The 60,948-nt window shown below is 47.0% G+C and overlaps 3 protein-coding genes across 5 annotated transcripts in view; 1 reads left to right on the top strand and 2 right to left on the bottom strand.

Annotated features, from left to right (window-relative positions):
• Positions 1-754: 754 nt before the first annotated feature.
• Abcg8 (ATP binding cassette subfamily G member 8) lies at positions 755-17,447 on the bottom strand. 3 transcript variants are annotated; one of them, XM_075955134.1, is made up of 13 exons: positions 17,322-17,447; positions 13,440-13,544; positions 11,470-11,626; positions 8,311-8,549; positions 7,805-7,937; positions 7,456-7,725; positions 5,324-5,486; positions 5,167-5,247; positions 4,111-4,310; positions 3,494-3,570; positions 2,660-2,927; positions 1,482-1,609; positions 755-1,408 (listed from the first exon to the last, which is right to left on the bottom strand). In XM_075955134.1, the coding sequence occupies exons 1-13, from the start codon at positions 17,382-17,384 to the stop codon at positions 1,271-1,273; spliced, it is 2,022 nt and encodes a 673-aa protein (XP_075811249.1). In that variant the 5' UTR covers positions 17,385-17,447; the 3' UTR covers positions 755-1,270. The 3 variants fall into 3 exon arrangements, with proteins under 3 accessions (XP_075811249.1, XP_075811250.1, XP_075811251.1); XM_075955135.1 differs by having other exon boundaries at positions 13,440-13,541; positions 17,322-17,414; XM_075955136.1 differs by lacking the exons at positions 11,470-11,626; positions 17,322-17,447 and having other exon boundaries at positions 13,440-13,537.
• Positions 17,448-17,647: 200 nt separating this feature from the next.
• On the top strand, positions 17,648-39,215 carry Abcg5 (ATP binding cassette subfamily G member 5). Its single transcript, XM_075955236.1, has 13 exons — positions 17,648-17,907; positions 18,503-18,624; positions 23,331-23,467; positions 23,547-23,645; positions 26,134-26,266; positions 27,668-27,807; positions 29,510-29,639; positions 30,366-30,579; positions 30,681-30,886; positions 31,711-31,849; positions 33,120-33,305; positions 37,406-37,518; positions 38,713-39,215. The coding sequence occupies exons 1-13, from the start codon at positions 17,765-17,767 to the stop codon at positions 38,904-38,906; spliced, it is 1,956 nt and encodes a 651-aa protein (XP_075811351.1). The 5' UTR covers positions 17,648-17,764; the 3' UTR covers positions 38,907-39,215.
• Positions 39,216-43,912: 4,697 nt separating this feature from the next.
• The window catches only part of Dync2li1 (dynein cytoplasmic 2 light intermediate chain 1), a 32,869-nt gene continuing 15,833 nt past the window's right edge, over positions 43,913-60,948 (bottom strand). Inside the window, exons 7-13 of the mRNA XM_075955202.1 lie at positions 60,239-60,307; positions 59,615-59,692; positions 55,851-55,927; positions 55,463-55,533; positions 52,903-53,000; positions 52,435-52,527; positions 43,913-44,200 (exon numbers count right to left, since the gene is read on the bottom strand). Of these exons, the coding sequence (XP_075811317.1) occupies positions 44,138-44,200; positions 52,435-52,527; positions 52,903-53,000; positions 55,463-55,533; positions 55,851-55,927; positions 59,615-59,692; positions 60,239-60,307 (549 nt within the window). The 3' untranslated portion in view covers positions 43,913-44,137. The remainder of the gene's footprint in view (positions 44,201-52,434; positions 52,528-52,902; positions 53,001-55,462; positions 55,534-55,850; positions 55,928-59,614; positions 59,693-60,238; positions 60,308-60,948) is intronic.

The raw sequence follows: 60,948 nt of genomic DNA, 5'->3' as shown, positions 1-60,948 counted from the left end.
GACAGACAGGCTTCCATCAGGCCACCAAAGTGCGCTTCCGTGTGCAACAAGTGGAAAGCACACGCTGCTTACTGTGACGCATTAAAGCAATGCCCTTTCTCGGTATCCTGACCAAAGGTGCCCGGCCTAGACTTAATCCTTAAATACACCACATAAACCCAAGCCTAGAGTCAGGGGCATTGAGGAGCTTTCCAAACTGAGAGAAACCAAAGAGACATGACAATCAAACGGTGCCCTTGACTTTGGTCTGGATGAGGAGAACACTGGATCTCTTTTTGGATCTTGAGTGGCATCTGTGTACCGAACGGTGGCAATGGGACTGTGCGGACTCCCGGAGTCTACTGGGTGCTGGGAAGGACAGTCGCTGCTCACACTGAGGTCTGCACTTAAGTCACAGGGTAGCCTGAACACACGGATGCTGAGTCCATGGGTCTGGGTGGCCCTGGGATTCTGCCTATCTCATCTGTAGCCTGGCCTTTGCTCTCTGACCCTCAAAGACCTCAGGATGTTTTTATTCCACCACACAGCAACCATGGAGAAGACGTTCAATAGCTCTTTTTTTTTAATAAGTTTATTTATTTGCTATGTATACATGGCATTCTGCCTCCATGTATGCCTGCAGGCCAGAAGAGAGCGCCAGATCTCATTACAGATGGTTGTGAGCCACCATGTGGTTGCTGGGAATTGAACTCAGGACCTCTGGAAGAGCAGGCAATGCTCTTAACCGCTGAGCCATATCTCCAGCCCCCGTTCAATAGCTCTTAATTGTTCATCTTTGGGGTTTGGAGTCTATGAATCCACACAAAGACAAGAGATGGCATTTTGCTAGTCTGTTTTAGGTCACCTTCTGTAGTGGGAATGGCTTAACATAGGGTATGAGGATGGTGGGCAATAAAGCTGAGCATTTTACTATTAAATCACTATTCTTCCTGGTTTGATAGAAATTCCAGAAATTTCTGCATAGCCTGGCTACTCAATTTATATCTAACTGGCTCCCATTCCATACTGGGTTGTTTACATAAAGATATAACCAACGAACATAAATGAGCAACATTGCAGGTGCCACCAAGTCATTTTTTTCTCCCATCACAAGCCCAGGCCAGTGATCAAAAATCCCTTTCAACTGTCTTTATTCTACTGCCATCCTGTGGCTGACCTATGCCACTGCAGCACCAAGGGGCGCACGCTGCTGGGATCTGAGTAATCTTTGTCCTCACTGGTATCAGCGGGAGGCGGTCAGCCCTGGGAGAAAGGTCCCACCGACGGAGCATCACCAGTCTTGAAGTGACTTCTGTTTGATAAACTTTAAGGACAGATAGTACAGGAACAGGAAGCCACAGCTGATGCCAGTGACGATGAGGTAGATAGCATAGAGTGGATGCGAGTTCAGGTCCATGATATCAGTCATCTGCGGACACAAACACGTGGTGAGCTCCTCTCAGGAGCCCTTGAATTGGGAATCCCCAGCCTTCATTACTTACCTTTTCTCCGGGAACTGTGAAGGTGTGGTTGCCGACCTGCACTGTGTAAGGGTATCCATTGAATTGAATTTGCATTAGCCCCGAGAAACACCAGCGGAGGAAGGACAGTTTGGAAATCCATGCTGGTACTGAAGACAGACAGCAAGAGCTTGGTTATTTACACTGTCTCTGCTGACATTTCTGACTGCCCTGCTAAGTCTCCAACCACTCCTAGAGAGAGGAGTCATGCTGGCTGGAGCCAGGAGAAGAGTCCTCTGAGGACCAAGGGACAAAAGAGCCGGGGGGGTGGGGGAGGCAAGGAGTAATGTCTGTGGCTGGGGACACTGTGCTGAAGAGGCCAAGGAGGGGTGACTCACATACTTGGTCCCGACCAGTTCTAGATAGCCATTTCATTATGCTGCGTATACTCAACCAGCCCCACACCAGAGACCCTGAGCCCAGGGAGCACTCCGCTGGGAGAGGAGGACCCTGAGCCTGGGGAGTCCTCTGCGAGGAGAGGAGGATCCTGAGCCTGGGGAGCACTCTGCTGGGAGAGGAGGATACTGAGCCTGGGGAGCACTATGCTGGGAGAGGAGGATCCTGAACCTGGGGAGCACTCTCCTAGGAGAGGAGGAAGCTGCAAGCCCTCACCCAGATGTCAGGGAAGGTTAGCTGAGGAGCCAGTGGTGGCAATGGTGACTGTGGAAAAGAGGCCCCATAGGCTTCACAGTGAGAGGCTTCACAAGAGCTGGGAAGGGGGGCGCACAGGGACATCAGAGAGCCCGCAGCTCTGAGAGGCTTTGGACAAAAGAGGGACGGGACTTGTCCCTCGGAAATCTCACTCTGCCTTTCTGAACACTGCAAAGGCCACTGAGAGACCAGACTCTTTTGTTGGCCCAGGGTTCAATGATGAGGGCCAGAGCCGTGTTAAAACCAAGGGGATACTTCAGGCCTGGATCACTGGTGGGTGTGTGAGGGAGGGAGTCAGGGTGACTTCTGGGTATGTGTGAGGGTTGTGGGAAGTGTCGTCTATCCCACAGCCTGCAGTGCAGCTGGCAGCAAAGGCATAGAGAGACTCCTAACTGATGGACTTCCATCTCTCGATGAGGATTTAACCAGCCACAGAGGCTTGGCCAGGCAACGGAGAGCATAGGTTGTCCATGTTTGTCATGAAGTCCACAAAGGGGCACAGGTCTCACCTATCCACAGGTTGTCCAAGTTTATCATGAAGCCCGCAGTTAGATAGAAGGAGTTGTAGAGGGCGTTGCAGAAGAAGGAGGACATGTGGAAGGTGGGCAGCAAGGCAGAGGCAGCCAGGGCCATGGTCCTGCAGCAGAAGACCACCAGCCACAGAAGCATGAAGTGTAGGAAGAAGAGCTCAGGGAGTGGCCGCAGGTTGGTCAGCCAGTAGATGGGCATCCCATAGATGATGACATAGGCACAGTGCTCAGGCAGTTCGCCAAGGACCTGCAAAGCACAGCCCTTGCTGGAATACGGAGCCAACACCCCCATTTGCCGTTATCCTAAGATGTTTAAGTAGCGGCAACTCCTAGGATGCCAGGGCTCCTTCTCAGGGAAGAAGGGGGTGGCAGGTTAAGACCCATGAACCTGACCTCTCCCTGGGTTTCTGCTGCAGAAGCATTCCAGGGTTCTGCTCCATGGAGGCAGCTGGCATATAAACTCTGCTAAGACCTGGCTCAATTCTCCACCTTTCCTGCCCAGACCCGGTAGCTGTGTAGCTTTATGAGAGTCATGTGACCTCTCTGAGCCTCTTCCTGGAAACACCTGCCTGGCTTGCTCAGGGCTCTGGAGATGTAAGGTATTGCTTGGTGTTGCCCACTTCTTTCTCTCTTGGTTCTGGCTACCCAGAAACGCTTCTCAGCCCCGGCCTTTCTGTGGACCATGTAACCACTAGTAAGTCTTTGAAGCTTTTCTAGAGAATTCTGTATCGGCTGCCACAGAAACTACTTGGCTGGGTGTTTCCACAAAACCCTTTTTTGCAATGCCCAGAAGCACTTGCTATCCGCCCTGACCTTGGCGAAGAAATATGGACCAGCAGTGTACAGTCCATCTTCCAGTTCATAGTACAGCATTGATCTCTCCGAATGACCTAAAGATGGGGAGGAAAAGGGAATGAATGAACGAAGATCACCTATAGTATTACTGATGTTGCGTCCCTCGGAATGCCATCTGTCTCTGGTAATGTATCATTGAAATCAGTGACATGAAGCTGGTGTGTTCTTCAGTGGCAGAACACTTGCCCAGCATGCACAGAGCTTAATCCCCAGCACTGGGGGGGGGGGGGAGACTAGTTATGCTTTCTGAATTTGTTCATATGCTTTGTAAGTAACAGGCATGGTGAAGACATCCCACTCCAGGTGGTCCGCACCTGCAGCAAGTCACTGTCACGCATAAATCCTGCGAGGACAGGAACAGCTAAGACACCATGGTTTGCATGCTAATATAAACATGAAAACTTTCAAAACAACTGCTGCATTTATCACACAAGCATGATGAAATAGTTCCATAAAGACATTGTCCCAGGGCACTGGGAGAAGCACAGGGATCAGCCTCAGACCAGCGCAGGGGGAGGCTGATGCCCTCTGTCCAGCTGCGCCACAGTCTGGTGAGGAGAGGAGACGACACTCACATTTGGAGACGACATCCAGAATGACATTGAAAGGGATGAGCGCTCCTATCATGAACAGCAGGGCTGCCGTGTCCATGAAGAAGAGCGGCTTGATATCATGGCCATAGTAAAGGAACCCGATGATGAGGGACATCAGACAGGCTTCCGCCCCGTGGATGAGCAGGGTGGGCAGGTCTCGGAAGTCATTGGAAATCTGACGACTTTTAAAGAAGGAAAGGAAAAAGAAGTGTCAAAGGAACAACATACAGAGCTGTACGACCTTAGGAAGGTCCTCTCATTGCCAGGAACCTGATTTCCTCATGTGTAGAATGTGGACTGTAATGCCCACAGTAGAGTGTCCATGACAACTAAAGGAGAAAACCGACAGAAGCGGGCACTGAATATAGGATTATCCTTTGGGAGGCATCCTTCTTGTTTTGGGTTTGAGTCAGGGTCTGCGGCTGTATAGCCCAGGGTGGCCTTGTCTCATGTGCTCCCCAGAACTGGCATTTCAGACAAGCACCCCCATACTTGGTGAATGATGACTTTTATCAACAACAAAATGTTTACTACAGGGAAAAATCAAGTATGTCATACAGATGTTGGCCGCAGTGTGTCTCTTGATGCTGAAAGCCCCCCAGCAAAGAGACCATCCAAACAGAATGGAGTGTACGAGAGGCTAAGCCACAGTACTCTATTCAGAGACGAGAGAGAACATGATACCTTGGTTTGACCAACTGGCTCCTAAACAATACATGAACCTGCTCCATGCCTGTGTGTGTGCAGACCCCCAGAAAGACAGCTGTGGTGGGTGCACCTTGATTTCAAGCTTTCATTGAGCGGGGGACAGTGGGGACTCTGCCCTTCCCGGATCTGAGTTTCTTACGTGGCTGTTTCTATGATTGCCACTAACGAGATTTTGGTTTTGTTTAGATGGTAAGATTATCAGGAGTGCTCCATGTCACAGGAGAGCTAAGCTGGTCCTAGGGATGCTGGCTTTTACACAATTACACTGCTTGCTCCCTCACTTGCTCCTCAGAGGCATGGGCAAGCAGGGAGAGAGAAGGAGACATTTACCAGATCAGGGTGGTAAACTGTTGTATCGCTCCAGGCAGCTTAGCAGTAGCTCTACAGCCCGCGTCCTGTGGGAGGGTCTGGCTGTTGGGAAACAGTGTGTGATCAGGTTGGGGCACACCACAGAGGGCTTCCCACTCAGGCCGTTGACCCACTGTACCTGGCTGTGTAGGTACCCGTGTTGAGTTCCTTTGTCTCTGTTTTCCACAGAAAGTCATCGAAGCCTCGCACTTTTTCTAAGAACAAGGCTGCAAGTGACCGAGCCTTTTCCATGGTGGCCGCTTCCTGTTCTTTGCTGCGCCTGTCAATGCTAGTCAAGTCCACTGTAAGCAGAAGACATAAGGCCATAGGCAGCCTCGTCCCTGGCAGCTCAGCTCTCCCACCCTCTGAGAAGGAACTTGGATGCAATGGTCAGAGCAGAGGGGCAGAGAAACCTGCTTCCCTTGCTCTGCCAGATCTGACCACATAAGCAGATGCCACAGATCAGGAAGTGGCCAAAAGCAGAGGCCCTGGCCCCAGGCCCCAGTCCCACACCAAGGCTTATTTATCCCAGGGACATTTCTGGAGTGGGCAGGTGCCCTTGGGGCCAAGTGCCTCATCATAGGTATATAACGGGCCTAAGTCCAGCCGTATATATATTTACCTGTTATCGTAAAGTCATAATTTGACCTCCCAGTGACCAGGGTGCTGGAGATTAGCCAAGTTCAGTGGTCACACTGCCCGTGTTAAGCTCTTCCCCAAGGGAGTCTAGGGTAGCTCACCCAGTTGGGGAGCCAGGTCACTGGGAGCAACCTTTTGAACCTGAGAAGATGCCACCCTGCGGGTGGCAGACCCATCCTGCAGCCCTCTTCTCATGAGGTTCTGCCCTCCCTCCAATGTCTCTGCAGTACCAGAAAGAGCCAGGTCCACGAGTCACAGCCAGGACCAGCCTGCTTTCATTACACTTCACAAGAAAAGAACATTTGTGGGAGGGTCACTTGAACCATGCAGGTTCCCTCGGTAGGGGTAAGCTAGAGCTCAAATGTCACATTTGCTGGGCAGCTCGGGCTCCATGTGAACAGCTCCTGCATCCTAGATCCTGCCCTGGGCCTAGTAGACAAGGACCCTAGCCCTGCTCACTCCAAATAATAACAGAAAGAGACGTTTTCAAGTCTTCCATGGACACTAGGCTTGGGGCAGCCCTTCCAGGTTCACTTCAGACTTCCCTGGTATGCAGGTTGGCAGCTGTCCTCTGCCCGCTTATCTGAGGACACCGGTCAGAGCGTGACACATGGGTGGGCACTGAATATAGGATTATCATGGGTAGGAGAATTGACCTCTCTGCGAGTTCATTGAGGGCATGAGTTCATAGGACAGGGCAGAGAGCCAGGGGAATGACCTTTCCTCCTGGGTGGCTGAGGATGCTGGGATGGCTGTGTGGGTGGCGTGGCTAGGAGTCAAGGTTTGGGGCCGGGTACACCTGGGGGAGCTCTGGGCTGCCCCGGTAGCCCTGCTAGAACACAGTAGGCGAGGGGCAAGGTTCCACGGGTCGTATGCAAAGACAGAGCTGACCTTGGAGACACCATGAAGGTGCATACATTGCCATCCTAGAAATAAGCTGGGGTTCTTGGTCACCTAGGGTACTGGTTATAGCTGCTGCCTGCCCAGGCTCTGGTACAGTGGTCACTTGTCCACCCAGGCTGTTTATTCCTCAGCTGTCTTGGGGGGGAGGTGGTTACTGGCGGGTGTCCTGAAAAGACCGTTGCTCCCATGAATGAAGTGGTTCGTAGCGCTCTTAATGGACTCTTCAGTGCCTGGGACCCCAAAGAAAGGTAAGGCAGTGACCAAGTAAGCAGTCTGTATTCAGAGACCCACTGTCCTGGGTCCTTCTTTCTATGCTGCCTGCCTCTGTGGCACACACAGGCATATATATATATACTGTTTCCTGCAGACTGCATAAAGAACACGACCGTACAAACTGATCCAAGACTTCCTGAATTATACCTCCACCCCACCCACCTGCATACCGCTTCCTAACCTATCCTGTACAGAGGGGCAATTAGTCAGAAGATTGCCATATTCATGCCTTGCTCTTGATCCTGGCAAACTGACCCGTTTCTCCTTGGAATGCTAACACTCTGTCCTGGGTCCTCCTCACCGGAGGTATGTGGAACAGTGTCTCCGGTGCATCTTTCCAGTAAGCATTTTGTTTTATTTTGTTCGATGGTTTCGTTTTCTTTTGTTTTGCTCGGGTGAGGGGTGCCGGCAAATGGTTGTGCACCAGGCTACAGACCACTGGCTTCGCTCACTCACCGTAGAAGTCGGCAGGGTTGCTGTAGCGAGGACAAGGGTAGCCAATTTCTGTGAAGTACTGCACCATATGTTGCGCGGCCCCCAGGTAGATAGGGGTGCCGGATGTCATCAGAAGGACCAGGTCAAACAGCCTGAAGATGTCAGAGCGAGGCTGGTGGAGGGAGATGAGCACCAGCCTGTTGCCTTTGGCCAGGCGGGACAGGGTTCTCACCAGGTTGTGGGCAGTGAAACTGTCAAGGCCGGAAGTGGGTTCATCCAGAATGAGGATTCCTGCGGACATTGCACCGTGAGCCCCGACGACAGGCAAGATGCCATCTCAGGGCCCCTCCCTTCTAGTTTCCAGCCTCACCTGGGTTCCACAGAAGCTGCACCCCGATGCTCACTCTCCGGCGTTCACCCCCAGACACCCCACGCACATATGTGTTACCCACACGGGTGTTGGCGCACTGCCTCAGCCGCAGCTCCGCAATCACGTCCTCTACCTGAGGGAGACAAGGCTTAGCATACAGGCTTCCAGGGCTACACTTTGTTTCCCCAGCAGCATATTCGCCCCCGTTGTTATGTCCCTAGGTTCTGAGCAGATTCAGCCTGGAGAGCACAGGCTGGGGATTGGGAACCAGACTGGGTTATAGAGGCCACATAATTAGCCTCCCCCGCCCCCCACAACTCACACGAAGCACCCGAAAACCCTCACACAAATAAACGCACACTTATCACCCATTTGACAAGGTCCAGAAAGGGAACTCATGGGGCTAAGTACATTGGCGTGTAAGGTGGGTTGGTTAAATTTCTACTGGGCTGGGTCTTCTGGCAGAGCAGGGAAGTCTCAGCCACCAAGGATCACCAATTGGTTACCCTTTTGTCACGCTGGGCCTGAGAGAAGCTCCTGGGCAGGCGCATCTGGGCAATGAAAGCCAGCGTTTCTCTGACTGTCAGGTTAGGGAGCAGCTGGTCTTGCTGGCGCACGTGCGCCACACATTTCCGCACCAGCTGGGGCGTGCTGGGTTGCCCATTGATCCAGATCTGTCCCGATTTCATCTTGCCACCGTGGTCTCTGCCCGTGATCACATCTAGTAGTGAGGCTCTCCCACAGCCTGCAAAGCCAGAGACATCCCTGAGGGCAGAGGTTCTGCAGGGCCAGCTACTACCCCCCCCTCGCTCTTCAAGCACCAGCACGGCTCTACAGAAGCAACTCTGCTCAGGGGAAATGGACACTCTTACTAGATTGCATGTGACAGCCCTGCAGGTGCACCTCAGGCTTTTCTTCTGCAGCCAGCTTGAGCGGGCGGGGGAGTGGGGGGGAGGTACACTTTCAGATAGAAGAAGGCTGGAGTCCCAACTGCTACAAGCCTATTGCTATGCCTGCTACACTTTCGCCTTCCGCTGCTAACCAAAGGCTTTCTCCTGAGCCAGGCTGGGGCTAATTGCAAAGTGTAGCATTTTGAGGCTGGAAACTAAACCTTGGCAACATTTCATCCTTCATCATTCTTTGGCTCCTCAGTGGCTTTGTGGAAATGACTAATTTGGAACACTCGCAGTCTGTCTTTGAAGAATTCAAGACTACAGTGTACAGCGGCGGTGGTGGCATACGCCTCTAATTCCAGCACTTGGGAGGCAGAGGACTGTGGATTTTTGAGTTGAAGACTAGCCTGATCTACAGAGCAAGTTCCGGGACAGTCAGGGCTACACAGAAAACCCTGCCTCCAACAAACAAACAAAAAATTCCAAACAACAACAACAAAATCTCAAAAATTTGAGAAATATAAGGGAAAAATAACAGGTGTTAGATAGTATGTCATTTTCAAGCACTCTGATGGATAAACTCCAAATGTATTTATATCCTGTTCTCACTTTTAAAATCAGCGTCTTTTTTTCTCTGCCTTAAAAAACAAGAAAGAAAAATTAGCCCTTCATTCACTCTGAACGCTGTATTGATGTGTATTCATTTGGAAAAGAGGAATTATATTGGAGCAAGTCTCCTAAAGCATTGGGTGAGATTTTCACTTTTTTAGAACTAATTTCCTAGTCATTTTGTGACAGGGTTTCTCTGTGTAGCCCCGGCTGTCATGAAACTCACTCTGTAGACCAGGCTGGCTCAAACGCAGAGATCCACCTGCCTCTGTCTCCCAAGTGCTGGGAGTAAAGGCATGCACCACCACCGCCTGGCTCTCCTGTAACTATTTAAACTGTGCTGTGAACCCACCTCAAGCTGGGAGAATACCCTTCTATCTTGGAGCTGGGGACATTCTGCCCAGGCCTCCCAGGAAAGGTTTGACGCTGCGGAGTCTTTTATGAAATCAATAGCTGTTTTTTTTTTTCTTTTGTAAAGAAGGCAAATGCCTACAGACAGTGTATGACAAGTCTTGCTTGGCACATGTCACACGCCGCCTATAAAATCCAAGAGCCCAGAGGCCTTTGTTTGTGATCCTCTTGCTCGGTGTAAGGGACAGCAATTGGGGGCAGCTTGTCGGCTACATACTGGGTGTGCCTGGAAGGCTTCCTGAAAAGTTAGGTTGAGCAAAATATCCCCAAGAGGAGCTGGAAAGAGAGGCGTCAGCCCTGCTTGACAGTGACTGCAGGCTCTGGGTGTGCGGGGCCTGTGCCAGCATTCACGGGTACCAGGGATCCCAAACAGAGGGCAGGAAGATCACATTTCCTAAGCAAAACTGTGGCAAAAGGCAGAGGCAGCCTTTGCAGCAGAAGGTGCCTGGTGCTGTGGGGCTAACGTTCTCTCAAGAGCCTGATACTGTGACCGCCACAGCCTCGCCAGTAACTACAGTAACTGGGAAATCCTCTCGTACGGCTGATTCCACAGAACAAGGTAGATGCTTGGAGCTATTTTTTAGAATCTATTAAAAATTATTCTGGATAGTATGCATATTCATATTCTCTGTGTGTGATACTAACTAAAGTACTTAAAGTCACAGGAAGTATATATAATGAATAAATCCTTCTAAGAAAGGTCCAACAATTTCAGTCACATGATCTAGAAGCCAATCAATGCTGAGCCTAAACCTGGACATTATTCAATATGATTCCTGCTCAGCCTCTCTGAAGTTCACCTTCCTTATCAGAAGTCAGGGATGCTGCTGGCTAGAGTGTTATATGGACCAGGGATGCTGCTGGCTAGAGTGTTATATGGACCAAGGATGCTGCTGGCTATTGTTATTATATGGACCAAGGATGCTGCTGGCTAGTACACCAAGTAGACAAGTATTCACCAATATTCATTGTCATGACCGAGTAATGGCTCGTGTGTCTCCTGGATGCCCCCAAAAGTCAGATACAACAAGAAAAGACATGTTAAGCCAAAATACTCTCTCTTGTTTAGATCAGAACCACAGGGTCAGGGCCAGGGTGAGAGGGGCTAAATGAGTGTGCATGTTGTTTTAGTTACAAAGTGCGTTTACATATCGCAGCTCATTTGATCTTTGGTTAGACAGTAAACAGCTCTATCAGGAGAGTGTAAAAGCTTGGAACAGATGTTCGAAGCGTTGAGTAATGTTTCCTCCTGGAAATGATTAATTAAAAGGTATAAAGTACTCTCTCTAGTGCCGTGTAAAGGAGTCCCGCACACCCGCGAGGTTCTGTAATCTCAGATTTGGCCTGTGCCAGTGTTTGCTTGAGACACCCCAATGGTCTGGCTCTTTGCAGGTAGTCAGAGGTTATGCTGGGACTGTGGAGGGGTTAGTGGAGTCGGGGCTCTGCCGAGTCATTGTCTGGCCATGACCAGAGTCTGGCTGTGGAGGAACATCGTGTTCTGAAGCTGCCTGGCTTAGTCCAGGGCTAACCGGAGGCAGACACTATGGCTGCAGCTCCAGGTAGATTGGAGTCACCCTCAGGTTCACAATAGCAGCGATGTCCAGGAGTTAGTGGGTGCAGGAGGTGACATTTGAGCCCAGGTCTGCCTGACCCAGGACCTGTGCTTCCACACTGTCCCAGAGGGACCCATGACTGAAGGCTATTCTGTGTCCCAAGAAAAACGTCAGTGCCCGCAACTGCCTCCGTTGGTACCTGAGCTTCCTATGATTGCCAGCATCTGCCCACTCCTCACTTTGAAGCTCAGATTCTGGATTCCCAGATCACAGGAGTCTTGGTTGTTGTGAGACCGCCAAGGTATCTTGAACTGAGCCAGCTGCTCAAACCAAGGCACCTGAGAGGCGACGTCCACCTGTGGGGAAAGGTGAGAAGGGCCCGGGGAAGCTGAGGGGTTCAGAGGGCTTCCACAGCTTCTCTTCAGCCATCCTGTGTCTCAGGAGATACCATGCTTCCGAGACGTAAGCGATCTTGAGGCACCCAGATCCCACCCAGCATGGCCGTGAAACCCCACCATCCTGTTCAAGTCTAGAGTTAAGGGGACCAGAAAGAATGTGAAATAGCAGAAAACAGCAAGTGTTTACCACCTGCAAGGCGTTACAGTGATTGCATCATTTATCCCGTCTCCTGCTCATTGCAAGTGTATGGCGTGGGTACTGTCGTCTGCTTCACAGACCAGGTTCAAAGCAATTCAGGAATTTACTCAAGCTCACACAGTTTACAGGGCGTGGCAGAGCAGAGAAAGGTTACAAAGTGGTTCCTTCCTTTGTTCTAACTCACACCCACTAAAAGGCCAGCTTGGGACTCTAAAGTTCACCATCCTACTTGGGTAGCAGGTAGTCTACCCATGGGGAAATGGGGGGATGGGAGTCAATGGATTCTGCAAGGGCATGCCTGAGACCCTCTCATGGTAGCCTTTTCATTCATGATGTTTTATTTGTAATAGGACAACATATTTTATAAAAAGAGACCATAGATAGATAGATAGATAGATAGATAGATAGATAGATAGATGATAGATAAATGAATAGATGATAGATAGATAGATGAATAGATGATAGATAGATGAATAGATGATAGATAGATGATAGATGAATAGATGATAGATAGATAGATGATAGATGATAGATAGATAGATAGATAGATAGATAGATAGATAGATGTAAAAGGATGAAATTTCAATAGATTCTGTTGTTTAGTTAAGAACCTGTTGTTAGGGCTGGAGAGATGGTTCAGAGGTTAAGAGCACTAGCTGCTCTTCCAGAGGTCCTGAGTTCAACTTCCAGCACCCACATGGTGGCCACAACCATCTATAATGAGATCTGGTGCCCTCTTCTGGCTTGCAGAGTACTCATACATAAAATATAAATAAACAATTTTGAAGAAAAAAAAAGAGCCTGTTGTTAATTTCTTAGTTTTGGTCATTAAAATGTAGTTTGCAAGATGTTGCCTTTGCGGGAAGCCAGGCAAGGAGTATGTGGAGACACTGTGTTTTACTGCGTGTTTTCTGCAGGCATGTACACCTTGCACACGTGTGTGTGGACGCCAGAGACGAATGGCGCTGTCTTCCTTAATTGTTTTCTGCCTTACTCTTGAGACCTGGTCTCTTGCTGAACCTGGAACAATTGAATGAGCTCTATGGCTCCACCTGGCCCTGGGACTGCAGACACGGTGGCAGCCCAGGCCAGCTTTTCTCCTGTGGGTTCTGGAGATCTGAGCTTAGGCCTTCACTTGTGCCTCAGGCATTTTACTGAGTGGGTCATCACCCTAGACCCTATGATATCTATCTGTCTATCTATCTATCTATCTATCTATCTATCTATCTATCTATCTATCCTATACTATATTTACATAATATAATAGCACATATATAATATAACCATATCACATATGTTATATAAACACACACACATATTATGTATATGATAAACACACACACACACACATATATATGTTTAGAGTGATTTTGAATTTTAAGGTTAGGAGTTCCAGAGACATTCCCCAAAGGCCTTAATGGTGAATCTTGACAACTTCCCAGAGCCTCCGCCCCTTTCCACACCTCCAGCTGCAGGTGGGTTTGCATAAGGTAGACAGGGTGCGCTCACTTTTCCTTGCACATTCTGTTCCGTGCCCACTCCTCTCCCCTCAACTCGGGCGTGTGCCCTTACCTGATAGGTGAGATCTCGGACCTCAAGAGTGTTGGACTGGCCACTGTAGGTGAAGTACAGGCTGTTGTCACTTTCAGAGGAGAACAAGCTGTCCTGGAGGCCCTGCTGGGAGTCATGACAGGTAAGGGGTTCCTTCAGAGGACATAGAAGACGGAGGCAGGGGTGAGACCTGAGGAGCACAGGCAGCTGCAGGCAATGAGGCCGAGATCCCACACCAACAGGAGGTGGGGTTGTGCAGGTGGTACCCAGGGCTGAGGAAACCATAACACTGTTGGGGCACATCTCCTTTCAGGAGTGTCTTCAGGACAGCTCTAGCCTCAGAGACCCTCAGCCTCGGGCACCTGAGCCCACGGAGTTTAAGATGAATGCCACTCCAGACGGGAAGCCCTGTGAGCTGGGGCCAGTAAACCCATGTTTGACTTTGACTTCCCATACCTGGCCTGTTGTCACCTACCACCAGATAGACACAGCATGGGAAAGAGAGAGACAACAGCGAGGACCCTAGGTATCTGTGATGTGAATGTCCTTCCGGTTCCATTTCAGATTAAGCCCCTACCATCACCATCCTCATTACCACATTGACCGTGCTGTTGTTACTGTGGAGGTGGCGGTGTATTTGGATTTTCTGTGTGATCATTCGATACATGTGTTCCATGTGTAATGTTCAAATGGGTGCTTAGCACCCCCGACCCTTCCACCATTTATGTCTTCATGATGGAAACCATCAAATTCTTCTGGTCATCTATTTTGAAATTTTAAAAAAAAATTAAATTTTATTTTGTGTGTGTGAGTGTTTGCCTGTGTATGTATATATGTGCCTGGTACCCTCAGAGGTCAAAAGAGGTCCTCTGGACCTGGAGTTACAGATGGTTATAAACTATCCTGTGTGAGATGGGACCTGAACTCGGGTACTCTGTAAGAGCAGCAAGTGCTCTTAACGTCTGAACCACCTCTTCAGCCCCATTCTCTGATCGTTATATAAAAATATATAAAATGGTGTAAAGTATAATCACATGCTTCAGAACACCAGAACATTGTCTCCCATCTCATTCTGATGCCCAGCATCTGACCGCCCCACCCCCTCGCCTGCCCCTCTCAGCACTAGTGATGTGATCTTGCTCTCTGCAGAAGAGCTGTAGTGGGGTTGCTGTTTGGGTTTTTTGTGTTGTGTAATCAAATCTATGGCATTAAGCATGCTAGGCCAAGCACTGTACGGACAGAGCCATATCCCCTTTCCCTAGGTTTTTCTCGTTTCTGTTTTTGTTTTATTTTTTCATTTTTCTCTTTTTTTATATTTATTTATTTATTTATTTATTTTGTATACAATATTCTGTCTGTGTGTATGCCTGAAGGTCAGAAGAGGGCAGCAGACCTCATTACAGATGGTTGTGAGTCACCATGTGGTTGCTGGGACTTGAACTCAGGACCTTTGAAAGAGCAGGCAATGCTCTTCTTAACCGCTGAGCCATCTCTCCAACCTTTTTTTTTCATTTTTAACAACTTATTTTTATTTTATGTGCATTGATGTATTGCCTGCATTTGTATCTGTGTGAGAGTGTTGGACCCCCTGGAACTGGAGTTACAGACAGTTGTGAGCTGCCATGTGGGTGCTGGGAATTGAACCTGGGTCCTCTGGAAGAGCAGCCAGTGCTCTCAATCACTGAGCCATCTCTCCAGCCCCGGGTTTTCTTGTCTTTAAATCAGTTACCTTTAGGAGAGAACTTAGCTGATTTACATCGGATAGGAATTAGTTCTTTCGATGCTTCTGTAGGCAGAGAGTTCCCGTTGGGCTCGCGGGTGGAGGGGCTGCTGAGAGAGGGGCACTAGATAGTTGTGTCTGGTGTGGTGGTGGCGAGTTACTGTGCTACTGTGACTTGAGAGGCGTGACATCCTGTGGTTTAGGGGGACAGAGAGGACAGAGGGATGCAGCTGAACAGTGCCCAACTTGTTCCTCTGATTCACCCAAACCCACAGACCCCAGCCACCACGGAGAGATTGGCTTGCCAGGAGCCACACCGACAACTCAGCTTTCAGAAAAAAAAAATCACGTCTGGCTTATGGATGGCTTCCGTTCCATTTTAAAATATTTTCCTTGGCACCCAGGAAGGATTTGTTTGACTCTTCCGGAGGTTTTGACACATTCTCTGTATCTTTCAAATACTGAAATATCTAGTCGGCTGACACTTTAATCAGTGTGACTGTCAGAACGTCATTTGCATGTGTGACAGGTGACACCCTAAAAAAGCGAAGCGGGTTTATTTGTAGGTACCCAGCTCTGCTCCTTCGGGATACAGTGTAATGTCTCCTCATATTAACTTCCGGTTAAATTCCCGAGTCAGAGGCGCAGACAAAAAGGGAGAAATGCACAGAAGGCTGTGGCTGGCCGGGACCAACAGGGTGAGTCTCCAGCCCAAGGCACACGCCTGACCCCCTGCTGACCCCTCCAAATATGGTCTCACGTGTCTCTACTGAGACCCAGGCTTTCCTGTCCCTGTTCCTGTGGACCCTGATAGCAATACCAGAATTCTCTGCATACACAGCCCTGATCTCCTCGCTCCTCCCAGGCCTCTACTCTGAGTATGGGAGTGCCACTTAAGGGGCATGCTCAGAGGCTGGAGGTGCAGCTGTCTGTAGCAGGCCTGACTAGAGTGTGGATGGAAAAAGTATGTGGCCCCTGTATGCGTTTCTTGTAGAGTGAGATGCTGGGTGGGCAGAAGAAAAGGCTTGGGGATGGCATGGACCAGAAGCCAGCGCCTCAAGAAGCCCACCATTTTCTAAGTTTACATGCAGAGGAGAAAGGGTAGAAACCATGGGACAGTTTTTAGCCTGACTGAACGACTTGTAAATACAGTGGCCCAGGGCATGTCAGTCTCATTGACAACCAAGCCCCACGGTTGTCAGTGGCAGGCCACCACAGAGCACCTGCCATAACAGGACCCAAGAAGAGGGACTTGTAAGTGGCAGGACCTGGGCACACTTTGGGAGCTAGGATTCTGACAGTTCTTTGCCTTGGAGGCTGTGGTGGTAACCTGAAGGGTAAGACTCCAAAGCTACCACCGACTGTGTATCAGGAAGTCGGCATGGACGTTCCAAGCGGCAGAGGAAGTTATTCCCTCGTGGCGAATTCAGACAGTAGAGTTGGCAGCTGCTGTGGAAATAGAACTGGCTAGATAGCAGTGCCTGCATCGGTTGATCCCAGGCGGCTCTACCTCAGCCAGAACAGGGAACTGTGGCCTCCCTGTCGGATGTGACCATTTCATTCTTGTCCTCCTCTCTAGAAAAGTGGGCGGGATGTGGAAGCTAGGGGTGGGATCTTCTGTGCTGTTTTCCAATAGTGCTTTCTGCTTCAAAGCCCACCCACGGCCCCACTCAGAGGCTGTTTCTCAAGCTAACTCTGATCTGGTTTGATGAGGAAGGAAGCCTTGAACCTCCTCTTCCCAGCAACCTGGCTGCTGTCTGTTCACGCCAGCTCTCTCCCAGTTCAAAGGAGTGCAAGCATAGGGTTCTGTGCTCCCATAAAAGCCACCTGCCATCTTCTCTCTCTTCTGCGTCTCGACTGCCACTGAGATTCTTGGCCTGACAGAAACATGGGCCAACCCTCCCTCAGAAAAGTTCTAGCTTATGTGGGAATTTCTGTGATGGAATGTCATTTGAAAAACTGCATCAACCCCAGTCATCCACAAGAAGAAGTGACCTCAGAGGTCTCCTGGCTCCTGAACCTGCTTCCCGTCAGCTTCTCAACGTTGAAGAGACAGGCCCCTGCTGCCCCATTTCCATTTTACTTGAGGTCTAGGTTGTGAATTAGGACTAGCACTCCTGAGGTAGGAAAGAAAGGCCAGTTCTACCCTGACCCCACCCCACAAGGTGGCTGAGCTTACTCACCGAAGCATCCTGAAGTATGGGCTCATTCCATAGCCGGGTCTCCTCTAAGGTCTTCTCAGCCATGATCCTTGATGTCTGTGCCCCTCTGTGGGGTTCCTGTGGGCCTTCCCTGCTACTGGCGGGCCGGTGCTCTCTCCGTCTTCCTTTCTTAGAGCTGGGCCACCTGTGCCCTCCTCTGTGCCAGCCCTTTCTCCCAGCATTCCTCTCTGGCAAGCCCTCCTACAAACACACTGTGTGTTCTGCCTATTGCCGAGATAAGGACGCTCTGGCTAAAGGTACATCAGATAATGGCATGGGTGGCCAAATCGGTGTCCTGCTGTCTCACGAGGGACTCCAGGACTAGGTAAGGTCAGACAGGGCACTCCCACTGGCTCCTCAGTTGAAGCTACTCTGGAAAGAGACAGGCCACTAGAAAATTCACTTCCATTTGCTTCTTGCTGGCCATGAGTGAAATGCCCTTTCTGAGACCGGAGAGTGCCGGAGGGCCTCACAACAGAAGTTCTCAGAGCTCCCTGGAGGAGGGATCTATTACTGGCTCGGAGGCTCGGCACAGTTTAGGTGTCTTCCATGTCTCCTTCAGCGTCAGGTAAGGGTACCCCACTGCAGAAAGCTGGGCTTCTCACCCTCTCTGCCACCTTTTCCCACCAAGTGGGTGGATGGGCCTGGGGGCTTTGGGCTGCCTGTTTGGCAGATCCGGGTGGAAGTAGGCAAGGCTGCCAGCGGGCAGTGAGTGAGTAGCTCCTCCCCTGGCCATTTGCTTTGCACCAATTTCTGTTATTCACACCCCTTCCTTGGCTTGTCCACCACCTGTCCTGCGTAGATAGAAAGGGCTTGAAAATTAGGGGTACTGGGGGCACAAGGTGGAAGGAAGTCTGTTGAAGGAATGCAGGATTGACCTCAAGAATAAACATGGTGCAGGTTACCAGCCCGCAGCCAGACAGAGAGACCCAGTATTCAGGGCAGCTATTGGGAGGCACATTCCTTGGGTGGTGGCCAACTGATAGTCACAAGACTTTCAAGGACTGAATAGCGGGGCATAGGAATTAAAATAAAGTTGTCAAATTGTACAGGAGCAACTGGGCTACTGGGATGGGCTGGAGTTGGGTTCTGGGCTGGGAAACAGGGTCCTGGCCTTTCCAGGGCCTTACACTGCTCTTGCCCTTGTGGGATTTACTTTAAAGCAACCGCGTTGGGCCCTGGTGGAACGTCAAATCCTTCCAGCAGCGGTGGAACAGGCAAATTCTCAAAGACGTCTCCTTGTACATTGAGAGTGGACAAATGATGTGCATTCTAGGCAGCTCAGGTAAGCAGCAGGAGGGTGCATCCACTTCCAGGGAGGACTCCAGGGAGGCCGTGGCTTGGTTTAAGGGCCGTGCTGAAGGAATGAGCTGAAGTCTGTAGAGAGCAGACCATGCATCTGGCACTGGAATGAACTCTAACGGCATGTCTGTGAATGGGCCCTGGTACCAAAGAGAAACCTTGAGAAAAGTCCCTGGGAAGAAGGGAAAGTCCTGCCTACCATGTAAACAGCTTGTTTGTTTGTTAGATTGGTTGTTGGTGGTGCTGGAGATCAAATCCAGAGCCTTGGACATGCTAAGGAAGCCATCTACCACCAAGCCCCAGCCCCAGCCCCAGCTCTATTTTTCAATTGGTATTTCCACTTCTGGAAAGTTCTCGTCAAGGTGTGCAGCAGGTGGAATTTAACTCATATTCTTGATCCCACTGCCCTTTTTTACAATGCTGATTATCAGACACACAATTGAAAAGAGAGAATCCTAAAAAAGAATTCGTGTTAACATCAAGTCTTATCAGTCAGTACACTATGTTTTTAGTTGTTTTTTTTTTTTTTATGTTTTGTTTTGTTTTGAGCTGCATTCTTAAAGACTGGGACCACCTGTGTGTATTCCCCATGCCTTTCTCTTCTTCTCAGGGGAAAGTTTACTATTTGGATGTGGCTTCCATGTCTGTGTTTGTGTTCTGCGTCGGTGAGTTATTGTCTCTGGAGGCATTTCCTGTGCTTTCACTGCAAAGCCTATAGGTGAAGCCCTCAGACTTCCAGCCCCTGGGGAGGACGTACACAGGCCCAGAAGAGGGGCTCAGGGTTCACAACAAGGGGTCGTCCTGCATATATTCATTTAAAGATTTTTGACACATCAGTTCCATAAGACCCTCTTGTTTGAGAAACTGGTTGCAAATTGTTGGCATTTAACCCACTCCCCACTCGCCTTGCTCTTTCCTAGCAGTAGGCAACGTTAAGTCTGTGGTGAGAGTCAGGTGTGGCACCATTAGGACCGAGCTGAGGGAGTCTCCCAAAGCCCTGCAACACAAGATTGTCCCCCATTGTGGACATGAGGACAGACCTGGTGGGTCTGAAGAGATGGGTGTAGGTCTTGCCGGGTCCACATTAGCTCTCACCAGACAGAGCTGATGAAAGACAGCCCGCTGCCTGGACCGCTCTGCCTTCCTGGCTCATCGCGCAACTGCTCACTCTCAGGTGTCGTCTGGCAAAGGTGCCGTTTACTATGTGGTGTATGCAGCCGGACGTCAGTCCCTGGAGCTGAGCAGATGATTCTATCCTGTTTCGAACTCTAAGTCTCCAAGACTGTGGGTACACACACACACACACGCACAGACACACACACACACACACACACACACACATACACACACACATTTCTACACATCGCCCAGCCTCAGCTGTCCCAACTCAGGCATTTTCCTACAGTAATACAAAATGGATTAAGATGTCCAGCCTCAAATCGAACCCATCCATAAAGCACAGCTGTATGGCAATTGATTAAGATGAAATGAGATAATATGATGAGGATTAAATAAAAATGAATTCACTGACTGTCTCAGTCTAATTGGGATACTGAAAGAAAATATCATATACTGGGCTGGGTGGTAGTGGTGTGCGTCTTTAATCCCAGCACTCAGAAGACAGAGACAGGCTGATCTTTGTGAGCTCAAGGCCAGCCGGGTCTACCAGTACAGCCAGGGCTACACAGAGAAACCCTGTCTCAAAAAGCCGAATATATATCATATGCAGCGTGACTTATGAGCAACAGTGTGTATTCTTCACACCTCAGGAGGCTGACACACAAGGGCCTAGAGGTCTGATATGCGGTGAGGGCCGTAGTATTAGCTGTTTGTGGGCAAAAACACCTGGCAGAAATGATTTAAATAACAAAAGATTTATTTTGGTTCATGGTTTCTGAGGGTTCAGTCCATCATGGTAGAAGAGCCTATATATACCATGATGAAGAGGAAGAAGAGGGAGGATGCAGGAAAGATCAGTGACAAGACATACCCAAGGAGCAACCCCTGTTACCCACTTCTCCTAGTTAGTCTCTACCTTCTAAAGTTTCCGGAACCTCCCCCGAAGCACTGCCAGCGGGGGATAGAAGAGCCTAGGAGAATGACATTTCAGATCCCACTCACAACAGTTGGCTTCTTCATACGCAGTTACTTTCTGGTGCTGTTCACATAATCAAAGAGTTATGGGATCTCTCCTGGGTCTTTTATATTTTAATTTGTTAATTAATTAAATTACTTTGTGTATGTACGTGCAGGTACATGTGTTTGTGAAGGCCAGCAACCAACTTTGGGTGTCTTCTATCTTGTGTATGTACAGACGGGAGTCTCACTATGTCACCCTGGCTGGCCAGGAACTTGCTTTGTAGACCAGGCTGCTCTCAAATCCACAGAGATCTGCCTGCCTCTGTCTCCCGAGTGGGGGACTTAAAGTTATGTGCTCCTATGCCTGGCTTCTCATATTGTTTTCTGAGAAACAGTCTCTCTCTCACTTTTACCTGGGGCTTACTGATGCATCGAGACTGGACTACAAGCATGCCTCAGTTATAATGAGCAGTTTTCCAACCGACCCATCTCCCTGACCCTCAACTTCTTCTCTAAGCACACTGACCCCGGTCTGCTTCCAGTACACTTCCTAATGCCATTTCAGCCACCTGGAGACTTGTGTATGAGAGACTAAGACTCTGTCTCCAGAGTGACATCCTGCTACGCTGCCTTGTAAGTTAGTACTTAACGGTTAATGAGAACTGGAGGGAAGAGAGAGTTGGGGGAGAACCCCGAGGATCTCAGTGTGAAGCTGAGAAGCAGCAGCCTTGCTAGTGGCTGTGAACAGCTACAGGGACAGACAGACAGAAAGGACAGACAGCAGTAGCAAACACTGCTGCAGGAACCACATAAGAGGCCTCTAATGCTCTGGTTAGAGAAACAACACAGGAAGGCAGGGATCATGTTTGGGGAGTCAGGACATAATTCCAACAACTCATGGGGGTCACTTCTCCTCCTTCTTCTCTTTCTTCTCCACTTCCTCCGCCTCCTCTTTTCCTGTGTGTGTGTGTGTGTGTGTGTGTGTGTACGCTACAGGAGGTTGGACCAAGTGTTCTACAACTGAGCCGTTTGCCTAGCCCAGGATTCATTTTTTTCTTTTAATACAAGAAAATGGTTTTATTCCTACCCTTTAGTTTCTGACAGTTTACCCTCACTGTGATAATAAGACCTTGTAACTAGCGAAGCCGTTGAGCTAACATCCATAAATACGGGTGGGGAGGCGACAACCCATAGGTTTCTCCATGCGAACTATTCTTTCAATGCCACGAAAAGACAATTGCAAACAGACCCCACAATATGCGTGGGCAGAAAGGCAGCAGAGTGTGTCTCGTGCACACTGAAGTGTAGTAAACAGCACATTATCAATAGTTATAGGGCTTACGTTAGAGCGATGACATCTGAAAGCCGCATTCCTCTTAAAGGATGTGGTGTTCTCCTTTCTACCCCACTCTGCCTGGGCACGCATGCTGTCCTGCTTCGGTCAGACATGGTTAGGACAGATGGTGACCACCACAGAAGCTTATCTTTGGACCCCTCATGATAAAAGCGGCTTCCACAAAGCTCCTGAATAGAAGATCTTGTATCTGTGTGAGCTCCTCTGTCACCTCAGGTACCAGGCTAGAACTCTGCAGAGATGTTCTTGGTAGCAACTGGCTAGCTATGGCCAAGGCTCTTGGCGCAGGCTGAGGTCAATTTGTTTTCCCCAAAGGCCTTCAGTGCCCCTCAGCCGCTCAACACTCGCGGGAGCTTGTTGAAAAGAGGAGTCACATTCATTAGTTTTGAGGGGCTACATTTTGGCGTCTCAGACCAAAAGTCAGAAGGTTCTGGCAATGTAAGAATCAGGTCCTAAGGGACCACAAAAAGAAAGCTAGGCACCAGGGGCTAATTTAAGTACCCCGGCTTTCCTATTCTGAGCCTATATTTCTCTTTCTTTTCTTTTCTTCTCTCTCTCTCTCTCTCTCTCTCTCTCTCTCTCTCTCTCTCTCTCTTTCTCCTCCTCCTCCTCTTTTTTTGTTTTTGTTTTTCGACACAGGGTTTCTCTGTCCTGGAGTTCACACTCTGTAGACCAGGCTGGCCTCAGTCTCACAGAGAAACACCTGCCTCTGCTTCCTGAATGCTGCGATTAAAGGCATGTACCACTACTCTCGGTCTTGTTAATATTATTTTGAACCTGTATTTTCTTACTCCAAAATGTTTTCTCCACATTTATTTATGTATGTGTGTACGTGTACAGGCAAATGCTTGCCATGGCATGAGTGTGGAAGCCAGAGGACAACTTTTGGTAATTTGGTCTCTACTTCCACCATGTACCTCTAGGACTGAACTCAGGTCTTTGGGCTTGGCTGCAAATCCTTTTACTGACTGGGCCATCTTGTATAAAGAACAAATACAAAACACCTTCAGACGCGGGTTCCAGTAAAGGACAAGAGAGCTACTTTCTTGTTGCCAAATCCAGAAAACACTTGCACGTGGTGTTTGGCCTCTGTTACTAGGCTTGCCCCCCCCCCCCCCCCCCCTTCACTCAGGGGCTTTACCCAGGGCGCCATGGAGAGGCGCAGCCAGAGTTCCATTGAGAGGCATAAAGGGTCTGGAGAAGTATCCCCATTCTCAGACGGAGGCTCCTCCAGGGCTTTCTTTTGTCGCCCTCAGGCTCGGGGAAAACTACCCTGCTGGACGCCATCTCCGGGAGGCTGAGGCGCACAGGGACCCTGGAAGGGGAGGTGTTTGTGAATGGCCGCGGGTTGCGCAGGGACCAGTTCCAAGACTGCTTCTCTTACGTCCTGCAGGTGGGTGCGACCCCGGCCCGCCCCACCCCTCGCCCTCACGTCCGGGGCTCCGACGACTCTGATATCCCCTTTCCTGCAGAGCGACGTCTTCCTGAGCAGTCTCACCGTGCGCGAGACGCTGCGCTACACAGCCATGCTGGCCCTCCGCCGTAGCTCTTCGGACTTCTACAACAAAAAGGTACAGTTCCCAAGGGCCAAGGCCTGGTACCTCAGAAGCCCTCTCCTGCCACCTCCCGGCCCGCCCATTTTCATATTTTTTTTTATTCTGCTCACCTCCGCCCTAAGTGGCAGTTGCACGAGCTGAATGAACACCTGAAATGTGACCAGTCCGACCTAAGCCTGGTTTGTTAAGAAGCCCCTGGGTCCTGTCCTTCCATCATGTGGCTTCAGGGAATCGAATTCAGGTGGTCAGGCGTGGTGGCAAGTGTCCTTAACCACTGAGCCATCTCATCTTGAAGGAACCTTATGAAAAGTAGGACTAAGTTTCCTCCACGAAGAAAGAAACAATGGAGCCCTCACTCCAGTGCGTTTGTTCAATGTTCTCGGTTTGCTTGGTTCTGTCTGGACTGTGAAGACCTGGGAACTCCCCAGGGAATAAGGGCAGGTAGGACTGTCACCCCAAAAGGCACAGCTTCCTAGGAAGCAGGCTTGTTACCGGACCCTTGGAGACAGCAGGCTGCTTTCACCTGAGAATCCTGACAACTCTGGGAGGTGGTCTCTACTCCTAGAGGAACCCAGCCCTCACGGAGTGCCCCCTCATCTGTCTTTTCCCCTAAGGCTATTACATGGGTCCCGCTTCTCTAAATTATTCCCTGGTCTCACCTCTGGCTGGCATGCAGCAGGCTTGCTCAAATACAGCATCTCACTTGTGCCCGATACCGGCCGGGGTGGGAGCTTTATCTTCTTCAACCTGATGCTGATGCACCTATGCCTTCTAACCCCATCAGACTGTATGAAACACTCTGGAGTCTGAAAAAGACATCTGTATTCTCCTGGGAGATAGGTGTGCAAAAACATGCTCATATGGCTTGGTGGTCCTAACCAAGTGACACACACACACCACACACCACACACACCCCACACCACACACACACACACACACACACACACACACCCCACACACACCACACACACACCACACACACACCACACACACACACCCCACACACCAAACACACACACACACACCACACACACACACACACACACCACACACACACACACACACACACACACACACACACACACACACACCCCACACACACCACACACACACACACACACTGCCCGCAGCTCGCACTTCTATGCTTGCTTTGGTATTGTTTTATTCATCTATTTATTTTACATGCCAGCCACAGCCTCTCCCTCATCCTCTCCTCCCAGGCCCTCTTCTTCATTTCCCACCCCCATCCACCCCCCATCGCCTCCTCTTCCATCTCCATTACGGGAGCTGGAGAGATGGCTCCGTGATTAATAGCACTGGCTGTTCTTCCAGAGGACTGAGGTTGGATTCATAGCCCCCACATGTCAAGCAAAGCTTGGTTCTAGGACCCTTCAACCTGATTCCGAGAGGAGACTTTTTGCCTGGCTTCCCCTTTGCATCCTCTATAGGCCAGGGCTCCGTTTCTGCTAGTGACTACCTTCTCCCCCTTGGTTCTCCCCTCCAGAGTCATCTCTTCTCCTGTAGCTGCATTGTGGTTATTTTTCCAAAGCAGTGCTGGTTTCTCTTTCTTTCTTTCTTTCTTTCTTTCTTTCTTTCTTTCTTTCTTTCTTTTCTCTCTTTCTCTCTTTCTTTCTTTCATTGTGAAAGGGGCACAGTCTCACTAAAGGTGACTGGGAGCAAACTCTCTGCTATACTGTTCCAGCCTCCCCTATGCTCCCCCGGGGCTGTCTGCAGACTGGGGGAATCAAGGAAGGGGAGCAGTGGAAGCAGACGTTTTCCCAAAGGTCTCTGGGGGCTGCAATAAGCCGAGGAAGGGACAAGGGAGAAAAGCCAGCCTTCTTAGAAAGCCAGTGAGGATTGTTTTCATATGTTGTTGGTGTGGAAAGCGGAGATACAAGGAGCTGTAGGTGTGAGCAGAATGAAGAGGGCTGGTGAGGGACTCGGAAGAGCGGAAGTGGAGCTGAGGACATGCTAGGCTTCCTTTGAAGCTTCTCAAGCAGATCTGAGTAGAGATTGGAGTGGCTTTTAATTACTTTTGGAAGCTGGATTATATTCCTTTGATGTAAAACCGCACAACGATTGGTCACTTGAATCTCTAGGGCTTACTAGGGTTACAAAAGAGAAACGGGGGCCACTTCAAAACCAAATTGGATTTTTTTTAAAGCACAGAAAATATTTATGATAATAAAATTTCAAAACCCAAACTCTTAACATAATCTATATCATAATTATATCTTTGGGATTTTTTTTGATTCCAGAATAAATATTTTGTGTTTCCAGGAACTTAAAAACACTTATTTAAAGCTGGCCTATGTATTATCCACTAAACCGAGGTGGATTTTACTGGTATGGGCTTTTCTTTCCAGGGTTTGATGGGTCTGAAAGTTACCCTCACACTCTAAGAGAAGCATTATCCCCCTCCCCCCCGGGCCATCGCCTGCCCGTAACTGAAGTATCAGCCACAGTTACAGGTGGCAGGCCTGGAGTTTTCTGTCTCTTACAGGTGGAGGCGGTCATGGAAGAACTGAGTCTGAGCCACGTGGCAGACCAAATAATCGGCAATTATAATTTTGGGGGCATTTCCAGTGGCGAGCGGCGCCGAGTCTCCATTGCAGCCCAGCTCCTTCAGGACCCCAGTAAGTGGACACTGACCTGCTCCCAGGTGCTCGCAGGGTACCCTCCACGTGCCTGAGATGCCTCCTTATCTTCTGTATGTTTGAGGGCTTGCTTCACAGTCCCCAGTGAGAAAAGGTTTGAGCAGGATTGAAATCTCTGACGTTTCCCAAACCAGAGACCCCAGTTTTGGGAACTGCTATGTAGTTTGTTTCCTGATGAGAGTCTCTCATTTGGGGAGACAGTCCTCAGCTTATCACAGTTCACCCCCACAGTGAGGTGAACGTGATACATACTCGACAGTACTTTGAATTTTAAACTTTTCTCAGACTAATGAGAAATGGTAGCACCTTCTCTCGTAGCAACAGTGAGCCACACTCCTGATTGGCCTTGCGGGAGACACAACTGGTCCTACAGTGTGCTGTGTTGACCAAGCTACCGTGCTCAGTAGGTTAGGTGGATCAAATGAATCTTCGGCCTATACCGTGCCTTTACTACCCATGGCGTTATACTGGGTTACTATGACAAGGACAATTTGCATTGACCATCTCCTAAAAGTATCCCATTTGTGTTATCCTGTCTCCAGGTGTGCTCCAGAACCTTCCATGACTATGAGGCCTACCTTGTCTAACTTATGAGCACAGCTCCATTGTGCCCTGTAGGGAAGGCCAGTGAGTTCTGGTATTACTAGGAGTGTTTATGCCATGGGGAAGTGTTTATGAGTTGGCACAGCGTATACGCCATGGAGAAGGCACTATGAAATGAGGCAGCCAGTCCCCTGTCTCCTTCTCCCAACTTGACAAACCTCACCACATATATGCACCCGGGTGAGGGCATTTTGCACCTGAACTCTTTCTTCACCCCATGGTAGGACAAGCCTGCCTCTTCTAATCAATGCTTGGTCACAAGATGCTAAGGGGCCCTTGTCACTTTCTGGGTAGACGTAAGCTACAGTTAAACTTCTAAAGAACCCGACCAACGCCTGCCCATCCACCACTCCCCACCTCAGACGCTGTTTCATTTACTCTTCTGCTGAGTGCAGACCCCATTAGTCCTGGAACGTGTCCTGATAGAAAATAGGACTGGGCTAGATAATTGCCAACTAGTCTACTTAGCCTCCCCAAAGGCTGCGTGCTAGCCCTGTTTTCTGCCAGTGTCCCCTGCATGGAGCCCGAGTAGTCCAGAGTACAAAGAGGCCGGCCTGATCTGGTCGCTGTCCTGTCTCCAGGTGTGCTCCAGAGCTGAGAACGAGGCCCTTGCAGGTCAGGTTCTATCTCCTGGGCTCAGGCTGAAAGCCCGTTTCCAAGCAGCTACTTCTCGTCACAGTTTGCTGCAACAGCTCCATGGAAGGCTGCTCAGAACGAGTTTTGAGCACAGTGCATGCTGGGTGGTGGTTTAGACGTCTGACCCTTCTTTGCCCGCAGAGGTCATGATGTTTGATGAGCCAACCACAGGACTGGACTGCATGACTGCGAATCAGATTGTCCTCCTGCTAGCTGAGCTGGCTCGAAAGGACCGCATTGTGATCGTCACCATCCACCAGCCTCGCTCTGAGCTCTTCCAAGTAAGGGGATGCCCGTTTCTCGTACCGCTCAACTCAAGAGGAGTAGGTATGGTGTCTTAAACCAGGAATGACAGGGCAGGGTAACAAGCATGGACCAGTGATTGGAAAAGCAAGGGGCCCGGTTTACCTAGTGCACTCCGAGCCTCTTCTATATACTAGCTCATTTGGTCCACAATCATTTAGTCCACAAGGCAATCCTGGGGCCAGGGATCCACATATACACTTAACAGAAGAGAAGAACATGACTTAGAAATGCCTCAAAATGGAGCCAATATCACACTGTTGGTAAAGCGCTGTCAGTGGCAGCTTGAGGAAGATGGCTCAGTTGGTAATGTGCTTCTTTATGAGTTTGGGTTTCCCAAGCCCATAAAAGCTGGGCAGAGAAGCACATGCCTGTAATCACAGTGCTGGGGAGGCAGAGGCAAGAGGATCTCTGGGGCTTGCTGGCTAGCCAACCTAGCTGAGTCCAAGACTGCCAGGTTCAGTGAGAGACGCTGTCTCAAAAGTAAGGAGAAGAATTGAGGAACACACACACACAACACACACACACACACACACACACACACACACAGAGAGAGAGAGAGAGAGAGAGAGAGAGAGAGAGAGAGAGAGAGAGAGAGAGAGCTGCCTGGCAATGTGGCTGGTATCATGGCCCATTTAGCTACCAAAGCTCTATTTTGTCACAAAAATCATAGATTTTATATGCAAAAGAAACTCCATTTGATTCCCAGTATCCTTTTAGCTATCCACAATTTGTTGGTTTCCTATAGACGAGGATCTAATATTTCAAACACAGCCAACACACATAACACCTCTGGTTGCGCAAGGTAACTCTCAGTGGTTTTTCTCTGCCCAAATGTGATGCTAGGCCCAGCACCATAGAACGATACTCACCATGCACAGAGGTAACCCAGGCTAAGAACCAGAGGGATGCCTTCCCTTGTCTCCAGTAGACACGCAAACACACACACACACACACACACACACGCACGCACGCACGCACACACACACACACGCACGCACACACACACACGCACGCACACACACACACACGCACGCACACACACACGCGCGCACGCACGCACGCACGCAAACACACACACGCACGCACGCACGCACACACACGCACGCACGCACGCACACACACGCACGCACGCACGCACGCACACACACACACACACACGCAAACACATGCACGCACGCACGCACACACACACACGCACACACACACGCACGCACGCACACACACACGCACGCACGCAAACACACACACGCACACACACACGCACGCACGCAAACACACACACGCACACACACACACACGCACGCACGCATGCACGCACGCAAACACACACACACGCACGCACGCACACACACGCACGCACACACACACGCACGCACACACACGCACGCACACACACACGCACGCACGCACACACGCACGCACGCAAACACACACACACGCACACACACGCACGCACACACACATGCACGCACACACACACGCACGCACACACACACACGCACACACGCACACATGCACACACACACGCACACACACACGCACGCACACACACACGCACACACACACACATACAGATGCAGGGCAGGGTAACAGAGGACTAACTGGCTGCTTGGAAGTGTATTCCCTTAAGGACACGGTTACCCGAGCACACACTAACCCCATCTGCTGTCCAATCAGCACTTCGACAAAATTGCCATCCTGACTTACGGAGAGTTGGTGTTCTGTGGCACGCCGGAGGAGATGCTTGATTTCTTCAATGGCTGTGGCTACCCTTGTCCTGAGCACTCCAACCCTTTTGACTTCTACAGTAAGTGCTTATGCCCACCAGCATGGCTGTTTAAAGGTCATTTTAGGTTATAATCATTTATGTATTTCTGTGTGTGCTGTGGTTGGTCTACACGTGGAGGTCAGAGGACAGCTCTGAAGAGGTCAGGTCTCTCCTTCCACCACGTGGGGCCTAGGGATCAAAGCCAGGTCATTAGACTTGGTGGCAAGCGCCCTTACCTGTTGAACCATTTCTCCAGCCCTAAATCTTCCTTATCTTTGATTTCCCTGATACTGACCCTTCCAGGTTTTTATTTTTGTTTTGGCTTTTTTTTTGTTTTGACGTCTTTATTTTTCAAGGAGTTAAGTTGGCAAGTCAATTCACTTGCCCCCAGTGGTTTGCCAGAGAATAAAATGGGGCTTCTCTCTCAGACTCTGACAAAGTTGAGTTTCTGAATTGTCCCAGGCAGTTGTTACGGGATTCTCATTGCCTCTCTGGGTAGCTGTAGACATTCTAATGCAGCAGGCGGTCGTTAAGAGAGGAGCTTCTCTGCTGGGATAGGAACAGAACAATTGATGAATCAGGTATTGTGATCCATTCAGTGAGGGCATACGTGCATGTGTGTGTGTGTGCAGGCACATATGTGTGTGTGGTGTGTGTGTACATGCACATGAGTGTGTGTTTGGTTTGTGTGTGTGCATGTATGAGTGGTGTGTGTGTGTGTATTTAGAAACACATGGGTCCTATCTTTTGGGGGAAAACTTTTAGTGGATTTGACGTCAGTGGATACCCAGAGCAGAGAGAGAGAAATAGAAACCTACAAGCGAGTCCAGATGCTCGAATCTGCCTTCAAAGAATCGGCAATCTGTCACAAAATCCTGGAGAATATTGAAAGAACAAAACACCTGAAAACCTTACCCATGATTCCTTTCAAAACGAAAGATCCTCCCGGAATGTTCTGTAAGCTGGGTGTCCTCTTGAGGTAAGAGCCTGGGAAATACAGCCAAGGCCCATTTTAGGTCTTTATAGACATTTACCAATAATGAAATAAAAGGAATTAAAACCGGCTCGTTTGGTTTCCAGGCGAGTAACGAGAAACCTAATGAGAAACAAGCAGGCAGTGATCATGCGTCTTGTTCAGAATCTGATCATGGGCCTGTTCCTCATTTTCTACGTTCTCGGGGTCCAGAACAACGTACTAAAGGGTGCTATCCAGGATCGTGTGGGGCTGCTGTACCAGCTTGTAGGCTCCACCCCATATACTGGCATGCTCAACGCTGTGAATCTGTGTAAGTGTGGGAGGTACATCTCTTTCCCCCAAAATTCACCTGCTCCAGCCGTTACCTTCCAAAAGCTCACCATTATAAAGGTATTTCTCTAAGCTGAAACTTGCCCCATCCCCGGGTTCCCCAGGGAAGGGAATGAACAGTAGGATCACCTTAATGCAAGTAGCTCATCAAGTGGGCAGCCCTGAGGGTCGAAGCACCCAGAAAATATCAAAGTGATGCAGCATTGATGGTGTAGAATTTGGAAAGAGCTTTTCAGAAGTTCACAGCCTAGGATGTTCAATTCGTGTGATCCAAGCCAACAAGCATGATTCTGCTTTGGAAGAGCCAGCACCTAGTGTTTCAACCCAATGGGGACCCTGAAGCTCTGGACTGCCTGGTGCTGCAGTTTGCTTCAGGAAAACAGGCTTGGAGGGATTTCCGAAACGGAATACCAGCCACAGGGAGGAGGGGAGAACAGCGTTTGGAAAGCTGGTCCTAGATGGGCCCTTGAGGCAGTGAGAAGTCTCTGTCTTTCCCAGGCTTTTCTGGCCTCTGGGAACCAATCTCCTGCCCAGGAGGACACAGGGCCTCAAGTCACCCACTCGTGCCCCTCTCTGCTTTATTACTTTCCAGAGAAGAAAGTAAAGTGTGGGATCCTTGCTACCACACTGGCCCCTAGGTAATGGGAGATTTTTGAGATGGGAGGGTTTATTATCCAACGATTATGGAGCCTGCCCGGCTGCCTTCCTGACCCAGCCCTGGTAGACCTCAAGTTAGCGTGGGTGGCCCTTCCTCCCTCGGTGGTGTGGTGACTGACTGCTTTTGGAACATGCCTTCTATGCCAGTTCCCATGCTGAGAGCTGTCAGTGACCGGGAGAGTCAGGATGGCCTGTACCAGAAGTGGCAGATGCTGCTGGCCTACGTACTGCACGCGCTCCCCTTCAGCATTGTTGCTACCCTGCTCTTCAGCAGTGTGTGCTACTGGTAAGGTGGGGTTCGGGGGCACTGAGTTCACCTGGGCCAGGCTCCCCATGGAGGGCTGGTGGGACCCAAGAGCAGGCCAGCGAGACGTATGCCAGGGAACAAGTCCCATGGTTTGAGGGTCTGGGCTAGAGAGGAGTGCTCACTGAGGGTAAGGCGCAGCAGGTGATTGAGGTTAGGAGACAGAGGGTCACTGAGTAGGAGACATTTCTGTGGATGGCTTATCAAGAAAGATCAAGGACAGTGCAGGGGGAAATTGGAGTGGAAGGGTGATCCTTGTCCTCATATGATAAAACCATCAAAGGTGACAGAATGTTTGTAAAAACCACAAGGCTGTGCCTTGAGAAAAAAAATTCACATAATTAAAAAACATGGTGAACTGGGCGGTGGTAGCACAGCACGGTGGGTAATCCCAGCACTCAGGAGGCTGAGGCAGGAGGATCTCTGTGAGTTCGAGGCCAGCCTGGTATAAAGTGAGTTCCAGGATAGCCAAGGCTACACAGAGAAATTGCCTCAAAAAACAAAAAGAAACACATAACAAAACAAAACCAGGGTGATTTGGGCAAGAGGAAAGGGAGCCTTCAAGACTGACTGGGAGGGCAGACAAAAAAAATGGGGGGTTCTTTTTCTTGCTCTAAAAATGGACTGATGGACCCACAAGTCTAATGAGAGTTTAAGACACACTATTGCTGGGGGGAACAATTTGCTGAAAGACATTTACAGGAAAAATGCACAGATACAAATTAGCTTGTTACAAGGACATGAAGGTCAAATCAAGGCTCGGAGAATAAAAGGCGCTAGTGAGATTGAGTGGGAAGGAAATGAACGAGGACAAGGCAGCGAGTGATTTCACACCGGCAATAATCCTACCGAGCCGGGATGGGCTCAGGGCAGCACAGTAGGTGAGCCCTCAGCATTAGGGTGGGAATGGCAGGTAGAACACAGTTATTAATGGAGAGACCCAGAGAGTTCGACAGCCCCAACATCTGCCAGCCCGTATGACTGTTGTCTAAGCAATTTAATGTTTTGCCACGAGAGCTAAAGACGTTCTAACAGGCAATTCACACTGAGTTGAAGTCAGTGGAAACAACCGCGGTAATAAGGGGGCTCAAATGTCGGCTTTGTTCCAAAAGGGGACTGACAAAGGGGAATGGGCTTGCCTTGCTAATTCCACCTCCCACTAGCCAGCAAGGATTTATTCACAGGAGGCAAGTGTGGTCTTTTTCTTAACTGATGTGCTTGGAGAGAAAACTAAAGGCCCGTGTTTTTCTAGGACTCTGGGCTTGTATCCTGAGGTTGCCAGATTCGGGTACTTCTCTCTTGCTCTCCTGGCCCCCCACTTAATTGGAGAATTTCTAACTCTCGTGCTGCTTGGGATGGTTCAGAACCCCAATATTGTCAACAGCATAGTGGCTCTGCTGAGCATCTCTGGGCTGCTTATTGGATCTGGACTGATCAGGTAAGGAGGACTGATTCAAAAGATTCAGTCTGGCATGGTTTGTGGTCGAGGATCACCTAATAATGGCTTCCATAGAGCAAACCTTGTAGCTCGGCTGCTTCTACGGCTTGTCAGCTTTATTGTTTTAGACCTTGACCTGCTCATTGTTTATTAATACGATGTCTTTTATTGGACATCAGGACACAAGATAAGCTTATTATTGATGTGACGCACATGTAGCAAGCTAATAAAACAAGAGAAGGAAACCAATCTAAATTCTCTAAGGAAACTCACAGGTCAATTTATAGCCAGTGTGCACATTAGCTCCTATCTAACTGGTAAACGTGAGGCTTTCTTCCAGTTCTCAATTCTCATTTTAAAACGTTTATTCTTATTTGAGGTGTGTGTGTGATTGCCTGCATGTATGTATGTGCACCATGTATGTGCTGGAGCCTACTGAGGCCAGAAGAGGGCATAGGATCCTCTGAAACTGGAGTGGTAGGAACTAAATCCAGGTCCTCTCCAAGAGCAGCCAGTGTCCCTAACTGCTAAGCCATCTCTCTGGAACCTCCTTCTCTGATAAAGGGGATAGGGCTTGCCCTGCTAGTCCACTCTCCCACTAGCCAGAGAAGGGGAAAGCACGGTCCTCTGGGGTTAAAGTTAGATGAGGAAAGCACCATAGACAAAGCTCTAGTCCAGAAAGAATGAGGTCTAGTGGACATGGCACATGTTAACACCATCCTTGGGTGATATTTAATTCCTCACTGCATTTGATTTTATAAATTTTCCTTTATATATCATTTTGTAACCAAGAACACACAGCCATACAACACACATACTTTTTACATTTAGTAGCAAAAAAATTTAAAGAGTAAAATCTGTCCAGGCAACACTACACGTGGGCACCAGTTAGTAAAGTACAAGCCCAAGGGGACGTGATGACTTTGTGAGGTGGCTCAGTGGGAGAGGGCTTGCTATAAAACATGGGGACCTGAGTTGGGGTTCCCTGCACCCACATAAAAGTTAGGCATGGCCTGTAGCCCCAGCACTTAGGATAGGGTATGCAGAGACAGGAGGACTGCTGGAACCAGCCTACCCCACCAAATCACAACCTTCAGGTTCAGTAGGAGACCCTGTCTCATAGGAATAGAAGAGAGAGGCAGAGAAGAACACATGGCTAATGTGCTGAGGGGCACACACATGAGCAAGCACATACATGTGTATACATGTACACAGCTCCCACATACAACAAAGTCAAGGAAGAAACATCAAGAAGAGTGAGCAGCTATTTAAATGTAATTCTACTTATGTGAGAGTTGGAGGAATTTGTTTTCCAGTAAGAAAGTCAGGCTTGGGCACGGCTGCTCAGGGCTCACCCCCAGGAGGATGCTCACACTGCACATGCTCCGTGGAGAGGGCCGATCCTGGGCTGCAAGCCTCCTCTATTGCCTCGCTGCGATCTGACGGTGAACAAGTCACTTTTTTTTTTTCTGTCAAAACTGGTTTCCTCATTTATAAAATCTTGAGATAAAGAGCTACGTCTTCAGGTCATGGGGTCAATGGGAGGACCAGCCTGAGAGCATGCCATGAGCTGTCCACACTAGAGCGTGTAAGGGCGAGCTACCACTGGGCAAAGCGAGCTGTTCCATCCATGGACAGCCTTTCTATTACACTCTATTTGTCTCTGCGGCTGAAGTGGGTTGGTGACATCTCTGAAAACGGTGCGAGTCAGCCCAGAGGTTCAGGATCAGGCCAACAAGGTCGACCTAAGGGTGAGCGACGTCTCCCCTTTCATGTGTTCAGATCTTAGTGTGCTGGTCAGTCTGGCACTATTGGTTTTGGGGGAAAGGGGATGATGGCTCTTTAAAGGGATACCATGGCCGTCATTGGCAAACACTCTCATGTTCTTGGCAAAACCTCCCTCCACGTAGCAAGGCTGTGCAGACAGGCATCTGTCAGTAAACAACCCATGGCTCCTCCCTCTTGAAAGCAAGCCAATACTTCTGTGATGGAGTCTTGTGCCTTCTGCCTTGTTTCCCTGTCACCTGTACAGAACCTGCCTTCTGGCTCCAGGGCCGAAGATGCTCTCTCTGAAGCATGCCCCCTGCCACAGCTGCACACATGCACGTGCGCACGCACACACGGACACACACACGGACCACCTTGCATTGCATCCTTTCTCCGTATTTAAGACCACAGTCTCACTCATCAGCACAGTCTTCCTCAGGGGCCAGCCCATGACACAGAGCCCAGCAAGCGTGTAACACATCATTTGTTGGGTTGAGCGGATAAATGGATCACTTTCCGTGGGTTGCCACACAGGGCCCAGGCACTGGCCGTGTTGATTTCCTTTCTGGCATCAAGCCTATGTGCAGGTGGAGATATGTCTTGTGGTTGGCCTAGTGCACAAGGGGACATAAGGGCATGCGCTTCTGACCTCAGAGCAGCAGCGCGCAGCAGGGCAGCCCTCCTCCAGTGGCCGCCACCCTGTGCAGGTCTTGGCCATCTCATACTTGACTTTTCCCACAGCCTCCTCTCCCGGGTTTGCCAGTCTCCCCTTATTCTGGTCCATTCTACTTCGTTGGTGTTACATTCATTTCCTGAAAATGAAATTTCTAGTTGGTCTTTTCCATGGTTACTCAGTCAACTCATTTTGAGACCCTGATACCCTGCTTCTGGTGTGGCTCCAAGCTCACCTCCCTCGGCTCCCAGTTCCCATCCTCTGCACTAGCTTGGAGAACTATTGGGTCCCAGTAGTGGGACTGGTGGCCTGTCCTTAGGCCATTTCTGCCTCAAAGTGACCTCTTTCCTCTGTAAGCTTTTCCCATGTCCCTAACCACGCTTTCCAGCCCACAGTCTGCCATCTAGGAAAACTGCCAGTAACTGGAGTCATGGGGCTCGTGGAGCACCTGGGAATAGGTGAGACAGTAAATCAGAATGGTAAGGGTGTAATGAACATGTGGTATTGTAGCCTATGCACTCCTGGCACTGACAGTTCACTTCTGTGTATTTTTGTGGTATTGAGGATGCGTAGTCTATGTCCCTAACTACATTATAAGTTCCTCAGGGATAGGATACTTTAAAAAAAAATTCCCCAAAGCACCTAGGATTAGAATCTTATAAAGAGAAATTATTTAATATATCTTTAATTTATGTGTATGGATGTTTTGCTGGTGTCTATGTCTGCGTACCACCCGTGCGCCTAGTGCCTGTGGAGATCAGAAGAGGGTGTTGGATCCTCTGGAACTGGAGTTACAGATGTGAGCTAGGTGTGAAATTGAACCCAGGTCCTCCACAAGAGCAAAAAGTGCTCTACTGAGCCATCTCAGTAGCCCCACAGTGTATTTTTACTGATAGAAACTATATAGTGCTCCAAGAGGCAATCAAACTTGGCAGGATGTTTGTCCTGAGACAGACTGGAGAGGAGAATGTTTTCCCACAGGGATAAAGGAAGGCACGAAAGGGAAAAACAACAAACACCAAACAAAAACAAAAGCACCCCTCCCCCACAAAAATCCAAACCAACGACAACACAAAAACCCTAAAACCAAGACCCAAGGAAGAGTTTCTGTTTGCAGGCTCCAAGCTCCTTTCTTGGACACTAGTCTGGTCCTCCCGCCACCCTTAGTCAGATGTCACAGTCTTCACCTAATGTAGTATTACTAGGTGTATGACTGCCTGCATGTTTATATAAGTAATGTTGAGAGAGACAGAGAGAGCCAGCCAAGGGTCATGAGTGTCTCTAATGAATCCAATCCACTGAAACGGCTGCCAGGGAGGTGTTAAATGACGAAGCACCATGCTTACTGACATACAACAATAACTGAGTTCTATTCGGGAGACTAAAGATCATCAGAGTGTGAAGAGCCTGGTTCTACACCGTGCGAGTTTCACAAGCACACACATTTTCTATCCTGTTACCAAAATGTCTTCAGTCATTTCTGATAGTGGGATATACTCACAGTTTTCAGTGTTGTTTGAAGACTTCATAGTAAGCATCACTTTTACAACAGAGGTGGAAGATTATGTTTAGATTAGAAAACATAAAGACTGCTCTTTTTATATAGTAAGACGATTTTCCTAGAATCTATTGAATTTTCTCTTTTTTTCTTTTTCCTAAGAAACATAGAAGAAGTGTCTATGCCTTTTAAAATCTTGAGTTATTTTACATTCCAAAAATACTGCTGTGAGATTCTTATTGTCAATGAATTCTACGGGTTGAACTTCACGTGTGGTAAGTATTCTATTTTACAGTATTATTTATTACATGTTGTTCTAAGTAGGCAATCTCCTAGGGAAATGTATTTTTGGAAGAAATACTATGAGAGAGAGAGAGAGAGAAGAGAGAGACCAGAAGACAGCTTTGGGTTTTCTTGGATTTTGTTCCTTCCTAGCTGCCTATTTGGTTCTCCCCGGGACCTCAGCGCAGTGTGTGTCACTATGCCCACGTTTTATGTGGGTGATCAAACTCGGCCTTGTTTTTGTGGCAGTCACTTCCCTAAATAGGCTATTCTCCTCAAACTCTTAGAAATGTTGTATTTTCATAATACAATTTTCAAACCTTGATTTGAAATAAGGCCCACAATTTTTCTCTCATTTAATACAATTTTTAAAGAGATTTATTTATTTTGTCTGTGAATGTTTTGCCTACCTGTATGTATGTATTCATGCTGTATGAGTACTTGGTTGCTGGTGGAGGCCAGAAGAGGGTGTCAGATCCCCTGGGACTGGAGTTACAGACAGTTGTAAGCTGCTATGTGGGTGCTGGGAACCGAACCCAGGCCCTCTGCAAAAGCAGCAAGTGTTCTTACTCTGAGCCTCCAGCCCCAAGCTATTTTCCCTGATTTTTAAAGAAAAGTATTCACCAGTCAAGTTAGTCTCCTGTCAACAGTGAATAGTTTAAGGGCACTCGATACAGGTCTATGTGATTGCTAGTATATTCTAGATAGGCTCAGTTCCTATATCACTGAACATACCAAAGCTAGCTAATGTGGCCTCTTGCTCCCCAAACTATGTATAGAATACATATGGGTAAATCCATTTTTTTAAATGACAAATGTCAACCTCCAATTCCAAGACAGGGCACTGGGAACACAAGTGCCCATGGCCACTGGAAATCCCAGTGTATGGTAGAGTTTAGTGGTTAAATATTTTCAGATGTCAATACCAATAACTTCTAGGGTGTTTGCTGGTAACAACCAGGAACAGGAGGATGTAGCTATTCTCAAGAGACAATCAAATACTTTTCCATCTTCAAAACAAGCCAGGGCCCCAGACTCACTCTTGCTTCATCTCACTGTGAACTCTGGGTTCGCTGAAATATCGTGTGTCTTTCACTAAGGCTACTTCGAGCGCTGAGCACTTTCTGAACATCAGGGAGAGATTTGTGATGAAATGCATCAGAGCTGACTGTCTGTCTCCTTGGCAGGTGGCTCCAATAGCTCCATGATAATTAACCCAATGTGCTCCATCACCCAAGGAATCCATTTCATCGACAGGACCTGCCCGGGCGCTACGTCCAGATTCACGGCAAACTTTCTCATCTTGTACGCATTCATTCCGCTGCTTGTCATCCTAGGGATAGTGGTCTTTAAAGTGCGGGACTTCCTCATCAGCAGATAGTTGATGGCAGCCAGGAAAGGGCGCCTGCCACGGACCACAGAGGGGCGCCATCTGCTGACCATCACGATTCCGTTTGTGACCCTTGCGTCTATCAGACCCCCAAGTGCGACGGAAACTGCTCACCGTCCCCCACTATTCCAGCTTGTGGGGAGATGGGGACTTGGAAAGTGTCACTGAACTGGCCCACGGATGTAAATAATGATAATTCATAAACCTATGGGAGATTAGTTTGACTATGTGTTTATTTCTGTACCCAGAAAATAAGCCCGTTTTAAAAATCGTGGTTTACATTTGATAAAGAATTTGATAAAACAAAAGTATGTGTGATTACTGACTGGTAGCTATCCAGGAAGTTCTGGGTTCGCCTGAGAAAGCCTCCTAGAGAAGGGGATAAGTAGCTTCTGCTGCCATTTAAAAGCCACAGATACATGCCTGTTCACCTGTTGGGGCAGTCACCTGATCACATCAGGCAGCTGCTGGACAGATGTTGGTGAACACCCCTGACACACAGCGAAGAAACCTCAGGAAGACGCTGAACATTGAACACTGCGTATCAGCAGACTTCTGACGGATACGCTTGTTATTTCTTCACTTTTAGCATAATTTACCTTTTAAAATGAAATGTTACCGGGCAGAGTGTGACAGAGAGACAAGCTGTGTAAGTCTGTAGAAAAGCTGCTAAGCAACATCTGTATGAAAAGAGTCAAACGACACAAGTCACACACCAGGAGCTCATGTTCTCGAGCTGGAGAGACGAAGGGCGCTGATAAGGGCAAACACACACCCACAGTGCATACTTCCAGGGATGGAATGATGGGTGTCGGCCATTAAAAATAGATTCTCTAAGTGACTGATTATCTTTCTCATTGATCCTCAAGTAATTTATGAATAAGTCTGAAATTTAATTCTCTCAATGTCACCATGGTAACCGTGAGTGAGGCTCTCAGAGAGAGCACATGAACTTGTTCCATTACTGTGACCTAGCTTATAAAGAATGATAAATTACAGCACTCGAAATGTCTCCCATTACAGGAGAAAGGAAGCCACAGTGAAAGTCTATTGCTAAGAACTGCGTTTGAGGATCCGAGGCACTGGTATATTACCAGCATAGTATTGTCAATTTTTATAAAAGGTCTGTGACGCTGATGATTATGGTATAACAGTTACACAATGCCTTACAGATTATATATGTCACATCAGTTGTAGACAGTCCTAGGGATGATAATCTACTCAACTAGTTCAAAGACAGTCCCACAGGGAGGAGCCTCTTTTCGAGATCGCTGATTTCAACCCTGGAGACACGAGGTGAGGGAAGCAGCTTCTATTATTCATATGCAGATGAATTTCATTCTAGTTCAGAAACATTTGGAGAACTGACATCATGTGCGACTTCAAGCTACTAAATGTTCGTGATAGCGCCCTATAATTATGATGGCTTTTGACCCCTGACAGCTTGTGTCTTGAGTCACAGAACGGACAGTGATATAAGAAAACCAATGTAGGGGCTGGAGAGATGGCTCAGTGGTTAAGAGCATTGGCTGTTCTTCCAGAGGACCCGGGTTCAATTCCCAGCACACTGTCTGTAACTCCAAGATCTGACACCCTCACATAGGCATATATGCAGGCACAACACCAATGCACATAAAAAAAAATCAATGTATAGAATGGCCACTTTTATTACTGTTGTGGCCTGGGCTGTTTGGGCCTTTAGGATGCTGACCACAGGCTTTCTCCACAGCGCGGAGATGCATCAGGAGCTCACTGAACACTCTTCTCAAATGTCAGACCACATGCAAGACAAACAGCTGACAGATTCCTGTGTCATCAAAATGACCCACATGTCCTCACCTGTTCCAGTAACGTGCTCATTTGAAGCTGTGCCCACAGCACATGAAGAGTCACGCAGGGCACAAGAATACATACCTTTCCTGACTAGCAATAATGACTGTCCTATCCAGAACCGGTTTCTCGCATGTGGTGTCTGCCTGGAAGTCATCCTGGATGCTCTCAATTCATGTTCTGGCTAGACTAGTGACAGCTACCCCCCGAGACTAGCCCATTCTCTAAAGGGTGATATTTATTCCTTGGGTGGAGGAGGAGAGAGGGAAGGATGGAGCCTGCTGCCTTCAAATGGCCCATTCTAGACAGTTGGGAAGTTCTGGGTGTGAGGACGGGGATGCACAGTTTACATAAGCACCCGCAGGCACGTCTTGCGCCTCTCTGTTGAAGGTGAGAGCAAGACACCCGTCAACTCCTTTCTGGCTTCCTACCGCCTGCAGCTGAGCGTTCAACACGGGCACCCAGGACCGACAAAACGGGTCAGTGGTTAAAGGCATCTGCCACCAAAACTGCTGCCTCAAGTTCAATACCCAAAACTCAAAATGGTAGAAGGAGGAGTCTTGAAAGTTTCCCTTTGACCTCCATACATATTACATGGTATGTACTCTCTCTCTCTCTCTCTCTCTCTCTCTCTCTCTCTCTCTCTCTCTCTCTCCACACCATGGCATGTAACACATATACATACACCATGGCATACACACACACACACACACACACACACACACACACACACACACTATGGCAAGTACACACATACACACACACTATGGCATACACACACACACTATGGCATGTACACACACCCTATGGCATGTACACACACACACTATGGCATGTACACACACACTATGGCATGTACACACACACTATGGCATGTACACACACACTATGGCATGTACACACACTATGGCATGTACACACACACTATGGCATGTACACACACACACTATGGCATGTACACACACACTATGGCATGTACACACACACACTATGGAATGGACACACACACGATGGCATGTACACACACACTATGACATGTACACACACACGATGGCATGTACACACACACTATGACATGTACACACACACTATGACATGTACACACACACGATGGCATGTACACACACTATGGCATGTACACACACTATGGCATGTACACACACTATGGCATGTACACACACACTATGGCATGTACACACACACACTATGGCATGTACACACACACACTATGGCATGTACACACACTATGGCATGTACACACACACTATGGCATGTACACACACACACTATGGCATGTACACACACTGGCATGTACACACACTATGGCATGTACACACACACTATGGCATGTACACACACACTATGGCATGTACACACACACACTATGGCATGTACACACACTATGGCATGTACACACACACTATGGCATGTACACACACTATGGCATGTACACACACACTATGGCATGTACACACACACACTATGGCATGTACACACACTATGGCATGTACACACACACTATGGCATGTACACACACACTATGGCATGTACACACACACTATGGCATGTACACACACACACTATGGCATGTACACACACACTATGGCATGTACACACACACTATGGCATGTACACACACACTATGACATGTACACACACACACTATGGCATGTACACACACTATGGCATGTACACACACTATGGCATGTACACACACTATGGCATGTACACACACACACTATGGCATGTACACACACACTATGGCATGTACACACTATGGCATGTACACACACACTATGACATGTACACACACACACTATGGCATGTACACACACTATGGCATGTACACACACACTATGGCATGTATACACACACTATGGCATGTACACACACACTATGGCATGTACACACACACTATGACATGTACACACACACTATGACATGTACACACACACTATGGCATGTACACACACACACTATGGCATGTACACACACACCATGGCATGTACACATACTATGGCATGTACACACACTATGGCATGTACACACACACTATGACATGTACACACACACACTATGGCATGTACACACACTATGGCATGTACACACACACTATGGCATGTACACACACACTATGGCATGTACACACACACTATGGCATGTACACACACACTATGGCATGTACACACACACTATGGCATGTACACACACACTATGACATGTACACACACACACTATGGCATGTACACACACTATGGCATGTACACACACACTATGGCATGTATACACACACTATGGCATGTACACACACACTATGGCATGTACACACACACTATGACATGTACACACACACTATGACATGTACACACACACTATGGCATGTACACACACACACTATGGCATGTACACACACACCATGGCATGTACACATACTATGGCATGTACACACACTATGGCATGTACACACACACTATGACATGTACACACACACACTATGGCATGTACACACACTATGGCATGTACACACACACTATGGCATGTACACACACACTATGGCATGTACACACACACTATGGCATGTACACACACACTATGGCATGTACACACACACTATGGCATGTACACACACACTATGGCATGTACACACACACTATGGCATGTACACACACACTATGGCATGTACACACACACTATGACATGTACACACACACTATGACATGTATACACACACTATGACATGTATACACACACACTATGGCATGTACACACACACTATGACATGTATACACACACACTATGGCATGTACACACACTATGGCATGTACACACACACTATGGCATGCACACACACACTATGACATGTACACACACACTATGGCATGTACACACACTATGGCATGTACACACACACTATGGCATGCACACACACACTATGACATGTACACACACACTATGGCATGTACACACACTATGGCATGTACACACACACTATGGCATGCACACACACACTATGACATGCACACACACACTATGACATGTACACACACACTATGGCATGTACACACACTATGGCATGTATACACACACACCCTTGTTTCACATTTCTAAAAGACCAGAGCAGACACTTACACGTGTGTAACAAAATTTATACTTCTTAGACATTAAAAGTAGGTGATAGAAAATTTTTTTATTTAAAAAGAATTATATATAGTGAATATTTTCTCTCTAAAAGACTTCAGAACACTCACAAAGTTGTACCAGAACAAGAAACAGATTGATTTCCCCTCGTATATTATACATCTCAACTTTCTTCACATGTTGTCACACAAGGGAAGAAAATGATCTTACTTGAACTTGGGAAGGAAGACATAAACCACTATGGTGGACCAGGTTCAAGAGTCCAGCTCAATTTGTTTCCAGGTCTTGGAAGAACTTCTCTTGTACTGTTCCAGTTCCTAAAACAAAGATCTGCATTACTTTAAGGAAAAAACAAAACAACACGTAGTTTCAAGCAGGCACTTGCTATGATAACAGCACAGCCTTTCGTCTGTCATTCGCAAGGCTTCTTGCTAGTTACTGAGAGTGACTGTACTGAACATTCATTTTCTATAAGAGCCTCCAGAGTTCCGGACAGACTAAGCAGTGCTCAGAGACGAATTCAGTAAGGTTTCAGACAAAATTACCTACTAAACAGAATATACAAGTTACTTCCAATTAGCAAAACAAGGCATTCATACTTCAAGGATATAAAACTATTTGAAAGTGATGTTCAGTTCTTTCCAAAAGTTTGTTTGAAGCTAGCAAATTATCAATATTTGAGATTTAGATGTCCTTCCATACAGTGATTCTGCTCTTAGAAATGTCATCATGCAAGGGCTGGAGAGAGGCTCCGCTGCCAAGAGCACAGGCTGCTTTCCTAGAGGACTTGGGTTCGATTCCAAGCATTACATGGTGTCTCACACCCATCTGTAACTCTAGTTCCAGGGGATCCAATGCCCTCTTCTGATCTCTGCATACATGTAGTACAGACATACAAGTAGGTGAACAACCACACACATAAAATAATGATTTTTTTTTTTGGTTTTTTTTGGAGACAGGGTTTCTCTGTAGCTTTGGTACCTGTCCCGGAACTAGCTCTCGTAGACCAGGATGGCCTCGAACTCCCAGAGATCTGCCTGCCTCTGTCTCCTGAGTGCTGGGATTAAAGGCGTGCGCCACCACCGCCCGGCAAAATAATGATCTTAAAAGGATCAGTTTGTCATACTGACCTTGGTGTGGTAGCACAGTCTGTAAGGCCAGCACTGGAAAGGCTGAGACAGAAGGATCTTAAGTTTGAGGTCAGCCTGGGCTTCACAGTAAGACCCTAGGACTGGGGTGTAGCTCAGTGGTAGAGTGTTTGCCTAGCAATGGGTTTCACCCCATCATGGAAAAGACAAAATCATAGGGTTAGGTATGGTGGCAAATACCTTCATTTCTAGTACCTGGGAGGCAAAGGCAGCAGAAGTCAGACTGGCCTACATAGTGAATTCCAGGCCACACAGTGAGACCCTGGAAAACAAAACAAAACAAAACAAAACAAAACAAAACAAAACAAAACAAAAAACAAGCAAACAAACAACAACAAAAAATTTCTATAAAGTAAAAAGTTTTGTTTTTGTCTTTTAGTTTTTAGAGACAAGGTCTCATTATGCAGCTCTGACTGTCCTGGAATTTGCTCTGTAGACCAGGCTGACCTCAAATTCATAGAGATCCGCCTGCCTCTGCCTGCCCAGTGCTAGGATTAAAGGCGAGTGCCACTTCTTCCTTAAAACAGAAACTAACAGACTTGGGCTTTGGAGACAACTCAGTGGGTAAAAGAGCTTGTACTGCAAGCTTAAAATCTGAGTTCAAATCCCTAGTACCATGCCAAAAAAAGAAGGAGAGAAAGAAAGAAAGAAAGAAAGAGAGGGAGGGAGGGAGGGAGGGAGGGAGGTATAGAAAAATAGTGAAACAGGCAGGGTGTGAACAGACAGAGATGTTCCTGTGATGTCTGCACAGCTGGAAACAGCTGTCTGTAGAAGGGACTGATTAGGGACATGAGTGTGGTAGACACATGTGCCCCCTAAGAAGAGCAACAGTAGAAGGAAGTCAGGACTTCCATTGTCTCCTCCCTAGACCTCCACATCTTTAACATATGTTAATTTCACAGACAGGAGCCTTCACAGAGGATCACCTTGGGGCAGCTTCTGTGCTAGGTACGGTCTAAGCAACTGTACAAAGTCTATCATTATTCTGGATAAACAAAAATGGTTGCTCTGCAAGATAAGCTGAGCAGTGTCCACTGGCTGAGGTTATTAACGTTCACAACAGCTACAAACAAAATCAATTGTTGTGTTCATAAAAAGTACAGATTATCTTTCACAGTTATACTTCAAGCTATTAAAACTGAACTGCCGAAGAGTTTCAAAGCTGCATGTATACTTTAAAATGCTTTTCTAGTGATAACTGCAAATAAGTCTTCAGTTTGCTTTATGTCTGAATGACACTACCCACTTACCAGTTATTTTCCACTTAGGCTACTAAAGGTTAACTAATAAAAAGTAGGTAACTGGGTGTGGTGGCACTTACCCTTACTCCACAGGAGGCAAAGGGCTCTCCACGAGTTTGAGGTCAGCCTGGCCAACACAGTGAGTTCCAGGCCAGTCAGACTACACAGCTAGACCTTGTCTCAAAACAACAAAAAAGAGCCATAAAAATAAAGTGATATTGCAAGCTTTGTCTTTAACTGAAAACGGTCAATCATTTTTTATCAAGATCTAGGTGAGGACATTGCTTTGAAGGTCTTTGTTGGCTGTGGTATAGAATCTTTTTACAACAGATAAAGAATGGGGCTGGTCACCTGGCCGTGCCCAAAGCAAGATGAAGAGGCTGCCTCCCCGGCCCACCCCTACCTACCTTAACTCTCCTAAGAACCCTGAAGGCTCTGAAGACACACAGTCTATGGTTTTATGAAACGCTGCAATGGTATAATATGATATAAAAATATTACAATGGCATCTTCAGCAAAGAACAGTAACATCATTGTTCTCTAACCATGAGATCAGTGTGTCAGTGTGCTTAGTTAAATTATAGCCCTAGGAGCAAGCGGATTGTTTTAAACTAGGTAGCTATGGCTAAGCAAGAGGACTTTCAAAGTGAAAGCAATTATTTACCTAAACCTCCCATCCTCTGCCCTGGACTCCTTTTTTTAAAGACACAGTCTTGCTATGTTGCCCTGGCTAGCCTATAACTCCTATGCAGACCTCAGCCTCCCCAGTGCTGGAATTAGAGTCATGCATCTGGCTTTTTGGAACTCATTCTCTTTGGATGGATACCTTGCTTATCCTAGATATAGTTGGGGAGGGCCCTGGTCCTTCCTTGGAGCAATGTGCCTTACCCTCTCTGAGGAGTGGATGGGGAGTGGGGTGGGAGGGTGTGGAGGGAATGGGAGGAGGGAAGGGAGTGGGAACTGGGATTGGTATGTAAAATGAAAAAAGATAGTTTGTTTTAAAAAAAAAATAAAAAATTACTGGAAATTAAAAAATAAAAAAATAAAGTCATGCATCACCACGACCACATTCCCCTTTTAGACTCTTTTAACAACAATATTGAAAAGAGGTAGACAGACGGAGCAAACACTTTTCATATTCAGATTCCCTAAAATCAGGAGTGACTTAAAGCTCGAGGACTTAATGTGAGATCTGACAGACAGAGAGACCTTTGAGCAATAAGAGAAAAGAGTGCTAACGAGGAAAGACCCCATCTGCAGGAATGCTATGGCCCCAACCTCTGGTCAGTATGGCTGGCTTCACAGGTTACAGGACTTGCCTGTGTCAGAAAGGACTACGATCCAGACAGACCTGAAGGCCAAGCTATGCTGTCATAAGACACCATGACCACAGAAAGTTGGGACGAGAAGGGTTTATTTCAACTCACATATACACCTGCATATGTATATCCATACTACAGTCCGTCACTGAGGGAAGTCAGGGCAGGAACTCAAGCAGGGCAGGAGCTGATGCAAAGGCCATGGAGGAGTGCTGCTTACTGGCTTGCTACCCATAGTTTGCTCAGTCTGCTTTCTTGTTGCACCCAAGACAACTAGCACAGAAGTGGCACTGCCCAAAATGGGCAGGGCCCTCCCCAAACAATCACTAATCAAGAAAATGCCCTACAGGCCTGCCTACAACCTGAATTTACAAAGGCATTTTTTTCTATTGTGGTTCTCTCCCTCCCTCTCTCCCTCCTTCTCTCTCTCTCTCTCTCTCTCTCTCTCTCTCTCTCTCTCTCTCTCTCTCTCTCTCTCTCTCTGATGATTAGCATGTGTGAAACTGTCATAAGACCAGCTAGCACACTAGCATATTCAGGCATTTCCTCTAGGGAGGTGAGTTGTAGGACTGTCCACTCAAGGCCAGTCTGAGCTACCGAATGAGACTGTAAAAAAATTGTTTTGAATAGCAATCATAAAAGAAGTATTTTATCACAGAGCCTTCTGATGAAGCATTGTGAGATGTGGTGGTGAAATTGTGGTGGGGTGATAAAGATGTGGTGATGAGGATGTGGTGATGAGGATGTGGTGGTGATGAGGATGTGGTGGTGATGAGGATGTGGTGATGAGGATGTGGTGATGAGGATGTGGTGATGAGGATGTGGTGGTGAGGATGTGGTGATGAGGATGTGGTGATGAGGATGTGGTGATGAGGATGTGGTGGTGAGGATGTGGTGATGAGGATGTGGTGATGAGGATGTGGTGGTGATAAGGATGTGGTGATGAGGATGTGGTGATGAGGATGTGGTGATGAGGATGTGGTGGTGAGGATGTGGTGGGTGATGAGGATGTGGTGGGTGATGAGGATGTGGTGGTGATGAGGATGTGGTGGTGATGAGGATGTGGTGGTGAGGATGTGGTGATGAGGATGTGGTGATGAGGATGTGGTGGTGAGGATGTGGTGGGTGATGAGGATGTGGTGGTGATGAGGATGTGGTGGGTGATGAGGATGTGGTGATGAGGATGTGGTGGTGAGGATGTGGTGATGAGGATGTGGTGATGAGGATGTGGTGATGAGGATGTGGTGATGAGGATGTGGTGGTGATGAGGATGTGGTGGTGATGAGGATGTGGTGATGAGGATGTGGTGATGAGGATGTGGTGATGAGGATGTGGTGATGAGGATGTGGTGGGTGATGAGGATGTGGTGGTGAGGATGTGGTGATGAGGATGTGGTGATGAGGATGTGGTGGGTGATGAGGATGTGGTGATGAGGATGTGGTGGGTGATGAGGATGTGGTGGTGAGGATGTGGTGATGAGGATGTGGTGATGAGGATGTGGTGGGTGATGAGGATGTGGTGATGAGGATGTGGTGGTGAGGATGTGGTGATGAGGATGTGGTGGCGGGGTACCCATCAATTCACTGGGACTATTTATAAGGGAGGCGATTCCTCAATGGCAGTTGTGTGTTTTTGGTGGACCAGAATGGAAGTCATGAGCATGCTTCTCCATCCTAAAAGTGCTCTGCTCCAATTTCACTGTAAATGCTTCATGTCAGGAGCCAATTTCCTCCTAAAATCATTGCAGGAACCATCACCCTGGGGAGTCTGCACAGAACCCCACACCCCTAATTGTGTTAGGAATTGTTCTATTGACAGAGCCTACCCCACACCCAAATTGGCTGTTAATGAGAGCTATCTGTTAGCAGAACCCACCCCACATTCCAAACTAGAGAACTAGGTGTGTCATCTCCTAGTGGTGACTTCTTGGCCTACAGTGACCTGACCGAAGGTAACCTCCTGCCTACGTGACCAACTCGGACCATGTGACCAACCTGAACCTCGCAGCAGGAGCCCAGGCCCCTGTGCCCATCCCCCAACTCTTTACTCTATATAAGTTGTACCCCGTCTCTAATAAACTGAGGCTTTGACAAGAAACCCCGCTTAGCCTCCTACCTCTTTCCTAGCCCCTATCTTACAGGTAGTGCCTCTCCGGGACCCTGGAATAACTGACTGCCGGGTGGGTTACAACCCCTAGACTGAGTGACCCACCCAAAGGCAATCAACAGCTTCAAGGCACTGAATGCCACTTTCTGCTCCAAACTAATGTAATCTGGGTGCTAACAAAGGGTGTTGGGGGTAGAAAAGGAGCCAAGAGAAGATCAAGTCCCATCTCTTGTAGGTGCAGAGCTAGCTCTCCACTCAAAGGCAACAGCACTATGACTTAATGATGCAGGATATCACCTGTCTTCCTAGAAGAGCCAGCCTGAGCCAGTGCTGGGTCAGAGGGATGTCAGTCACAATCAGTCCACCCTGCTGTAAGAGCTGCAGGTTGCTTTTAGCAGTGATGTGCCGGATAAAATTGTGGAAAATCCTAAGCTCAGATTTAAGTCAGAAGCAGCCGAGCTCTTCTTTTAAATGAATTCAGTGCCAACTCAGATCTGAGGACTGCAATGGTATTTTCAAGGGAAAGTTGCTACCCAGCAATCAACAATCATTAAAGAATAAAAGACAATATGAAGACAGAAATATAGACAACTAGTTAAATTTTCACCAAAACCTCATACCTTTATATTCTCTATGTCTATCATTTTTCTATCTGTCAATCAGTCTATCTTGTATCTATGTATCTTTCTCCCTACCTACTTACCCATGGTCTATTTTTATAAAATATGTTGTCCTTTTGCAGATACAGCATCCAGAATGAAAAGGCAACCATGGGGAAGTCTCAGGAATGTCCTTGTCAGAATCCAATGACTTCCATTCTTTCTTTCTTTCTGTCTATCTATCTATCTATCTATCTATCTATCTATCTATCTATCTATCTATCCATCCATCCATCCATCCATCCATCCATCCATCCATCCATCCATCCATCCATGTATCTATCTAGTCTCACTTCATGGCTCAGGCTGGTCTCAAACTTGCAAGCCTCCCGCTGAGAGTGTGGGATGAACTTTTGTTTTAAGAGGTTCCAGTAAATCTGGCAGTGATTAACTTGGCCATTAAAAAAATGCAGGTGTATATGTGAATGTTTAGAGAGTGTTAAGAATCTCCTAAATTAATTTTGAGAGCATTACCACTTTGTATATCAGCACACAGTTGGAAACAACTTAAGCTTCTGAAATTCCTTCATGGAAAACATGAAACAAATATTCAAATTCAATTTTTGTCTGTTTGTTTTGTTTTTGGGACAGGTCTCACACTGTGTAGCTTTGGCTGTCTAGGAATTCACTATGTAGACCAGGCTGGCCTTCAACTCACACAGATCCATCTGCCTCTGCTGCCCAGCTTTAATAGGAGAAAAAAGGATCTCAGAATGTCAAACTTTAGAATCAGCGACCAATAATCAAGCATCAAATGGTAATCGTTATGGTACCTTTATAACAAAAGCACAAATTAGATGAAGAGCCAACATGTGCAGTCTGAGATTAATGTAGTTTATCTACCAGAACAACACAAATTAAACTGGCTTTTAGGCAAAATGGAGATAATATATTTTTTGTGTCATCAGAGATTCTAGCCATTCCGACGTGCTAACCGAATACAAGAGTGAAGAGAAAGCTCTGCTCAGTGGGCTTTGCTTGTCTTCCACTGTCACTCACAGTGAACTCAGAAGACACACTCCAAAGTGTAAATTCAGCGTTCAGAATATGTCAGTGCATTACTAACGCCTGTGCATGTGACCTTAGCAAAGCAGTCACGATGCAGCAGAAACAGATAATGACAGTTAATAATCGACTCAGACGCTAATTAGGAAATGACCTCAAGTAATCTCTCCAGCCAAGGTTCATGTACAATAAGGGTTACATCAGTGCATTTGATTGTCTCGACCTCATGTTTAACACTTTGCTATAGCTACGAAACCATTTAAATATTCATAGCATATTTTCAAGCTGTCTGGAATATGTTTAAATAAAACATTTGCTTACTTAATTTTGGGACCTCAGAGTAAAGGGTGAGCACTAGGAAAAATGCCCTGCTCACCAGTTCCAGTAGGCAGGTGTCTCCAAATAACCCTTCCAACAGCGACTGCCCAAGTCACAAAGTTCTGCAAACCCGCCCAGATAGGGTCATGCTTCCAGTATGCAGAGTGTGCTATACAAACGTGTCCGCATCCAAGGACGAATACCGTGACACCTCATTTTATCACTGTGAAAGTAGATCTGGCAAAAATGTGCCATGGTGAATTCACCAACGCTTACACTCTTACTTAACATTTGCATACAGAAATGGGGCTACCCTGGCATGTCCACTTCTAGGCACTTCCTGCAGACATCCTAGAGTCTGTCAGGTCTGCCCGTGCACCTTGGCCTGAATGGGTAGAGTCCTTAACTGGACAAAGTGATTCTCCCAGGGCAAGGAAAGTAAACTACGTCTGACAACAGAATAGAAAACAAAGACTTGCAAAGACTCTCACAAATAAGAGTACCGTAAGAGCGTCTGACCAGCAGCAGCATGGGAGCCATACCTATCTTAACATCAAGAAAACTGGGAAATTAGAAAAGGGCTTGTAAGCATTTACATCATCTCTGGGTGCTGGAATGGCAGGTTTCTTTTATGGCATATCAGAGTTTTTCTACAGAGATGTAATACTTAATTCTGAAAGTAAGAAAAAGTTAGGGAAATGTATGAATTTCTCAATGTATGCCATATTTTGGTGAAATTGAGTTTTGAAAAATACCTGATCCTTCTGAACTCTCATTTCATCAACTTCACTTTCCGCATACTGTGGATCCCGGGCAGGGTCCTGGATTGCCTTCAGTGTGCTGATATTCTGAAATTGGAATTCTGCAAGTCATCTCATGCCCATACTGCAACGACCACCCTCTGTCTCAGGGCCCAAGCTCTGCCAGCCTGGCACTGTGAGCATTTCTGTTTTCTTCAGACTCTTGGAGATCCACCTCGGACATGCGTGTCGTCCCTCCCCCGTCAGATGTCTCCCCCCTCTAACAGGCAGAGAGCTTAGTCTGAAGGAGGACAGAGGCCGCGTCTTACTTGGCTTTTAACCTTCATGGTGCTTTGTTTACAACAGTCTCAACAAACATTTCCTGCTTAGGAACACGAGAAATAGAAACAGCTATCATGGTAGAACCCTGGCGGCACTTCTGTCACAGCTGACTGGAGCTTTCCAGCAAAGGGGAATACACACCTTTGGGGGGAAGAGCTTTTCATACACCTTTTTCCACAGCTCCATTGGTGAGTGGGCCTGAAGCTTTCCAATGTCACTATCGGGAACAGGAGGGGACCCTAAAATTGAAAGTTTTACCCCAAATGACTACAGAGGTTAAATTATAGTAAACTATTAATAAAGCAGATGTTATTTACTAAAGTACAAATCTTAGGTCACTCATTTTCCATCTTCACATTACAGACACCGATGTAGGATTCCCTTCTGTATGCTGTGAATACCACTGGTTAATAAATAACTGCTTTGGACCTATAGCAGGGCAGAACTTAGCTAGGCAGGGAAAACTAAACTGAATGCTGAAAGACGGAAGGCAGAGTGAGGGAAAGCCATGGAGCTGCTGCCAGAGACAGACATGTTGAAACCTTGCCCGTAGGCCACGAACCTCGTGATAATGGGTTAATTTTAGATGTAAGAGCTAGCTAGCAATGTGTTTAAGTAACTGGCCAAGCAGTGATTTAATTAGTACAGTTTCTGTGTGGTTATTTCGGGAGTCTGGGTGGCCAATAAATAAACAAGCAGAGGGCAGCCAGGAACACACTAGCAGCCTCTTACTACAGACACCATTAAAATTATGCCTGCCTAGGCTAATGTGCTGGCAGAGGCAGTAGGAGGTAACGGTGAGCTCTAGTTCTCATTTTCCACGTCCTGCACCGGTTAGTCCTGGATCTTGATGTTTACACTGAAACACGCATGTGCTTGTGTTGCAGCAGTACCAACTGCTTTATGTAAAGCTGATCACAGCACAGAGGTTCATTACTAGTTGATAGTGAACTGCCATTAAGCACAGCTATATTTTATAGCCTTAGGAAACAGTATCAACTAGAACTGTGGGCAGCAGATACACTAAAAACCCACTAAAGTACGTGGAATTCAAGGAAATACAGACTAACAGACTCTTCTACATGTGTGTAAATGCAGAGTGCTGGAAAGATGTGAGATAAACTTCCTACACACACTTACAGAAGATTCAGCCTCTTCTAGTACTGGAATTGTACCAAGGACCCCATCCATTTTAGGTGCTCCATCACTGAGTGCTAAAATGGTGCTAGCCCTACCATTTTAGTGAGGAAATATATTTATATCTTGAATATTTAAATTACTTTAAAAAATTAAAAAAATTCAGTCACTTTCTGGCAATTTTAAATCTATAACCAGAGACTTTCTTTCTAACATCTTTATTGTTCCCCAAATGTTCAACTATTGATCTTCAAGGGCTTCCTGACCATCTTCGTGATAAGATGATGACATTGATACTAGGAACTGAACTTGGGTCCTTTGGAAGAGTGGCAAGTAGTCTTAATTGCTAAGCCATATCTCAGCCCCAGATCTGTGATTTTTAAATTCAATAGTTAGCAGCCGGGCGGTGGTGGCGCACGCCTTTAATCCCAGCACTCGGGAGGCAGAGGCAGGCGGATCTCTGTGAGTTTGAGGCCAGCCTGGACTACAAGAGCTCGTTCCAGGACAGGAACCAAAAGCTACAGAGAAACCCTGTCTCGAAAAAAAAAAAAATTCAATAGTTAGCAAGGCTTTTCTGACAAGCTAGTCTTACAAACAGAAGAATTCCTTCAGCATTATCTATCAGTACATATTTCTCACAGACAGAAGAATCCCATCAACATTATCAGTATATAGTCTCACAAATGGGAAAATTCCATCAGCATTCTCTGTCAGTACACCATTCTCACAGACGGAATTCTGTCAGCACACAGATTCTCAGTGCTCCTGAAATGAAGCAGGCACCACTAAAAAAGATGCCAATCTGCCTCCACGGCCATCCATTCTTTGCTAAGGTCCGTACATCTGAAGCCATGTCACCTTAGCTCCTAGGTGTAGTAGAGGATAACACCAGCCTGATGTCATATGAAAAATCAAACCATACCCAAGGGTCTAAAGGGTCTAGGCCCCAAGAGTTTCACAAAGAAAACAGCTTTCTTGGTCAGATAAGGGGCTTGATAGCTAGACTATGGAATCGGTGAGAAAATACACCTCAACAGCAAGGCAAACTGCTTGCTCTTGTCCTTCCCTTAAATTTTAAAAGAGCGTCTTGCTATACAGTCCAATCTGAATGGCCTTGAGTTTAAAGCAGTCCCCCTGCCTCAGTCTCCAGAGTGCTAGGATTATAGGTGGGATATACCACCACACCCAACTGGAAAATTAAGGCATAGCCCACGGTTCTCGGTTTATCCTACCGCTTCAACACCACAGAGTTGGCCATTACTGGCAGAGTGCTCTGGAGTCCTCTGACTACCCTGTACTCCTTATTTCTTCTAAACCTCGGCACCAGAACTTAAAAGTGCATTTTTAGAGTAGAAGAGAGATCAGAAATCTGTCTCCCATGGAGTGCCACTCTTTCTGTCACAAATATGTCAATGTGTGCAAGCTACATCAATCTGGGTATACAAATAAATACACATGAAATAACTGCCAGAAAATGAAGCCAGTCGCTGGATACCAAGAAAACAGGAAGACAAAATCAATAAGTAATTTAAAAAGAATAAGCAATATTAATAAGTTCACCAACCTATTTGACATAAAGAGTCCAATCCTGCTGTGATAAACAGTGGTTTATTCTGATCCACACATATTGATTTGCTGTATGGCAAAGAAAAAGATTCTAATTTAGTTCACCAATCGAATATGCTGCTACACTCTGCTGTAAACACAGGGCCAAGTCTTATATAAGTCACTGATGAGAGTATTGACCCAAGTGGACCAGGGAACACTGACTGACAGACTCACACCGCTGTTCAAACCAAGGGAAAGAGCAAGGCAAAAAACACAGATGCTAAACTTCCAACTCCACTGAAAGTTAATAGAAGACAATAATAACAAAAGGAAAGCCAAAGAGATGGGAGGGAAGATGTAAAGAAATCAGAGAATGAGAATCATTTGGAAATATCTAATGGTACCTCTTATCAACACCAAATGCCAGCTGGTTGATAACGCCACGCATTTTCAGTAACAGAGCTTCTGATTTGCTGGTGAACTGCGCAACAAACAGGAGACCCAGTTATACTGTGTTCTGTGATCTCTGGAACAGGTAAAAATTGGTTCTGAACAAGCATGAATACTGAGAGAACTACAATTTCTTTGCCTCAAAACACATTTGGGAAGACAAAACAGGAAGTGAATAAAAAATCTTGATAAACCTGCCCCATTAGCCAGAGCTCCTGAGTGCACAATGCAGAAGGACTCCTGTGAGCACACTAATCATTTCACCTGCTCCAGTGGTCAGATTTGCACATTGTATTTGCCTGAAATGTGTGTGGTGTGACACCAACACTCCTGGTTAGACAGCATCAAAAGCAACTGTGCAGCTGCAGGCGACTGCCACCACCAAGGCAGTCGCGCGGCAGCTGCAGGCGGGACAGTCACCCTGAGCTCCCTGAAGTGATTGTTTAGCTTCTCTTTTGAATTGCCTGCAGAGCCTGAGAGAAGAATTACTGAATACTCTTATGGGTGAACTATAAGAGGATCAAACCAGAGCCTCTCGGGAGAGCACAGGGATGTGGCTTCTGTCGATAACTAGGTTCTGACACTGTATGGAACCAGGAGGCATGGCTACTCCAACAGTGAAGTCAGGGATGGCCTTCTAAAGACCATGCCATTCAGAGGCAAAGGGAACAGCTGAGATGTACAAAGTGACAGGGGTGGGGGCCTTAAACTAGAATGAAATATATTGACAGAGCAAAGATATAAACTTTGGTTCCCATGACAGATCCACAAGATCACGTTAATTCTGGCACAAGAAAAGGCTCACAGGGAAAGTAGTCAAGAGGGGCACTGGGGTACAAAGATCAGATACAGTCATTTAAATCAAGGGATTAGAGCAACGATAATGCTTATCATATGATATTTAAAAATAGGAAAATTTTAATAAAATATGATTGTTTTGCTTAATTTTACTATATAATTATATACTTATTACAATATATTAATATATTGTTATTGACTTAGACTGTGTAATTTTTTAATACCTTATTCGTATGTGAATATAACCACAAATATGTTTCACAGGATGTAGGGGTGGGAGAACATTAGGAACTTTCTCACCAACCCCTCCAATGCTACCTCTCACCCACCCCCATGGCTGTGGACCTCCTCTCTAATCTGCTCAGTACTGGGGACGACCTCACCCTCACGCAGAGCTACTCGTCCCATCTTCAGATAATGATCATGCAAGAACGTTCCTTTCTATTGATTAGTACTAAGGTATTAGTATTAGAACGTTCCTTTCTATTGATTAGTACTAAGGTATTAGTATTAGAACGTTCCTTTCTATTGATTAGTACTAAGGCATTAGTGTTAGAACGATCCTCTCTATTGATTATTTTAAAAACTGTAAAAACATTTTCCAAATCATCGTGTCAACTGACATACAGGCAGACAGAGCTCAGGCTAAAAAGGTAGCAAGAACACATAATGAAATGTATTTGGAAAGCTCTAAATGCATATAAATTGAAAATATAGAGAATATGTTTTCAGCCATGAAAACGAAGGGCTCGGCCATGCTGCCTCTGCATTTCTCTGAGTGCTTTAATCCAGAGGAAGGGAGGCCATTAAATATTTATTCAAATACTAAGGTAGCTTCGTTTTTGTTGTTTGAAACAAAGTCTCATTATATAGGCCTGCAAAAGGTAGTATTATTTTAAATCCTAAAATTAATCATTTCCTTCCTTTCTTTCTTCCTTCTTTCCTTTCTTTCTTTCTTTCTCTTTCTTTCTTTCTTTCTTTCTTTCTTTCTTTCTTTCTTTCTTTCTTTCTTTTGTTTCATTTTTTCTGATACAGGGTTTCTTTGTGTAACCCTGCCTGTCCTGGAACTCACTCTGTAGACCAGGCTTGCCTCAAACTCACAGAGATCTGCCTGCCTCTGACTAAGTATCACCACCTGACCATTTTTTAAAAAAAATAATTTATTTATATTTAGTGCATAGGTGTTTTGCCTGCATGTATACCTGTATAAGCGTGTCAGATCCCCTAGAATTGGAGCTATAGACAGTTGTGAGCTGCCATGTAGGTACTGAGAACTGAACTTACGTACTTTGGAAGAGCAGCCAGTGCTCTTAACTACTGAGCTATCTCTCCAACCCTACCTTTCAATTGTACATTTTAAGTTTGCCTAGCAAAAGTAGTTCGGAAATTAAGGTAGTATTTTTTTTTAGCAAAACGATTTTATATTTTATCTTTTATATAAATGATAACCAGCAAAATCTAGCCCTACTAGAGAAGATAATTATAACTCTCAACTTTCAGTTTGGTTTGTCTTACTATGTAGCTCAGGCTGGCTTGCACTTAGGTGCCTCCTAACTCAGCCTCCTGAGTGTGTCCAGCTGTCACAACCATTTGCTAACTAGCTCCATGTTTCAGGCCATATACTGAGCCCTCCACATCCCTTCTGCTGCTCCTCATAAGAACCTTATGAAGGGGTTGGAGAGATGGCTCAGAGGTTAAGAGCACTGGCTGCTCTTCCAAAGGTCCTAAGTTCAAACTCACAGCAACCATATAGTGGCTCACAACCATCTGTAGTGAGATCTGGTGCCCTCTTCTGGCCTGCAGGCATACATGCAGGCAGAACACTGTATACATAATAAATAAATAAATCTTAAAAAAAAGAACCTTATGAAGAAGGCACCATTTCCATCCCCTTTCACCTGAGAAGACGGGGAAGCTTAAGTGACCTGCTGGAATCACGTGGCAATAAGTGGTCACACTGACATGGAGTTGAGGCAGCATGGCTTCAAAATTCATGATTTTGGTTTGGTTTTCTTTTGTTTCTTTTTCTTTTCTTCTTTTTAAATATATCTTTTCTTTTCTTTTTTGAGACACGGTTTCTCTGTAGCATCCTCACTGTCCTGGAACTCACTCTATAGACCAGGTTGACCTTGAACTCAAAGAGATCCACCTGCCTCTGCCTCCCAAGTACTGTGATTAAAGGCATATCTCTCCTCCACCTGACCCAAAATTCATGATTTTAACCTCCACAACATCATTTCTTTTATATAAAAACATCATCTTATTAAAGTTTTTCCATTTCCTTTTGAGGGAATATAGATTCTAATTCTTTTTTTTTTTTTTTTTTTTTTGGTTTTTTGAGACAGGGTTTCTCTGTAGCTTTGGTGCCTGTCCCGGAACTAGCTCTTGTAGACCAGGCTGGCCTAGAACTCTCAGAGATCCGCCTGCCTCTGCCTCCCGAGTGCTGGGATTAAAGGCCTGCGCCGCCACCGCCCGGCATTTTTGTATTTATTTATTTATTTATTTATTTATTTATTTATTTATTTATTTATTTAGTATGCAATATTCTGTCTGTGTGTATGCCTGCTGGCCAGAAGAGGGCACCAGACCCCATTACAGATGGTTGTGAACTCAGGACCTTTGGTAGAACAGGCAATGCTCTTAACCTCTGAGCTATCTCTCCAGCCCTAGATTCTAATTCTTAAGAGGAAAAAATGAAAATGAGCAAAAACAGCAATCTACCTCTGTAAGCTTGCCTAGCCTTATAGATAGATACAAGCGATGTGGGGAGGAGAAGCCACAAGCAGAGTGTGCTCTGTGGACACCCTGCCTAACAGTCTGCAGGACCGGGGCTTTGGCAGTGGGAAGGAAAGAGGACAAAGGTGCATCTGTTATCACGTCTGTGAGCCTAGCTCCTCCTCTGCACAGGGGAAGGACTGACCATCAGCGAGGCTCCGTAATAATGCGCAACAAACCGGAGTGTCTTGCAAATCACCTTTCTCTTCTCAGGATCAAAATCCTGTAGGAAAAAAATGATTAAAAGGGAAAATAAGCCGAGAGATCTCCACAGCTCACTCGGGGAGAAACACATTATTATCTTTAAGCCCCCACCCTGAGGAGTTGGGCTAGGTCACCTCCGCATCCATGTCTACAGAGACTGAACAAGGCTGAAGCATCCTACTGCCACAGCTATCAGATCTGTTTAAACGCTTGGCTTAAGAGAATCCAGATATAAGCCTGCATTTTATCCTGCGGAATACCCTAAGGATTCTCTGACAAGCCAAGATAAGAAGAAACTAATTTCCTACTTTCTTCAATTTAAAGTTGGGAAGTAAATCTTATCCCTCAGCGGTTAAAGATTTGTTTTCCAAGTCTTCAGCCTCGTCCCTGTTCTAACCATTGTACTTACTTCTTTGGCTTACTGGACCTTACTTTCTAAACTCCTTAAGACAGGTGTCTCTGAGCCTGTCCCTTCCAGTTATTGTTCTTATTCATCATTTTGATTTCTCCCCCACAAAGCATAGCCACTCATGCCCAACGAACAGCTAGAAATGGGAGTACTTACCTGAAAAATATCATATTTACTTCCAATTATGACCAGGGGTATTGGAAACGGGTCAATTAATTCACGATCCTGTTAATAAATATACTTTGTTGATTATAGCTGTTTATTGCTATGCCCTCAGGATTTTATATTTACTTATTTTTTAATAAGTTTTGGTCTCTTCATGGACCGTATTTGCTGTCCTAGAGTCTGACACTTCACCTCATGCTGCATTTTAAGTGTAAGCTAGAGACCGCAGTTCCCTAGACACCGCGGTAATCATTCGTTTCCTTGTGCTGCTGGCCTAGCACTTCTCTGTATAACCTTGGCTGTCCTGGAGCTCGCTCTGTAGACCAGGCTGACCTGGAACTCATGGAGATCCACCTACTTCTGCCTCCCTGAGCGCTGGGATCAAGGGCGTGCACCACCACCTCCCGGCTACTGCTCTGTCTCCTCTCACTGTAAACCGTCTATATGGAGTTTCTCGCTTATGTTCATTGTTTGCCGTTTGGCTTGTTTTGATCTGATTGTACGTCAGACGCATGCACACAATGGACACCAGGAAATGCTTCTCTTAGTTTTCTAAATGATGACATTGCAGACTGTATTAAATAGCTTTGCTGCATCACAGCAACTTTATAATTAAATAGTTTTAGATGGTGAGAGGAGCATCATGCCATGTGACGGACACTGAGTGTCTGTAAAACACATGCTGCTGGGGAAGGCAGTGG

The sequence above is a fragment of the Microtus pennsylvanicus genome, chromosome 21 (genome assembly GCF_037038515.1).
Source record: "Microtus pennsylvanicus isolate mMicPen1 chromosome 21, mMicPen1.hap1, whole genome shotgun sequence".
Classification (NCBI taxonomy): domain Eukaryota; kingdom Metazoa; phylum Chordata; class Mammalia; order Rodentia; family Cricetidae; genus Microtus; species Microtus pennsylvanicus.
The sequence above is the reverse complement of the archived record's forward strand: the minus strand, read 5'-3'. Positions and strand labels throughout refer to the sequence as shown.

Excerpts from the sequence above, each read along its gene's own strand:
- Abcg8 (XM_075955134.1), bottom strand. The coding sequence starts at position 17,384 with ATGGCTGAGAAGACCTTAGAGGAGACCCGGCTATGGAATGAGCCCATA. Across the intron at positions 11,627-13,439 it reads TCCGAGATCTCACCTATCAG|GTGGACGTCGCCTCTCAGGT; the intron begins GTAAGGGCACAC and ends CTTTCCCCACAG. Across the intron at positions 4,311-5,166 it reads CAGTTTACCACCCTGATCTG|TCGTCAGATTTCCAATGACT; the intron begins GTAAATGTCTCC and ends CTTCTTTAAAAG.
- Abcg5 (XM_075955236.1), top strand. The coding sequence starts at position 17,765 with ATGAGTGAAATGCCCTTTCTGAGACCGGAGAGTGCCGGAGGGCCTCAC. Across the intron at positions 17,908-18,502 it reads CATGTCTCCTTCAGCGTCAG|CAACCGCGTTGGGCCCTGGT; the intron begins GTAAGGGTACCC and ends TTTACTTTAAAG. Across the intron at positions 29,640-30,365 it reads CAACCCTTTTGACTTCTACA|TGGATTTGACGTCAGTGGAT; the intron begins GTAAGTGCTTAT and ends GAAAACTTTTAG.